The sequence below is a fragment of the Pseudochaenichthys georgianus genome, chromosome 17 (genome assembly GCF_902827115.2).
Source record: "Pseudochaenichthys georgianus chromosome 17, fPseGeo1.2, whole genome shotgun sequence".
Classification (NCBI taxonomy): domain Eukaryota; kingdom Metazoa; phylum Chordata; class Actinopteri; order Perciformes; family Channichthyidae; genus Pseudochaenichthys; species Pseudochaenichthys georgianus.
The window spans coordinates 5,856,740-5,928,828 of NC_047519.1; positions in this window are offsets into that span (position 1 = coordinate 5,856,740).

Here is a 72,089-nt window from a genome sequence, read left to right on the forward strand (position 1 = left end):
CCGACAGTTTAGTATTTTTAAAATACCGTTACTATGTCAAACATGCTCACAACCTTCTGACACACTCTCCTAAACATCTCCAACATCATATCTAATTCACACAAGTTAACATCGATCATTTTCATTATGTACTGACCTGTAGAAAACAGAAAAGTGGAGCAGCAATAATTATACACAGGATCCGGTTGATCGTCTGGATTGCTTCTGAGGAGGGGGCGGAAGTGTCCCCCCTAAGGTAACCCAGATGTCACCGCTCACCTGCCAAAGGTTCCACCTTGGCGCTACTTACTCGTACTGCTTCTCAAACAGTACAGATAAACCATAAAATGATATGAATGTCACCAAAATAAATACAGATAACGTTCAGTTTCAAATTCACTATTGTTTTGTTTTAAGATTAAAAGTTTTAAAAAAGAAAGAAATGTTCAAATAGTAGATGAATATTCAAGAGGTCTTTAAAAACATCACACTGATCATCAAAAGTTCATAAAATGCTCATGAATATTCCAAAATATTCTGAACTTGCCACAATCATCCAAAATTCATGAAATGCTCATAGTCATGAAAAGTTCATGAAATACTCATGCACACTTTTTGGGGTTTTAATTATAATGTTGTGATTGGCTGGATCATGAAAAGTTCATAAATTGCTCATAAAAGTCTGTCATGAGCAAAACAGGAACTGTATATGAATGAACAATGTTCATAAACATTTCATGAACTGCTCTTTAAAATGGTTCATGAGTATTTTAAGAATGTTGGTTCATGAACATGACAAGTGAAGATATAATGAGTTGTTCATGAATGTTTCATGAGTGCTCATGAACAGCTCATAAAGTCATGAACTCCATCTCGCAGGGGAGACTCCAGGTGTTAACCCCACCGCCGGGCCTCATGAAACAACTGCAGCGGCTCCTCTTGGATTTCTTCTGGTCGGGTCATCACTGGGTGCCAGCATCGGTCCTGTGCCTACCTGTGGCGGAGGGGGGGGGCAGGGCCTTGTGGACATTACTGCGAAGACTGCTGCTTTTAGACTGCAGGCAGCTCAGCGGCTGCTGTATGGTGCCTCTCCCTGCTGGCTGGCTATGGCCCGGCTGTGCTCTGGAGGGCGGGGGGCTTTGGTTTTGATAAACACCTGTTTCTGCTGAAGGCCCCTGCGTACAAGATAACTGGACTTGCACCTTTTTACTGCTCAGTCATCAATACCTGGAAGATTCTGAGTTTTACCAAACCACCCGACCCCCGGCCTGGGATGTGGCTGTTTGAGGAGCCACTGTTTGACACTGGTTTTCTTTCTGGAACCCTTTTCTCTTCGGCCACCCTAACAAATGCGTTCATTGAAGCGGGAGTGGTAAAACTTGGCCATTTGACGGGGATCTCCACAGAAAAACTGGCTGAGGTGACGGGCATTCGATCAACCCGAGTTCTGGAGAACTTGGTAGATGAGGTGTGGCAGTCACTTTCGCCATCCCACCGGACTTTGCTCTGGATGCAGATCTGGCTGACCAGTGGAGAAAGGGACATGATTATGTTTTTCCTGCCTTGAGTGTGGGTCCTGCGGTGGGGGAATGGAGAGAGGAGGATGGTCTCCTGCTATCACTGGGGACTCTAACACCTGGAAAGTTCACCTCCTGCAATGGGAAGAAGCTACACCTTAGCTGCGTAAAGGTGCTAAACCTCAGCTCGCTCGCAGCCATTAGAGAGTCAAGGTGGACGGATGTGTTTGGCTTGGGCTCTTCCCCTCACGGCAGCTGGCGGATCCTGTATAAAGCTCCGGTTGAGAAACGGATGGCTGATATCCAATGGAGAATTATACACGGTGCAATAGCCACAAATAAATACAGAGCTCATTTTGACCCAGGCACAAGGGGAGGCTGTCCTTTCTGTTTTATAGCAGAAACATTGGAGCATTTAGTCGTGTCCTGTCCCAGATTGGCTGGTCTTAATTTTTGTTTACAGGAGGTGGGTGGAAGGGTTTGGGGAGGTTTTCTCCATACCACTTTTTGTCCATGGCCCCAAATACATCCTGAAAAAGAAGGAAACCCTAGTATTGATAAATGTCTTGTTTGCTAATGCAAAATTAGCAATCTGGAAAAGTAGGAAGAACCAACTTGCTGGAGTGGGATGGACGGATGCAGTGCTCTGTCTGAGGGGGCTGGTGGCAGCGCGTCTGAGGGTGGAGCATGCGTACTATACGCTGATCAATCATCTGCAGGGGTTTCTGGATGTGTGGGCTGTGGGGCAGGTTCTGTGCTCGCTGGGGGAGAATGATGAAGTTTTAAAGGATAGGTGTAATTTTTGTTTTTAAAGTGTGTAAAAGAGGATGTTTTTAAATGGGTAAAACACTTTCAAATGGGGTTTTCAAATGATATTTATTTGGTAGTCATGAAAATCTGTTTATTTATTTATTTGATTGTGTAATGTATTAGGTTTGTTCCGACTCTTTTGCAGGGTGGGTGTATGTTTAAAACAAATGCAAATCAAATTTGTTTCAAAAAATCTTCTTCTTCTTCTTCTTCAGTTTAGCAGTGGTGAAGCCTAGCCATGAAACCATGATGTAGTTTGTTTATTGCTTCGTTTTTTACTTCTGGTGATTGCATTTACGCTTCAAGCATACAAAAATACATAACCACTGCAACACTTAGGTTACTGATTACTTTTTTGACCCTTCCAACCCTGTCTGTGGACACCAACGTGTGCACGAAGGTCTTCACTGTCAGATGATTAATCCACTTCACCATCATGTTAAGATGTTGGTGCTCTTCTATATTCTCCAATTAGACTGGTTGTTAAACTGCAGACACATGCCAAAAGCCATGGTTACCATTATGAACAGCACAAAGTTATTCATAGATTTTCTGTATGTGGATTCAAATTAAAAAAATTACCTTAATAATGACTAACCCCAAACACTATATAAGATAATGGATTTTTTTATTTAACACGTTACAGTATTCCAGTATATTGGAGATACATTCCTGGAGAAATATTTCCAAATCCTATAATCTTTTATATATTGGGAATGTGATTGTATATTGACAGTTCTAACCCCCCCAATCAGTGATTCACTTATTTTGTTATTGCCCATCCTCTGAGCTAGCTGGACTGATTCCAAACAAGAATACATTTCAAACTAATTTAACTTAAAATCATACTCACATTGCTTCTTGTATCCTGTATCTGTCCAAATAACATTGGTTCTAAGAGTTTTTCCTCTATGTTTTTCTGTTCTTTTCATTTTGTATGGTCTGGGGGGCAGAGCCTTTTCTTATCAAGCTCCACATTTGTGGAATCAGCTTCCAGTTTGTGTTCGGGCGGCAGACACCCTATCCGTTTTTAAGAGTGCGCTTAAGACCTTCCTTTTTGATAAAGCTTATAGTTAGGGCTGATTAGATTCAGCCCCTAGTTTTGCTGATATAGGCTTAGTTTGTCGGGGGACATCTTACTTCTTCCTTCTCTCTGTCTATACCCGTGTACACTCATGTTCCGATTAACCCAGCTTCCCCAAATGTCTTTCTTTTTGGTGTCTATATACGCTGGGATCCGGAGTCATGGATGATCCTGCGGTCCTGTGTCCTGGATCGCGAGCGCTGGATCTTGAGTCGTGGCTGTGGTCCTGGATCATAGGTCCTGGATGGATATCCTCGTGGATTCATCTTCCTATTATACACACATGCATTTCCAAACATTTGGACTACCTATGTTGCAAATGTATTATCTTTTCAATTTACACACGGCATCTATTGCACGTCTGTCCGTCCTGGGAGAGGGATCCCTCCTCTGTGGCTCTCCCTGAGGTTTCTCCCATTTTTCCCTTTAAACTGTGGGTTTTCTTCGGAAGTTTTTCCTTGTACGATGTGAGGGTCTAAGGACAGAGGGTGTCGTATTGTCATACTGATATTCTGTACACACTGTGAAGACAACATTTGTGATATTGGGCTATATAAATAAACATTGATTGATTGATTGATTGATTAATGTGTCCTAAAACCGTGAATGAGTTAGCATTTTACCATCTCCGGTTATCATGTCTCGAAGTCAACATTTTTGTTGAACGTGTCTTTGGTTAGATGCCTGAAACAAGGTCTGTGGATAACACAAGCTGAAGAGATCTTAACGTTTTGTTCCACGACATAAAATATGACAGTAAATACCCCACTGCTGAATGTCTGAAGCTTCTATGTGTCATAACAACATGACTAAATGCAGCGGTGGTGATGCAAAGCCATGTGACCATGATCTCGTTTTTTTATAGCAACTTCAATCCAAAAGTAGTGTTAATATGTGGAATATTATCCCCCTGAACAAAATGTGTTGAGTGTTATAAACATGTGTTTGCCACAGATCTTTTTTCTGCAATATACTGAAATCCAACGGAAAAATCCCATTGCTTTTTGTCGAGGGAACCCTTGCAATGGGTCGGCCTACAGAAACACGTCATCACTGCACCACTTCATTTAAACATATTTTTCTGGAATTGTTTTTCGACACATGCATAATGCGTTTAATGATGAATGGACCTGAACACTTGTTCAACCATCTACAAAAGAATGTGTGTAAGTGTCAACATGCTGAAACATCCCTGATTATAGAGGCATTTGAAGACAACAAATCCCCATTATTATTGATGGACTCAACAGCTGCCAGCACACATGTCACATGCCTCATTTGTATGGAGGAAGCAGTTTATTTGTACTCATTAGTGATGGAGAAATCAGAGAGCAGCTCTGCATGCAGACACATCCGACAACAACATTAAAGAACATTTCAACGTGATGAAGGTTATGTCACAGCCTGGGCGTGTGAGCAGAACGCCTGGTGAGTGATATTTCATTCTTTTGATCACTTTCACCCTCCTGGGTATACTGGGTCATTTTATTTGTGATCACAGATCAGAGAGCAAACACAATATCGGATGTAGGTTAACCCCTGGCCTGTTGAAGCAGCTGGTCTGGTTCCAAAGTGAAATATAAATATGCAAAAAGAAACTACTCATATATCATAGCCTGGGTGTTTTAACATCTGCCAGCCTATATCATTTCCTTCATCATATTCCTAACCTACATCTATTTACATTCAGTATAAATGTGCATTTTTACAGATGCCAACGTTTTTATTTTTTATTTACATAAATCCCTTGTATGAAATTCAATAAACATAAGGTCTCTCTTTATTAAAAAGTATTACAAAGCGGTCTAAGGATACCAGAGGTGGGGACTCGAGTCACACTTGAGACTTGCTTGACTAACATTGATAAAAGACTTGACTTGACTTTGACCTGTTATTCATGGGAGACTTGAAAGGACTTGACTGTTTAAAATTAAATATTTGCATTTGTTTTTGTATTGAGATATTACATTTAGTTTTTTCGAAACGTGATTGGGTGATTATAGCGCCGTGCGCGCAAACCTGGCAACCCAATAGACGGCAGCAGTGTCAGTTAAAGAGCTACTTGCAGGTTTTTTTTTTACTACATTTATGCTTAACCTTGCATGAAAATTACAATTAAAAAAGTTAATGCAGGTTTTGATATGTTTTACAAGACATAAGGGCAGGAATTCAGAGGGAAAGGAGCCGTTTTGAGCTCTGCTACTAAAAACTGCTTTTTTTAACGTTATAGATGAGAGTAACACCTACGTCACTTTCGGGCAAAAATTACGGCCCGCCCACTTTTGGGGGAAAACAACGATGTCATTTGAATGGCGGTCAATACAAATTCTGAAGTTTTTGCCAATCCGATCAAATTTTTTGGAAAACCGTGGATATTTGGATCTTCAAAGAGCTCGATTAAGATGGCCAGTCAGGCAAACAATTACATTCGATCATTGGAAATCGACAATCGGTCTCGATATATGGTTACATTAAAATCAGTAGGCGAGCCTGTAATTTCTCCAGCTGTTACTCTCATGAGCGAGGCGGAACATAATAGTTTTAACATGCCAAAAAGCTGCTGTGTCGTTTATTGCACCTCAAATATAAAAAATAATCAAGAGTTACGTGTTTCTGTACTTCCTCTAAGAAGAAAGGACAGTAAAGGAAGAGCTCTGTGGCTTCAGGCTCGATCGCCGTTCAAATGACAGCGTTGTTTCCCCCAAAAGTGGGCGGGGCCATAAAGTCACGTAGATCTTACTCTCATCTATGAAAATCGATCGCCTACTGCTATACTTAACCATATATCGAGCCCGATTGTCGATTTCTAATGGCTTAATGCAATTGTTTGCCTGTCTGGCCATTGGAATCGGGCTCTTTGAAGATCCAAAAGTCTCCGGTTTTCTTACATTTCTGATCGGATTGGCAAAAACTTCAGAATTTGTATTGACCGCCGTTCAACTGACAGCGTTGTTTTCCCCCAAAAGTGGGCGGAGCCGTTATTTTTGCCCGGAAGTGACACATTTGTTACTCTCATCTATACGTCAAACGCGTCATATTACGTCACATGGGGGAGCAACTTTCTCAGACTCCTTCCTTTTTCCCAATCCGCGGTAGTAGTTTGTAGTTTTGAGCAGTTGTGATTTAGTGAGCTGTATTGTTTCGGTAATTTTACATTGCATTTCACCATCTGTAATCATGGTGAGCTTGTGTTTGTGCAGGTTGCACAAACTCCAGCCTGTCAGGACATCGAGTCCACAGTTTCCCTAACAGGAAAAGGACCGGAGCTAGCGTTCGTTCCTGGGTGCGTTGTGCGAGGTGCATCCACCTCTCCACAGCTGAAGCCTCAAGCAAAACGTTTATCAGCAAACCGTATTACATCTCTCTCCCCCCCCTTCACTGCTCTCTCTCTCCCCCCTTCACTGCTCTCTCTCTCCCCTCCGGTACACAGCACCGTAAGACGTAGTGTGGAATTGCATTAGGTACCGCTGTGGTGGCTGTACTGCTCCAGCCGTCTCCTTTGTGTTTGTTTGTTTGTTTGTTTGTTTGTTTGTTTGTTTCCCCCTGTCTGTGTTGTTTGTGTGGGCGTGGTGGCTGTCACTCCCGGCTCAACCTCCACTCACCTGCTGCAATCAGCTGTGCACCCTCCCCGACTACACACCTGCTTTCAATCAAGCCATTTACAACGGCATATCAACGGAGACTCCACAACCTTTCTCCGCCAGATCGTCAAGTATCAGCCGTATCTCGCGTCTCCCCTCCGGTACACAGCACCGTAGTGTGGAGTTGCATTAGGTAACGCGAGATACGGCTGATTCTAGTCCGCATTAGTTTATGTTATGGATCAGTATCAACAGTCCTGCCAGTAACGTTACTATACTATACAATACTACTTTAGTTATAGCCTGATATATGATAGCTAACTTTCCAATGTTGTGATGTGGCTGACGTTAGCTAACATTAACTGTCTGTAGCTAACGCCGGTCACTCACCAAGACAGCTGCTCTGTTCTCCACTGGTTCTCCTCACACCACAGCTCCATTTCTCGCAGATGGCCGTTATTTCTTCTAATCCTTGGCTGCTCCTGGTCTCTTGGACGCATAGCAGGCTCATAATTATAATCATATGCATTCGAATATATATTTTCAACCTCTTCTGTGTCAAAACTATCATGTTTAATCATAAGTTAGACCGGCCGCTCTCCCCCATGTTACGTCACACGCGGGAGGTCAGGTGCGGAGGCTTTTTTATGCGGAAGTAAAAATGTCTTACTAAAACGCCGCCAGATGTCACTGTGGTGTATGTTTCTGTATATATTTTTTTAAATCTAATGTATAATTTTCCTACACATTAATTCACTGGTGTGTCTAACCTGCAAGTTGCTCTTTAACATGGCAGCGGCTAGCTTTACTGCACAAATAGTCAAGTTTGGATTCAAGGATTATGTTGTCGATGACGCTAATAAGAAAAGAACAGCGGTATGCAGGGTCTGCAGCAGGGGCGTCGCCTGGACCTGGAAACATTCGGGGCTTAGCCCACAGTGGCGGCGCTACAGTCAAATTTTCTACGGCAAGACTCCCCACACGCACATACACAATTGCGCCATCTGGTGTCACAAACGTGTGTCTGCATTAGCTTTGTTACTGCAATGGATTGTGGGAGATTCTCAAAGCACGTGAGGATCTCTTGAGGGTAATGTGTCTGTATTATCTCTGTGGACAAAATGTATGTTTTTATATTATAAGGACAATAACGTACTGTTGTGTTTGTTTAGTTTAATGTTAATTGTTTAATGCTCACAGTCACAGCAACTTGTTTTTGTGTGATTGGTTTTATATGATTTATCAACGTGATCATCAATAGCTAATCTGAGCACCAGAACCCAGCTCACGTGTCCTTTTATATGCTGTCCGTTGAAATGCAGGAAAGTAATCACCAGCTCTGAGTGATCTGTTGCCGAGGGAACACTACATCGGAGTTACAGAAGCAGAGATAAAGTGCTATTTTGGGGGGAACTCACCTCCTCTGGGGTCCCCCAGGAAGATTTTTTAAATGTTGAAGTTAAAAGCATCAATCTTGTGCACTTTGAGAGCAACATTAAGAGATATGGATACATCTCTCAACACCCATATGTCAACAAAAATCAAAGAATCAGAAACTGGTTTATTATTTAAAAACACTTTATTTTCCAATTAAATCATAAACTATGTCAAATTATTAGAAGTTGTTAGCAATCAGATTAAACAGAAAAAAGGGATGGAAGGAGGAAATAATAATCCCTCCTCTCTTGCAGCTTCCCTCATCTCTTGCTCTTTGCGGTTGAAATGATCTCTTTTGCTGGCCAAACATGCTGGATGGAAAGCAGTGATGTCTCACTTGCCTTGGCCCTGTATCTGCAGTCCCTAAATCAGTCATGTTACCCATTAGCCGCGTTCACACTGCGGTACTTTTCCCACAAAGGTTCATGCGAACTTAGTTCATGCGAACTCTTTAGTTCGCATGAACTAAGTACAGATCGCGTTCACACCAGAAAAAGTCCCTGGGGGTGGATTAGGCAAATGAAGCCGCTGACGTCACTTCTTCTTCTTCTGCTTTGGGTTTACTGGCAGGCAGCAAACCACTTCACGGCGTATACTGCCGCCCAAAATCCCCGGCCGGAAGTCCCCGGTCGGAAGTCCCCGGAGTTGGGGACTGGCTTCAGTAGAAGCTGCTGGGAGTCCCAGCAGCTTCTACTGAAGCCTTCCGAGTAAATCGCCAGAACGCCGACACCTCCTCATCTCCACCGCTCCCATGTTTTATTTTGTGTTGCCATAAGTTAGTCTCTCTGCGTTTCTGCGCTGGGCTAATGCTAATGCTAATAATGCTAATGCGAGGATAATACAATGGCGGCTTCCTTTTGGGAGTTTTACGGGGCGTGGTTTGCAATTCGCCCAGCCAATCAGGAATATAGCTCTTTTCTCAAAAAAGAGCCGCTCGAAAGTCCCTGCTCTCTAGCAGGGACTTTCGAGGGGGTAAAAAGGTTCGCATGAACTACTTTTAGTACCGGCTCTTTTTGGTGTGAACGCGATCATGAACTAAGTTCGCATGAACCTTTGTGGGAAAAGTACCGCAGTGTGAACGCGGCTATTGACTCTTGTCTGTTCTGGTGTGCCTGTTCATTGTTGTCTCCATTGTCGTTCTTGTCTGTTGTATCTCCTTCTTGTGTGTCCCTTTCTTCTGTTCTCCTTTCTTCATCCTCTACTCCGTTTGGCTCATCTGTGTTGACTGTGTAGGTAAACACAAACAAGTATGTAAGTCAATCAGTTTACAGCTCTGTCAAATAAATGAATTTCAAGATGTGTCTTCATTAAAATGAGTGTCACCAAACTGTCACAACATGTAATACTAACCAATTGAAAATAGTTAAATGTACATCTCTTGTAGATATCACTGTTAGAGTAGTTATCTGCCAATAGGACAGAATCATTCCTACAAATGGAGTTTGAGTAATTCACTTAATATACATTATTTGCTGTGGCAAATTGTTTTCATTGCATTTACAGACCCGTGTAACTCTCTGATACCACCCAATGAATGCATTGACTTGCTTGTAGAACCACGCTACACAAAACAGATAGCAACACCTATAAAAACTATTTTAAAAAAGGGGCTACTGTATCAACCTATATAAAGTATATAAATATAGTTTTTCTCCCTGCAGGAGAGGGGAGCGTGCTTTGAGATCAACTGCTAGGCTGCAGCGGGGAGAAGAGGGGGACAAAAAGAGATCTCCGTCCTCTGTGTTTTATTCTTTATTCTTATATGTATTCACATATTCAGTTGCCAGTTACTTTTGGCATTAGGGCAGGGATATCTTTCAAGGTTTGACATAATGAATTGTGCTACTTTTAAAGCAAGCAACGATGTTTTCAAATCTGTAATCAAAAAGCTCCTCAAAAACAGACTATTGCATTGTGGGGCAGCATGTTCTCCTCTCCTTTCGATAACGACCCGTCCACACTACAGCGTCGACAGCGTCGGAAGCGTCGACAACTCCAATCTGCCCATTCACTTTGAATGGGGTGACGTCACGTTGCCTCGCTTTTTCGCCGAACTGAATTTTGGGTAGCAGAGCGGTCCGTCTCCGCCGTCTCCGGCGTCAGAAGTTGAACAGCCAGCGCCAGCCAATCAAATCCCGTTCCGGAAAATCTGACAGCTCAAACCGTAGCCAATCAAACCGCGTCTAAGCTGGGAGAGATATCCCGCCGTTCATTTCTATATTTCAAAAAAAGTTGAAGGAGAAACTAATTATCGCTGTAGCAAATCACCCGGTTTTGTATGACCAGACCCTCTTCACCTACCGGGATACAAACCGGAGGAACCAGGCATGGAGGGAGGTGGCAGAGACAGTGGGTGAAACTGGTAGGTTTTCGCCTGTTTGGGGAGTTTATATATATATTGCTCCCATAAAATCCCCGGGGTCTTTTGCTCTGTATGTCGGGGGCGGGAGATTCATGTGATTGGTTGTTGGTCGTGTTGCTTGAATAAAATCCCCAAGCTCCAGACACGCCCAGCTCCAAGCTTTTTTTGAAGCTGTAGTGTGGACGCTCCGTAAGGGAGGTCCAGTGGTTCCTAAGCTAAAAGAGGTTATAAAGGAAGTTTGAAACCTCCTTTCCTTTCATTTCGAGAATTGGAACGGCACTTATCATGGCTGCCACTGAGGGACTTCCGGGTAATTTCACTTGGTTAGGAAAGTTCCTAAGCTAAATGGACTATTGGAACGCAACCACGGAGGAAGGATCAACGCGATCTCGCTCTCTTTCCACTGGATCAACTTCGAGACAACAGCTGATTGTCTCCACTACTCCCTCTGTTTCTTTCATTACCACGCTACTTAATTAAAGTAACCAATTTGACCCTTTTCAGAGACTCCATTGTCTCTTATTTATTTTAACTTCCTCCTGGACGCGAGAGAATCAACACAAATCAACACTAGTATGGCTAACACTAGCATGTATGCTAACGCTAGCGCAAATGCTAGTGCAAATGCTAACGCATTTTCTCATTGTGTTTAAACATCTCCAAATGTCATCACATAAACACAATACATGTTACTAATACTTACAGTGTAAGTGTAAGGCTTACACGTACAGTCATTGCTTTCTGACGGACTTGACCCTTTTACTATTCAGGTTGCAGAGCAGCATATTAAGACCAAAACTCATGTAGCCTTCAACAACTTCTTTACTTGCAATAAATAAGCACTAATTAGAGGGTTTTTGAGGAAAAACTCAACTAATGGCTGCAGAATATGGTCATGTAGAATAAGGCATTAATAAGTGTTTTATAATGACTAATAAAGAGCAAATATACTGTTAATATGCATGTTAATTAACAACTACTTGATGGTTAATTTGTGTACCTTAATATAAAGTGTTACCATTATTGGTTCAGTCTCATCGCTGCATGCTTTATTTAATGAAAACTGAAGAGCCCACTGTACACTAGTGTTCCAGCAGCAAACAGCAGACACAGTTAGCAACTAGTGGGTGAATATAGGGGAGCATTTAGCGCCTAAAGAGACATATATTTGAAGGGCAATGTACACACAAAATTCTCAGTTCTGTAAAAGTAAACGAAAATCAGTATTGTTCACTGTTGAGTGTTTCTAGTCACTCTAAATATAGTTTTTGTTATTTTGTTTGGCAACACTTTCTTTTAAAATTCTGACTTCTGAGGGCCTCTGTCTTTTTCCAATCGATTTAATTGAAAACACAGCACAGGCTTTGACCTTTTTCGCGGCTTTGAGTTGAAAATATTTAAGAAAAAAGCTTGTTTTTGGCCACGTCTTTTAGATGGAAACTATCATAACAAAGACTGAAAAAGACTGTTTGTTGGAGTAGACCGGCTGGACTCTGGATGTTGCTGCCAGTGAGAGTGTGATTTGTATTGTCCTTTTGCTGTATGGCCGTCAAGCTGACAAAGTGTGAGCGAAAGCATCTTCCGGTGTTTGGTAAAAGTAAAAAACTACGTAAAACAAATATACGGAAGTACAAAACAGATGATCAAATCCAATGAGGCAAAGCTAGTCCGTCAAAAAACAACAGTCATACATTGTTGAGATATCGTTGTCCTAGATACAATAAAAAAGCTCCAGGAAGAAGCTCTGCCTGCACCTTTCTGTAAGAAAAAAGGTGCTATGTGGACACAGGCCCTTAATAAACATCTGACAGGGACACACTGCACCCTGACATCACCTCCCAGAATACACTGCTTTCTCTCGTGCACCTGTATCCATCCCCGGTGTCCATGTGCTCTCTGGTGACCTGCATGGTCTGCCTGCCCTGAGAGAGTTCTGTCAATACTAATGCCATACACCATGGGCAGCATGTTCAGCATATGTGGAGCTGCAGGGGTGCTTTGAGATCACATCAAAAAACAGTAGCAATTTCCATCCGTCTGGTTTCATCTCAAGGAATACATTAAGAATCTCAGCTCTGACTCAAATGCTTTGTCTCTACTGTATGCTTTATCATTTCCTAACAAGAGGAAACGATAAACAACACAGGATGTTGTATGTTAACTAAAATTCCATCTGGACGGACAGAGATTTGCCTTTGCAGACCTCTTTAAAACCCTCCGGTATCACTGTGGACGTTTTTGTCCATATGGGTAATTTTTCACTTTTCATTTTGCAATAACTTTGGTTGTGTTGGTGCAAACGGCCTGCATTTTTGTAACAAGGCTATTTTCTCGATCTATTTTGGAATTCAATTTAAAAAAATTCAAATCGGTCTTTAATTCACTGTGTAACAAATCGACTACGCAAATTAGTCATTCGAGACAAAAATGTCCACTGCAAAAGACTTTGATAAAAATATTATATTAAAAGGTTTTTTTCACAACTTTTTTGGGTTCAATCTTTAAAGCAACTTCCGCCCTAATAGAAAATACCAAAAATGTAATCATTTTCAGGATTTTAACCCTTTCAATGCCATTTTGAAAACATGAAACCGCTGGTTTTTTTCATGATGAAAACAGAGAAAATTAGTTATTTTCCCAAAAATACATATCTGGAGACTGGCTCTTTTTTTTTTATAACAGTCTTGGATATGTCAAAGATTAGCAACAACATTTATTTTTTTGCATTATTAGTTTTTGTACAAAATCAGATTGAACAAAAAAGTTACAAATTAGTCATTCGGGACAAAAAAGTCCACTTCCAAAAACTGCTCAAAAAGGACAACAGATTAATATTTTTAAAAGCTTTTTGGGGTTAAATCTTTCAATCAACTTCAGTCCTGATCAAAAATACCAAATGTTAAATTATGTTCAGGATTTTAACCCTTGAACTGCCAGTTTGAAAGCATGAATTTGCGTTTTCTATGAAAAACATGCACAAAAAGGCAGTTATTTTCCATATAATAAATGTTGGGGGGGTCGGCTTTTTTTTTTTTTATCACAGTCTTGGATATGTCAAAGATTAGCAACAAAAATTTTTTTTTTTGCATTATTAGTTTTTGCACAAAATCAGATTGAACAAAAAAAGTTACAAATTAGTCATTTGGGACAAAAATGTCCACTTCCAAAAACTGCTCTAAAAGGACAACAGATTAATATTTTTTAAAACTCTTTGGGGTTAAATCTTTCAATCAACTTCAGTCCTGATCAAAAATACCAAATGTTAAATTATGTTCAGGATTTTAACCCTTGAACTGCCAGTTTGAAAACATGAATTTGCGTTTTCTATGAAAAACAGGCACAAAAAAGCAGTTATTTTCCATATAATAAATGTTGGGAGGTTCAGCTTTTTTTTTATTTATCACAGTCTTGGATATGTCAAAGATTAGCAACAACATTTATTTTGGTTGATTATTAGTTTTTGCACAGAATCAGATTAGACAAAAATGTCCCATCCACTTCCATTATAACCACATCTTTGATAATGTCTCTTTAGCATACAAACATACACAGCCATACATGCACTAAGTCAATAAGCGAACACCTGGCTGCAAAGCCAGATCCATAAATATGTGTAGTTTGGCTGGCTGGTCGTTTCATTCCTGTGATACGCAACAAGCGAGTAAGATGAAGAGGCGCTTCTCTGTGGAAGAAGCTAGGGATATGGTGATGCAGCCGGCAACCTCCAGCGAGCTGCTTGACTCTTCTTCTGAATCAGAAACAACCTCAGAAGAAGAATGTGATGTGGAGTTTGTAGTGGAGTCTGATCCTTCTTCTTCTGACCCTTCCACTGAAACTGCAGAGGAAACAGAAGATTCTGGCAGTGGGTGGACATCAACAAATTGTGAAATCTGGTCTCCCTCTAACAACGACACGCTGCGCTACATTCCCGCTGCCAGAGGTTTGGTTCCAGGGCCCATGCGCTATGCCATTACAAGAATTGATGACGTGGAATCTTCCTTCAATTTATCTTTCACTGCTGAGATCATCAGTAGTATTGTCGACATGACAAACTTGCAGGGGGGATGTTCGGTGGCAAACTGGAGTGATGTGGATGCCACAGATATTCGTGCATACATCGGTCTCCTGATGTTGGCTGGAGTGTACAAATCGAAGGGCGAATCCACCCGCAGCCCCTGGGATGACCACAGTGGACGTGCCATCTTCCGTGCCACAATGACCCACATCAAATTCCGGTTGATGAATACCACCCTCCGGTTTGACGACAAGCTGATGAGACCTTCCTGTCACAGAGAAGACAAGCTTGCCCCCATCCGCTCTCTCTGGGAGAAGTGGACACATCGCCTTCCGATGCTTTTCAACCCTGGTGAAGATGTGTGTGTGGATTAGCAGCTTGTCCCCTTCAGAGGCCGCTGCAAATTCCGGCAATACATACCAAGCAAGCCAGCAAAGTATGGGCTAAAAATCTGGATCACCGCTGACGTTGAAACCTCCTATGCCTGGAAGTGCCAGATTTACACCGGTAAAGCTGCTGGCAGTGCTGCCGAGGTGGGCCAGGGAAAGCGTGTCGTCCTGGAAATGACAGAGGGGCTCCAAGGGATCACTGTGACTTGTGACAATTTGTTCACGTCATATGCACTTGTGCTTTTTACTGCTGTGGATCCCTCCTGGAAGCAAGCCAAGTCCTTCGGGAGGAGGCTTTTCTTGGAGGAGTTGGGGAGATCTCTGGTGTCTGCAAAAATCATGCGGAGAAAGCATCCACCTCGTACACCGGCTGCTGTTACCATAGTGGCGGACATACAGGCCTCGGCAGCTGCCCCTGACACCGGCACAATCGCAAGCGGCTCTGCCCCCGACACCGGCACAACCGCAAGCGGCTCCACAAAAAAGAGGGGACTGTGCTGGATGTGCACTGGGAAAAGTTCACCTGCAGAGAGCACCAAATCGCCTGCTGCAGGTTCTGCTGGATGAACTGATCTCTCTCTCTCTCTCTCGCACGCACATACACACACACACATTATTTGTTATCTCCATCTATCTTACTCCGTCTCTAACACACATACTTGCTCTATCTTCATCCATCTCTCATTTTATTCAACACACACTCATACATATCATTGTTCTGTTTTGACAATTTGATTTGTTCATGAATGTTGATTGCAGTTTGCTGTTTGGAAAATAAATGTTGACATTGATACATCTGATGCTGATTTAAAAATGATTTCAAAGAAAGTTGAAAATAGTATTACTTCAGTGTTTTTATAGGTCATATAATTCAATGGTAACATGTCACATCTGGTGATATACAGTAAAAAGGGACACATTGAACTATTTTCCTCCAATATAAAACCCTGACATTATAAAATGCATGATTTTATACCGGTATGGCGGAGAGATCAAAATATGTGGTTATAATGGGAGTGGATGGGACACGAGTGGCTAATGTGTGACTTTTTTTGTTCAATGTCATTTTGTGCAAAAACTAATAATGTAAAAAAAAAAATGTTGTTGCTAATCTTTGACATATCCAAGACTGTGATAAAAAAAAAAAGCCGACCCCCCCCAACATTTATTATATGGAAAATAACTGCCTTTTTGTGCATGTTTTTCATAGAAAACGCAAATTCATGTTTTCAAACTGGCAGTTCAAGGATTAAAATCCTGAACATAATTTAACATTTGGTATTTTTGATCAGGACTGAAGTTGATTGAAAGATTTAACCCCAAAAAGCTTTTAAAAATATTAATCTGTTGTCCTTTTAGAGCAGTTTTTGGAAGTGGACTTTTTTGTCCCGAATGACTAATTTGTAACTTTTTTGTTCAATCTGATTTTGTGCAAAAACTAATAATCAACCAAAATAAATGTTGTTGCTAATCTTTGACATATCCAAGACTGTGATAAAAAATAAAAAAGCCGACCCCCCCAACATTTAATATATGTAAAATAACTGCCTTTTTGTGCATGTTTTTCATAGAGAACGCAAATTCATGTTTTCAAACTGGCAGTTCAAGGGTTAAAATCCTGAACATAATTTAACATTTGGTATTTTTGATCAGGACTGAAGTTGATTGAAAGACTTAACCCCAAAAAGTTTTAAAAAACATTAATCTGTTGTCCTTTTAGAGCAGTTTTTGGAAGTGGACTTTTTTGTCCCGAATGACTAATTTGTAACTTTTTTGTTCAATCTGATTTTGTGCAAAAACTAATAATGCAAAAAAATAAATGTTGTTGCTAATCTTTGACATATCCAAGACTGTTATAAAAAAAAAAAGAGCCAGTCTCCAGATATGTATTTTTGGGAAAATAACTCATTTTCTCTGTTTTCATCATGAAAAAAAACAGAGGTTTCATGTTTTCAAAATGGCATTGAAAGGGTTAAAATCCTGAAAATGATTACATTTTTGGTATTTTCTATTAGGGCGGAAGTTGCTTTAAAGATTGAACCCAAAAAAGTTGTGAAAAAAACCTTTTAATATAATGTTTTTATCAAAGTCTTTTGCAGTGGACATTTTTGTCTCGAATGACTAATTTGCGTAGTCCAATCGAATGATACCGGAGGGTTAAAGATGTAAACACACGTGCAGCATATTTACATGATACATAAGATATCATTAAGAACAAGCAGTTAAAATAGGCAAACAAATAAATGAACAATCAAGTCACAACAGATTGATTGATTGATATTTTTTTTTCAAAAAAGTAAAATAAATAATTTACAAAACAAAACATTTTGCAGTGTATAGTCATGTAAGAGAAAACAAAACAAAGTTAGCAACATAAACCAGCATTAGCAACATAAACCAGATAAACCACTTAAAGTAAAAGAGACATAAGATAATAATAATAATACAATTGAATTAATACATAGGACACTATAAAAGAAAAATAATCATAATGAAATGTATTTCCTTTCATCAATCTAATATGGAGGAGGATGAGTGTTCATTTGATTTATATCTGACCAGAAGTGTTTGATTTGAGTTCTGAGGTATACTTCTGAAGTCATGGCCCTAATCCTCTTCTGTAAATCCCAGAGCCCATAATGACAAAGTGGTTAAAAGGATATTGTCATGTGTGCAGATGTATTAAAAAGAAAAATTGTAAATATCTGCCTCTGAGTCTTTACACCCACTCCTCAAAGTTCTGTCTTTCCTCTGCATGTTTACTGACATCCAAACATTGATGTCCTTCAAGCCATGAACAGCTACAAGCTAACGACTGCTGATGATATCAGGATGCAATGAAACGCAGAGCGATATCATCAGAGCTGTAACATAACACTGGATGTACCGCTCTGGGGATATCTCTGTTCGGTCATTTATCAATACACCCAAAAATACCTCCTAAGAAAACAGGAGCCAACCCTCACATCTCTAAAGACTGTGTGATGGTGTATTATCTTTAGCCTACAGCGTTTCTGGGCACTGAGGAGAACTCTATATTTAAACACTTGTTCCCCCTCCCGCTCTCACTTCGAGCTCCTGTTTGTGAAGGCGCCCAGTTAAAGAAAGCTGCAACAAAGTGACTGATCAAAGTTGTTTAAGAGTGCAGAAGCTGCTGCAAAAGTGTCCTCCATTAACTGCCGTCAGATATCTGTGTTCTTGGTTCAACATTGTGTTTGTCTGTCATTTGCTGATATGCACTAGTGGGAGCAGTGGAACGGGCCTCACTCGAGCATTGTGTTGTTCTCTCTGAGAGATAGCAGGCAGCAGACGTCCTTTGCAAGCCAACCACAAAGCCGTTTGAGAGTACATCGCAGAGCACTGTGCTTTAAGGCTATGTAGGCATTCAAGTGCTGCCAGTCCATGTCCAAAAGAAACCCTTTATCAATCTGCTCCTTCCACTGCTTCAAATCTCCCCCTCCTTTCTCTCCTCTTTCATCCAGGCTCTCCTTCCCTTTGTGCCACCGCGGTCCCAGCACTCCAGCACTTTGGTGGGAAACAAAACAACCTTCAGTCTTTCAGAAGCTTCCTCTTCAACAAGCCATTTTTTGCATCCAATATTTTGTTGTATGTACAAAGCGTCCTTCCTCTCTCACTCTGGCCCTCTCTGATCCTTCCCTATGGTTGCTGGAGAAGAATAGTTTGCCCACCCCCACTATTTAGCCTCACCACCAGTCGAATGTGTCATCATCTGGCATGTGTCAAATTGACACAAACGAAAGAGGAAGTATATGTGCAATGCATTTTATTTCATTTGTATTCCCTGAAATTGCAATATGGTGCATAATTGATCGGTATTGAAGGAACATAATAAGATAATGACTTCCATTTATATTTGACCTTTGGAGCAACATTGCACCTGTTTGGGAACAAAACATGTTATGTCACCAGTGTGAGCAACAGTAACAATAATGTCCTGTTTTTTTGTGTATGGGATTGTAATACAACATGTACTCATTGCTGTGGCTACATCCTTATTGTCAATGGTTGTAAGTGGAATGTGAATATGGTACAGGTTTTAGTTTTTGTATACATAAAAAGTGCGTTGAGATTAAGAACATCTTTAATAAATCCCCAAGATGGGGATTCAGTGCCTTGCTTAAGGACTCCTCGACAGTGCCCAGGACCTCAACTGAGACCTCTCTGGCCTTTTTACTGGTCCGATCGGGAATTGAACCGATGACCCTTTGGTTCCCAAGCCAAGCCCCTACAGTCTGAGCTGCTGCCACCCCCTTAAATAAATAAATACTTACACAAATGAAAAGGTTGTCATGGTGTGTGTGTGTGTGTGTGTGTGTGTGTGTGTGTGTGTGTGTGTGTGTGTGTGTGTGTGTGTGTGTGTGTGTGTGTGTGTGTGTGTGTGTGTGTGTGTGTGTGTGTGTGTGTGTGTGTGAGAGAAGCTACCTTTGGTGACGTGATTTTTAGTCCAATGTAATGAGTGAACCCTTTTTTTGTTTGAATCCCGGTTTCTCCAGTTTCTGTTAGGAGTTAAGCAGGAAGCCTGTATTTTATTTGTTTTGTTAGGTAAGTTTAGGGCAATTTTGTAAAGAGGTTTTTGTTTGTTGTGTTGGGGTTGTCTCACCTCCTTAGCATACATTACATCTACCAATGGTGATTTCCTGTGTCACTGACCTTTTCTTGAGAGTGGGAAGAGTGGGGAGTGTGACATTCTGTGCTACGCCTAGGTTCCCACGGTGGTGAAAAAGTAAGATACATTATACATACATATTCATGTTATATCATTCATAATTTTTGATATATTATATAAAATGGCAACAGTATAATGTAGAAAGGCTCAAAGCATCCTGTGGGGAGGGGGCTATTATATGTCTCTTAGCAAGGACCCTTTCCTTGGACCTCCACAAGGCCTTCATGAATGAGTTGCTACACTTGTAATTATTCAATATGTTGTTGCTATTTCTCCAGACCTTCTGTTGTTTAAGGGGTACCACCCAAAAGTTGTAACAATGAATAATTGAAAATACATTTAATAAATATCAGTTAGCTAGCAAACGTGATAGCAGTTAAATAACAAAGACGAATAAGAAATCGACTTGTGCGTATTTGTGTGGATAGGAAAGGTATAAAGTCAAAGATGTATTGATCATTTTTTTATGTTGCAGTTAATTATAAACATACTTTATATAGCACTTTATTTATAGCACACGTACAAGGGATGAAGTTCAAGAGCCTAAATAAATAACTAAAAAGGACTGCAAATAGCAACAAACAAGTGTGCTAAGATCTGTAAATATAGAACATATGCAAATAAAACAAAGGCATAAGAACAATAAAACACGTACAAGACAAATAATACAAAGAGTGACAGTAACTTAAAGGCCATGCTGAATCATTTGAATTTTTTATTTTCATCTTTTATAGCCATTGTTTTGTTGTATAGTTCATAAAGGCTGAGCGGCCGGTTTTCTTATTTGTGTGATAGCTTTAACTAAAGATCTAAGAGGCCGTTAAGAATTATAACTATGACAACAAATACAAAATGTAGTCAGGTCAACGTTACATTGAAAACAAATCCCTTAACACACTGAGAGCCACTGCAGGATCATAGGCTACAACTAGTTACCAGTATTGCTGAAGTTCATACGAATATTGGAAGAAGTTTCAGAAGGAATTTGTGCATACTGTATGCATGTAATTCTTAAGTTGGCAGAAGCGATGTTTGGGAGCTGGCCATGGTAAGTAGTAGGAGGCTCAACTGAAATAGTATTGCTTGCAGCTGCTCATTCAGATATGTATTGGAAGACTGGAGAAATGAACATAACTGGTTCATTTTGTCATCGGTCTAAGACCTCCAACACTCATTGGACTCAATGGATACCACTCCCAGTAGGGATTGAGTCCTTAACCTAAGTGAAGGAGTTCAAGTATCTCAGGGTGTTGTTCCTGAGTGAGGGGACAATGTAGCGTGAGATGGGCTAGGGAATTGGAGCAGCTGGAGAGGTATTGCAGTTGCTTTACCAAACCATAGTTAACTTATGAAGAGAGAGCTGAGCCAGAAGGAACAGCTCTTTATCTAAACAACAACAATAATAATAATAATAATAATGGGTTTAATTTATAACGCACTTCATATCTGCCCGAAGTGCTACAAGCATTTAGCATGGAACAAAATAAAACAGTACACAACACGGGAATTAATAAAAAGCAGTAAAAATCAATAAAAAATAAATAAATAAAAAAATAAATAAAAGGGTAGTAATAAATAAGATAAAAGGTCTAGGAAAAGGCTCTATTGAACAGATGGGTCTTGAGGCCTTTTTTAAAAGCCTCCACAGTCTGTGGTGCTCTCATGTGCTCAGGAGAGCATTCCATAGACTGGGAGCAGCCGAGCAGAAGGCCCGGTCTCCCATAGTACGGAGTTTGGTCCTGGGGTTTTGAGGAGGTTGGTATTGCTGGAGCGAGAGGTCCGCAAGGAGGTATGGGGGGTGAGGACTTCCTTGAGGTAGGGGGGGGGGCAGTTTCATGGATACACTGGTGGGTGAGGACGGAGACCTTGTATTCAATCCTCAGTTCTACGGGGAGCCAGTGTAGTGTTTTAAGGATGGGGTGATATGATCGTATTTGCGCACCCTCATCAGGATCCTAGCAGCGCTGTTTTGAATTACTGGAGCTTCTGGATGCTTTACATTTGTTAGGGATCCCGATCTACTGGTCTGTCTTTGTTCCTTCGCTCACCTTTGGTCATATAGGATGGGTCATGACCGAAAGAACGAGATTGGGAGACCGAGGGGCAGACCCAGGACCAGGTGGATAGATCAGATCTCCAGGCTGACCTGGGACCAGCTTGGAATCCCCCAGTCAGAGCTGGTTGATGTGGCCAGGGAGAGGGAGGTTTGGGGCCCGCTTCTGGAACTGGCTCCACCACCTCTCGACTCCAGATAGGCGTTTGACGATGTGGACTTCTGATACAAAAAGGCCAATCAAATTCAGTTTTTTTAAGAGTTCAATGGTTCATTTTTTGTCAAATCAGTTATGCAAACTTTTAATAATAACAGGGTGTAGACTTTCTTACAAGGCCAAGTCAAACTGATATCCGACATTTTTCTTTCTTAGCTGTTGGCGTTTTAATAGTCTGACTCACCGTATGTACACTGCTTGCATAAGCTTGCCATTGCTTCAAATTCAACAGGCATTCTCCTTCCCCTCCTCTATCATGTTGCCAGGGCACCGTCACACACAATCGCTCTTTCAAAGGGCTCTGTCAATACTGGAATGAGGCAGATAGGAGCAGAGGTAAATCACTACATTTGGTTTGCCAACAACTTGACACACATGGCAGGTACCAGAATGGAGAACAACGATAGATTTGAGTTCCCGGCCGGAAGAAATGTTTAATGACTCCGTCACAGGTTTTAGTGAGCCCCATGTGTTCTGACCAAGAATATTCATGAGGTAAGGACAGCAGAGGCTGGAGGAACAACAACCTGTCAGTCACACTCCAGTCCACATCCTGTGAGACATCCAGCGACGGGCCATCACCATGAACGTAACTCTTTTTCTTCTCCTTGGCCTCCTCCTGGATAAGAACAGGGATTTGACATTTTAAAGGTTGATATCACCTTGTTGTGCTGTGATAAATTATTCCATGGTTGCAGGCAGATTTACAACCACTTTACTGCTGAGAGAAAACGCTTCGACAGAGTGCTATTTCTTCTGATAAAGCATTTTAAAATTCTTCCAAAACTGGCCTTCACCTTATAAACAGCACAGCATTTCTAAAATATTTTGTTTTTGTTTTGGTGTAAACTAAACAAAGGCTTGACTTTTTATGGTTTACTTAATGTTTGTCTGTAGGCCTGCCGCCTCTGTCACAAGCTCATAGGTCATAGGCATGGTCGTATCCACCATTGAGGTCACCGAGGTCCGGACCTCTGTAATATTTTCCGAGCTGTGTATAACAAAACTTGTGAAATAATTGCACTAAACGGGGTTCTTTGTAGTACTTCCATTTACTGACGACGGGGGAGCTGCATAACTACGTAGCCTCTGTTAAAGCAAACAGAAGAAGACGACATGTATCAACAAACCACCGCAGCCCGGACTTGTATCGGAGCAGCGAAGGATTGATGAGGTATTTAGAGATCTGAGTCCAGCGGGCTGCTTGTGTTTCTGTTCATCAGGACATCTTATGACCAGCAGATCCTGTGTGAACGCTCTACGTTAGTCAGTGGACGTCCGACAACATGCTCACTAACTTATATTGCAGCTATAGGCTATACTTTGGTTTGAATTGCGTGAATAAATTAGCTAGAGAGCTAAAGTTAATTACATTCATCCAATGTCAGAAGGATTACCTTTTAACAAACGTTTTAATGGTTTTCTTTCATTTCAATTTGAGTAAACCATTGAAGATATAACATTGTATTGTTTTCTTTTTACACTGACTCAGATGAAATGAACAGACTACGTCAGTTGAAGCTCAGCTTTGGTACGGAAGAGACAGGACAGGCAGAGAGAAAGAGAAAGAGAGAAAGTGATGGAAGTCAGGGAGGAACTGCAGGTACAGTCACACAAAATAATTTAGGCTTAATAACCCCATCTATTTATCTGTTTATCTATAACAATAGGCATACTTTAAAACAACATACATCTATTGCAGTTATGTCATAATAACATACAATTGTATAAAACACCGTTTGCTTACATCTTTGCTCTCTTTTGAGAATCAAACAAAACAGATTTAAATTAAAAAAATAATGCAAACAAGTGAAATGAACTAAATGGCTGAATTGCTGAATGGCTGAAAATCCCCCAAACCCCCCTAACATGTTTGGACCTCGGTATTTAGGAAATCCTGGATACGGCCCTGGTCATAGGTAAATAAACTCATTAAACACATACTGCATGTTTCATCTAAAGCAGTGGTTCTCAAACTTTTTCTGTCAGGCCCCCCCTTTGGAGAAAAAAATAAGTCGGGGCCCCCCCAACACAAATAGTCAGGCTCAGTGGATGTGCCAGAGATTTATTTTGGGGGTGCTGTGGGGTAGCTTGACGTTTCATAGAGGTTGCTCAAACATTTAGGGTTTCCCATTAATGTACCGGGCGCTACAGTGGAATTTTCTACTGCAACACTCCCCACGCAAATACACAGTGTACCCACAACTGTTACAATGAAGGCTCGATAATCAGCTCACGGCATATAGGTGTAAGCAGGGGTAAAGTTCTATGTTTATAAGTAGGGAGTGGACCTCACATAGGGGGGTCCGGGAGCAAGCTCCCCCGGGAAGATTTATTTCTAAATATTGAAGTTAAAACCATCAATCTGGTGCACTTTGAGAGCAAAATGAAGAGATCTATGGATACATCTCTTTATGGATACTTTACAAATCACCCTTTTAAACTTTATTCTTTTTTACTGTCATATAGTATTTCATACCTGTTTTTCATTTATTCTCTTATTTTTTTATAACTATAATGATCATATAAACGTGTGCCTCGGAAATAATTGTTTACATCAAAACGTTTGAGACCCACTGAGATAACTTAGACTAAAGTTAACTATCTTAGGACTCTCCTCCACTTTGTTGTTGAAAAAACTCCTTATATCCGTTAGCGTAGCTCGCTAGCACCAGAAGCGAACAACAACGATCTCCGGTACTGGTGCGCTCTCTCTCTCTCGCTAAACAAACATTTTATTTTATTTATTTTATTTCTACAAGTATTCCTTAGCAGGCCAGAGTACACCGACTGAAACATGTGCTTTCAGAAATGTTATGATGCCCTGTATATGATTGCTCTCAGTAAAAAGCTTGTACATAAAAAAAGGCATGTGTCAATTATAAGTGCAATTTCTTGAAGTTCATGTTGACAGCATCCCTTTATTGCATTCCAGACTGACAACTTGTGAATGACAAACAGAGAAAGGCAAAAAGGAATTTAGACTATCTTTGTACAGCGTCAACACTGTTGACAAGATCAGACAGCTGCTTTCTTCCTTCTGTTTCTGTACGACAGGAAAATGGTAGTATTTGCTGGTTTAGCCGCAGTGTTTGGGTAACTTTAAAGACTATCTATGTGGAAAAAAAATCTATGTTGTAGTGAAGAGTGTGAGCAGAGTGAATGTTACGCTCTGCTCACAGATCTGTCCCTAACACCCACTCCAGACCTCTCGGCTCAATATCGCTCCAGCTACCCTCCAACATTACCCACTTCACTAAAGTAAGAAAATAAAGAAATATAGGTGTACTTATTCTGAATGTCATTTTTTAAACATTGAAGTCTTTATTGAGGTTTTTAAATAAAACTTTGGAAATCTGTCTAAATCACCTCAAAAGAACAAAATCTCGAACACATTTTGAATTATTTGAAAGGATTTAATTTTCTCTAGACCAGCGTCAAGAAGAAAGTTATTCTTAAAAAATAAAAGAGTAATTTTATTATTTTACAATAAACAGTTCTAAAACTCAAAACTTTCCCTCTCATTGAAATGGTTATATTCCCTATCCTGTCCTAAAGCAGGATGTGTGTGTGTGTGTGTGTGTGTGTGTGTGTCCAGATTACAATGCTACTGTGTGGCCATGAGTGAGCAGCCTTTGTCTTGTGGACTGCAGTTAAGCCTTTGAAGAAGTGGCCCCATGGCCTGAGTAGGGACCTCTCTCCTCACACACACACACTCACATTATGTGAATGTTGCATCACTTAACATAGTTGGACTGGTTGACAACTTTTTTATATCGCTGCCACAGACAGCAAAAGTCGGGGTATGAATACTAAAACATCTTTTAACTTCTGGGTGAAAAATTACAATATACAATCAACGATTTGATTAAAAAGGATTTTATTAACGTAAAATGTATCGTATTGCTTCCTCTAAGAAATAATTGTAACAACAGCTGGAACTGCGGTGATGGCAAAGTACCTGAAAATGTCAGCAGCACTGATGGAGGTTTTCTGTAACTGTCCAAGGCTATAAAAGAGTTCATACTGGGTAGTTTATTTAGTTTAGCTGATTTACAGACGTTTCTTTCCCAATGTTAGTCAATGGGAAAAAGTCATTCTGGGCCCACGTCACGATACGATACGATACGATATACTTTATTGTCCCCGTAAGGAAATTTGTTCTGGGCTCCGTCCAGCAGTTCCGCATACATGTACATAATATACAAACATAGTGGACATTCATACACATATCATCAATCATATACCGTTTGAACAAACACAATACACACAGACTGATACGGAAATTGTAGTACCACCATTTGGACACACTTCCTGGGGGCTTGTGCTGTCCCTTTTAATATGTATTTCCTGTCTGTCTTCTTCTGCTGATTTCTCTGATATCCCGCTCTCTGTCTTTCAACCTCTTTCCTTCTCTTGTTCTCTTTTTTTTCTTTACTTGGGTCAGTTTAGCCATCATGAATCCAAAGTGCTGTGCTCTTTACAAATATCAAACTTAATATTTAAAAAGTATTTCATGTTGTTTTCTGATGGAGAAACATTGACAATGCACAGCTTAGGGCTTCTTATTTGTTGCACCTGAAACTTCTATAAAAGCCAAGATAGCATGATAGGAGCACAGTCATCAGGACTGAGACAATAACAGAGGAGGACTCAGCGCCTGTGTGTGTGTGTGTGTGTGTGTGTGTGTGTGTGTGTGTGTGTGTGTGTGTGTGTGTGTGTGTGTGTGTGTGTGTGTGTGTGTGTGTGTGTGTGTTGTGTTTGAGAGGGGGGTGGAGGTCTAGTCATGATATGGCGCCACAGCACAGATATATAACTGCTGTTTTGAAAAGAAAATGATATCTGTAATCTATTATGTCCATAATATGACGTCTTCTCTTTTTGATACTGAAACAGTGACATTTTTCTTTGAATTACATTTTGGTCTTGTCTTTTCTCTTTAGCAGAATTGTAGGTAGATATCGTTACAGTTAGTGATAAATTATGTCAGAACCGTCTCACCATCATCCCTTTGTCACTGGAAGTGGAGCTGGGGTGAAGCACAATGCAAGACAGAAGAAGAAACATTCATTTTTCACATAAAACACTTCTGCTCATTTTCAGGTTCATATTTGTATGTAGTGCCTCCACTGGGACATGTTTCAATGTTTTAATTTTTCTCATACTGCCTGTGCTGTAGCACCTCTGTTCACCCTCTGTCTGAAACCAGAGCCCAGTCTGCTCTGATTGGTTAGCTGGCCGGCTCTGTTGTGATTGGTCGACCGCTTATTATGTCCAACCCCTTTGTCTATTATGTATAATGTGTGAGATCGTAGCCAATAGAAGCGAATAGAATAGAGTGTTACGTAGTGATTTCAATATGTTACTGAAGTAAACAAAGGAGTTCAATGGAGGCGTTTCAGGTGGGACTGTGTGGGAGAGACACTCCCTCTGGGAATAGTGGAATTGTTAAGTGCCGGTGTACAGGAGGTCTGGTGAAACTAATAAGGCCAGGGCAGACAATCAAAACACAAGAAACAGATCAACAATAAGCCAGGCTCATGACACCTGTGTTAGTCATAACATGCTTTGTGATAGTTTAATTACTTAACTGGGCACGTTTCTCCTTGATGCACCGAATGCATCGGATTGTGCATGTTCCAGGTGGGCTAATAGTTAGCATTTAGCTTGCCAACTACAGCATTAGTAGAAGATGATGGTTGAATGAAGCAGCAGACACAAATCATCATCTGAAAACATGACTTCAGGACTATGATTTGAAACAATTAAAGGAGAAAATATTCAATCAAAATTAAAATCGCCTTTATTATAAACAAAATACTTATTTTCCATGACCTGACTTTTGACCAAGTGGCATTCAAATATTTTGAATATGTAGCTGAAAACCATCCAGTAAAGCCATCGTAAAACGTAAAATGTAAAACCATCCAGTAAAGCTGCTACAGCTGTTTGAAATCCAACTGTCGAGAACATGGATTCAGGGTTTTCTATAGTGGTTGAATATGAACTGATACTGAATGGTTGGTTCTGTTTGAAGTGAAGAGGAAATGATACATCGTTATCACCATATTTCACTAGTGAAGATGAAAGGAGAAGCAGATTGGGGGGTCAGGGGTCAGTGCGTAGCTGCCGGGGGTTTCCCTTTCACCTCTGACAGATGGGTGGCCCTCAGGCCGAGCATCTGAGGGGCCCCTGGTGCTGACAATGCACTCTCTGCTTCCTTCCTCACATGCTATATTATGTCTACAGTGGACTCAGTGTGTCTGGATCTGAATACTTCTTGTTGTTCAAGTTAGTGAATAGATTCCAATCATATTCATTTGCATTCATTAATTTTTATAGATTTTTCTTTAAGTGTATTTTAGGTCTCTTGTTTTAATTTTTTTTCTTGAATTTACAGACTTCTGCAATACTTGCTGACAACACAGCATCTTTTTTACATGCAATATCGATGTTCTCTGATGTGCGTTTTGGAGTAAAACCATGCTGGGGGGGGGGGTTATTTATTTTTTATTTCAATAATGGAATTTAATAAATAAGTTACTTAAACTTACATAATACCTCATATTATGTTACTCATACAATTGCCAGCAAATACTAAATATTGTATTACCCCAAACTGCATTTAGGTTCATGGGCATTTCTGGGGGGGCAAAGTTGACAGGAGTTTTGTAATTGACACAAATGCTGTTACTTAAACAAACACCAATAATGGTATTCAATGAGGGGCTTTCTGTGCACTTTGACCTTTTACTAGACCAAACATGAGTATTATATTATATATTATTATATTATACATTATGTAACTCTAGTGCGCCCAGCCCTCCCCAGTAAAATTGTCTGGAACCGCCACTGAGTACAACTGTTGTATTACATGGCTGTACACTACTGCTGTGGCTTTTTACTGTCCCTATTAAACATTTATTTCATTTGTAACAAGATGACAGTCTCAAATAAAACTCTACTATTCTCATTGTGCTCTCTGCAGGACACACTCCGTACTCAGCCGAAGGTTTGATGTAAGAGGCTTCACTCTGAAACACCAATGCACAACAGCGAGTCATACATGTATAGATAGGAAGATTACGTTTCACTTAATTCCTCCATCAACAATATTCGTTTTTCCACTTTGTACTTTTAGACCAGGATCTTAATATTTTAGATCAAGTAAATAACATAAAGTGTTGTAAAATAAAATTGCTGCCTTAAAAGCGACTTTTCCACAAAATACAGCTGGTTTATAGATGTAACTCAATTATTGCTTTAAGTGCTTTTGGGGATTGAGTCATCTGTTGTGACAGTAAGTGAAAGGGTCTCCATAGCAACTTACTGAATATGTACTGCTAACATGCAGCCAGGCTTACTACTTCTGGATGTGTCTCGTTAAGGGTGGGTCATGAAAACAAGATCTGATCAGAATCAATGTCCATTCCTGTTCTACCGCGGACTTGCCTGTGGTCCAACACTGGGAAACAGAAACAGACCAGCACATCCACACCTACACACGGAGAGTTCCCCGTTCACCTAAACCTACATGAATCTGGACTGTAGGAGGAAACCCACACAAGCACAGGGAGAACAAGCACGTCCACACAGAAAGGCCCAAACTGAGATCGACGGGTTAAAAACAAAGTCCTCTTGATGTAAGGCCACTGTGTTCAGACATGATCTGAGAGGGATATACAATTATCCCCAAACACTTTCATCCATAATTATATGGCTTGCTTGTAGTACACATTTTCAGTCAGCAATAATTTGAATAGCACTTTTTATTACAAAGCCACTGTAAATTAACCTTAAGTAGAAAAAGTTTGCTGATTTTTACACACTTTGTGACCACAATGTAAGCAGTGTGTGAAGATGAACCGTGTCCCTCCTGCCCTTTTATACACAAGTTGCTGTGGCTCCATACTTATTTGCAGGCAAAACTCTATTGAATGACAACATTAACACATACTTTAACTGACGGATATGCAGGGAAATGTGTTCACTCACATTACAAGGGGTGACAGGAAATGTGTGGGTGCTTTTTGGGAGCCGCCCACAAATTGCCAAAACTGCAATGACACAAAGCTGCTGAGCAACAGCAATACGCTTAGTAGCACTATTTTAAACCTGTTTAGCAAGGGCTAAAATGTAATTGTGTTTGTTTATCAGAAAAGTGTTGATGATATTTCTACAAGTCAAAGTCAACAATTAAGCTAGCTATAGCACTGTGAAGCTGTCCTTTAGCACAGAAGTGCTTTGAGCTAGATGCTAACGTTGACATGTTAATCAGCTCACAATGACAATATTAAGTTTGTTAGCATGCTAACATTAGCGTATCAGAACCATCACAACGTTTGAGTTCTTTTTTAAAGGCTAATAACAAATATATATTTTCAGGTTTCAAAGAGCCAAACATTTCAAGTGATACTCAACTGGCTTTAGATAAGCCAGTCCTTTATTAGTATATAAGTGCTCTGTTAGCAGTTATTTGTTAGTCATTCTATCGCTCGAGGTGGAGTCGAAAGAAATGAGTTTTCAGTCTGCGCCGGAAGGTGTTTAAGCTTTCTGCTGTCCTGATGTCAATGGGGAGCTCATTCCACCATCTTGGAGCCAGGATAGCAAACCCACGTGTTTTTGCTGATGGGAACTTGGGCCCCCCTCGCAGCGAGGGTGCAGCGAGCCGTTTGGCTGATGCAGAGCGTAGTGCACGCGCTGGGGTGTACGGTTTAACCATGTCCTGGATGTAGGAAGGGCCAGATCCATTCGCAGCATGGTACGCAAGTACCAGGGTCTGGAAGTGAATTCTATCAGTTACCGGAAGCCAGTGAAGGGAGCGGAGGAGCGGCGTGGTGTGGGAGAATTTAGGAAGGTTGAAGACCAGACGAGCCGCTGCATTCTGGATGAGCTGCAGAGGTCGGATGGCACATGCAGGTAGACCAGCCAGGAGGGAGTTGCAGTAGTCTAGGCGTGAGATGACGAGAGCCTGGACCAGAACCTGCGTGGCTTTCTGGGTCAGCTGGGGACGCATCCTCCTGATGTTGTAAAGCGTGTATCTGCAGCAGCGGGTTGTAGCAGCGATGTTTACAGTGAAGGACAGTTTGTTATCTAGGGTCACACCCAGATTCCTTGCAGTCTGGGTCGGGGAAACAACAGAGGTGCCGATGTTGATAGTTAGGTCAAGAGTGGGACAGTCTTTTCCCAGAAGGAAACGCAGTTCAGTTTTGTCAAGGTTGAGCTTGAGGTGATGAGCAGACATCCACTGAGCGATGTCAGCTAGACAAGCAGAGATGCGTGTGACGACCTGGGTCTCTGAGCGGGGAAAGGACAGAATTAATTGGGTGTCGTCAGCGTACAGTACCTCAATCAAACTTTCACATTATCATAGTGACATCCAGGCTTGGAATTTCGTCATTTTAGGGGCAAGGCCATTTGGCCTTCCCGTTCACATTTTTTTCAAGGGCACAAAGGCCACATGACAGGGCACAAGGGCCGTTTGGTTAAATTACGCTGGTTTTACCTTTCAGATTAATACCGTGACATTCTCATTCACTAAGAAACATTAATGATGTATTAAGCAGGAGTTACAGAATACAGAATACATGCTCTAAAATGTCATTTGTAACATATTCCGTTACATTGCTCCATCTAATTACCGTATTCTAAATACTTGGATTACATCAGCGCTGTTTTACATTTGATCAAGTGTGAATCAAGCTGCTATTTCAGAGTTTGAATCACCCACATGATGCCAGCAAAAACCCACAACTTAACTATAGCATAAACTGAAACATTATGCATCATCTCACAGAAATGTCAGAATTGTTGTTCAAAAAGCCCAGAAAATCATATGAGAAGGATTCCAAAAGTAACCCCTACAATTCCTTCAAAGAGAGACGTATCCTCTCGACGTCGCCTTAGGAACAGCTGACAGCAGTTCCACAGGCCACCTGAAACTAGATGCTGGATCTCAGTGGAGCACGTGGGATAGACGAGAGCGGGCCGGTTATAGCGATTAGGAGATACACGGGGCCAGTGATAATTGCGAGAAGACACATGAACAGGAATGGAGAAAATACACATGATTATAGCGTGAGGGGCTAGAAAGCTAAATAAAAGAAAATAAGACACCAGCAATACTTAGCTCAATCAGAGTAGGATTTGCCTCCTCTTTGCCACCCTCGTGACTCCCGCAGGACTCCAATGTCTTTGTCAGTCTTACTCCCGCAGGACTCCAATGTCTTTGTCAGTCTTCGGCTGTCTGACGCTGAAGCTGTCGCTCCAGGAAAGAGCTACCTAAAATGGACGCCTGATTGCTGAGTTCTCACAGCTGTGGGGCCACGCCCCTCTAATTAGTTAACTCTCTACAGCTGATGGGCGACAGCAGAGTGTCTCTGCCTATATTGTAATGCAGGGTTCAGTGCCCACTGAGACCTGAGTAACAGGTTCACTTGAGCAGATCTGAGATTTAAAATCTCTCAAAAGCGCTGTTTTAGCTCCAATAACTACAGAACAATTATACAGAGTAGAATAAATGAAACAGAGAAGTCTAATTAAACAAGAATATAACTTACAGTGGTTGCTGCGTCAAAAGGTAGTGTCGTCACCCGGTCTTCAGATTTTAAATGCAGTATTTGAGTGCTTTTTAGCTGGAAGATGACTAATTCACGCTGTTGTACTTCACGCAATCAGCAGAGTGGCCCTGCCTATATTGTAATGCAGGGTTCAGTGCCCCACTGAGACCTGAGTAACAGGTTCACTTGAGCAGATCTGAGATTTAAAATCTCTCAAAAGCGCCGTTTTAGCTACAATAACTACAGAACAATTATACAGAGTAGAATACATGAAACAGAGAAGTCTAATTAAACAAGAATATAACTTACAGTGGTTGCTGCGTCAAAAGGTAGTGTCGTCACCCGGTCTAGATGTACACTGAGTTCTTCAGATTTTAAATGCAGTATTTGAGTGCTTTTTAGCTGGAAGAATATAAAATAAAAGTATTGATTTTATGGATGTTTAGATCCCATTGTTTTGCCCTAAGCCCAAGTAATTTAATATTGAGTTTCTTTTGAAAGATACACAGCTACACAGTGATATAGATACTTTTAAGTAATTATAATCAATCCAATATAGGAGCTTATCAATTGAATAACTCTATATTCTCTAATATTTTCTTTGCAAATATTGTTATTTATAGCTCAAAAACAACATTGTAGGTTTTTACAAACCTTTTTCTAACACTCCTGAAACTAGGTGTATGGTGTAGAGTGACCAAAAGCTCCAAATTACTTAAACCTGTATTGTCTCTTACATCCAACGGGGGAATTTAATTTCCCTCCCCATAATATTTTTGGCCATGCATATGTCTCGAGGGCTTTCATCTCTCCTTTTAAGTATTCTCCAGGGTTTTTGCTTCAGTACAGTCTTACCTGAGGGAACTCACTTTATGTTCAGGGGCCTTATCAAACTGTCAAAATGACTCTAAGTTTGCATCTGTCGTCGCCTATTGAAGTTTTTATTATCAACCTTTTTTAATAGATGTATGTGATGAAATCAGTATCAACATTTAATGTACAAATTAAACATGAAAACTTACATGACACACCTTTTGGACACACAATATTGTCTAAAGCTGTCTACATGAAGACATTGCTGTGGCACTAATGGGATAGTGTTAGGATCTGTTTATTTTCTGTTTTATTTGGAATTATCACAGTCTGTCGGTTTCCTGTTTTAATTTGAAAGGTGTTCACCCCCTGTCTGTCATGTCTGTATTTCATGCCTGTCTGTTGCTACAGTTGCTACTAAGAGACAAGGGTTAGGGTTAAGGTTTACAAACATTATTCACCATTAGTTTAGCAGTGGTGATGCAAAGTCACCTGACTGTGATGTAGTTTGTTTATAACATTAACTTTTTACTTTTATCAATTTCAATTACGCTCCAAAAATAAAAAAATGTATTGTGATGGAGATTATTCTTCTGAACTGAACATGTAAGTATCATGCCATAGAGCTTATTTTTTGCAATGTATCGAGATCCAAGGGAGAAATCGGTTTACTTTTAGTTGAGGGAGCCCTCGTGATAGTAACTTCCTGTTCGGCCTACAACAAAATGTTACACTGCACCACTCTATATTTTTCATTTCAGCTAAAATCTCCCCTTCCTGTTTCTTTTCAAGATACAGGCTGCTTAACTTCCTCCTCTGTCTAATCCTCCAAATGATCTCCTGCCCATATACCTCCTCTCCTCTGTATCGTGTTTTGCATTAAGCCCTTCTTCCTAATTAGAGCTTTTTCTTTGTTGATGATGAAGCAGTTTTCTAAGGACAAAGGGAGAATTGGAATTCTGCTGCTTTGCTCCATACAGGCTTCCCTCTCATTATTTGATGTTACGACCGTTAGGACTCATGGTGACATCTTGGTGGCCCTCTGCCAGGGGGTCTTTGAGAAGTTAACAGAATTATCCATTATAACATTTTATTTATTTATTAAAAGTTATAATATAAATATATAATGGTTATATATGTTCTAATGCAACAAGTCTATAACTCTTAGAAATAGAAAATGTGTTCAATAATTATTAAATATCTTAAAAATAAATGTCTCATTAATAATATAAATAATAATAATAAATACAAAAATCAAAACAAATAAACCAAATTATTACATTATCTGTCAGCTCAGATTGTATTTCTGATTTTTTAAACTGTAGTATGTGCTCTGAGCAGAGGACACATTATTTTTGACACAAAACATCTTGGTAAGGTAAAAGTGGTATTGTAATATAATACATGTTTAAACTAACCCTCCCAACCCTCCACATGTTAGTTTATAACATCCTGAGGCCTTTAGTTCTGGTTGGATAATGCAGGATAAAGGAGGAGCCTGGTGAAACAGGAAGTGGGCATGTCCCTCTGAACACTGACGCCCTGCTGCTCCTTTATCTTCTCCCACAGCGAAGCTCCCCATTCTTATCCTAATCCCAGTCCACAATACACAGGTATCAGATATGAACAGAGGTGGGGACCCGAGTCACATGACTTGACTTATTGACTGTAGGCAACGTAATGTTACTTTGATCCGGTTACTTATGTTGTGGCAGATATTTAATTAAGCTTTCTTAACATAATAGTATAATAGTTATAATAGTCAGACTGCTCTGAAGATGGAGGTGATGTTCTATTCATTTTCACGTTCACACAGTCGGTGATTTTGGCCGGCCGTCTTTCCTGCAACGGCAGTTTAAACTGTATTTCTTCCGCACACTGAGCTCTGATTGGTCAGCAGGCGTGGTGCTTTCGCTGAGTTGATCTCTTATCCTGGAACCTATCCGGCTTCGGAGCACAGGCTAGGTTCCAGGATAAGTCACCATGGAGATCTAACCCGCTAAAAAGTGAACTAACTTCGTAGTACCGGAAATCCCAGAAGTTATCTTGCTAAACGAAAATCCTGCTTCGTAGTATACCCCCCTGCTCCGGGGCAGGTTAGCCGCTCAGCATAAGTTACCATGGAGATCTAGCCTGCTAAAAAGAGAAACAGCGTCGTAAGACCGGAAACCCCGAGTTTTCCCTGAAGTTAGCCGGCTAAGCGAAAATCCTGCTTCGTAGTACAGGCCCCAGGTCAAAAACATGGATCAAAACAAAGGTTGAAGATATGCTTAGCAGGCTTTGGTTTAAACGCTATAAAAGTTAAGGCTCATGGCATTAAGACAATCTGGCAGTGAATTGATATGGAACCGTAAATGTAATAGGGAGCACAGAATGAAGTATAAACAAGAAAACTAAAAACCATGATATTATTAGCTTCAAAATGAAAAATATTTGGTCCATATGAGTTAACAAAACCTCAGAAAACAACACATTAAATCATTTGAAATGCGAACCAGTTTTTTTACATGATTCTTGCATAACCTGTGATTGTTATTGTAGACATGCAAATAAAGGATGATCATAACCGTAGGTAGGCAGTCATTTTGACCCAAACCATGATTGGTTCCCTCTACCTATGTAACAAAACAATCAAAATGGACTTGCCAAAACATAACATTTGATTAATTATTCTATTTATTTTTAAATGTTCATTTATTCACTTATAGGCAGGCGTAGGGAGACGGAATAAATGTGACAGGTTTACAAAATTAGGATACAAAAAAATGTTGTCTAGGTTGGTCTATGCAGGTCATGGCTCTATATCCTTCTGTTTTACCCATTCCATAATTATTATCCTATCACAAACAAATCCAATCAGAGAAAAAGAATGACAAAATGCTCCACAAACATGCACTATAATGTATGACTTTAGACCCACTAAGAGATCAGATACTGAGATGTACAACAAGCTTCAAACACAAATAACACGAACACATTATGATGCACAAAGTATGTCATTCAGTGGAAATAGAGGCTTTTCCAAGTCTCTTCCATTATAAATGTGTGATTAATTGAAAGCACAGGGCTTCTCACCTCACAGCAACAATAGAATGCACTGCTACAGTCTAAACTCAGCAATGTAAACCAAGCCTTGACCTTTATAACACTGAGACACTTACCTTAACAACTTTATTACATGATTCACATTGAGCAATGTATGCTGAATTGATTGATTGAGTATACAAGAAGCCTTAGTATAGGCTACTTGTGGGGGTTTTCCCTTCGTGTTCTATAGGTTTTTGTAAACATGTAAATGGTCTCCAAAGGCTAAAATCCCTGTGTTCCCGTCCACATATATGATTTCAGTAACCTAATCTGATTATCATAATATATAAGTGATGTAACCTGATTACTTTTCTTTACTTTTTGATTACCTCAATATCAAATGCAATGCAAATACATTTGTATTATAATATGGCTTTTACTGAAGTGTATCATGGACAATGGGACCTTAGAAAAGAGGCAACCAAGATATTTAGTATCAAAAATAATATAACTAACTCAATTATAAGCAAGGTCAACAGAATAGTAAAGTTTGTGTTAATAGAATAATTGAAAACAGTATTTTTGTTTAATAAATCAATTGTCGACCTACTGCATTTATTCAGTAATCTGATTACACCTTTCTTAACTGTAAGGGAATAAAGGTCTCCTTTTTTTGTATCCTGATTACACAACCCTGTTATATGTGATCCATTACTGCCCCCCCCCCCCCCCCCCACACACACACACACACACACACACACACACACACACACACACACACACACACACACACACACACACACACACACACACACACACACACACACACACACACACACACACACACACACACACACACACACACACACACACACACACTCATAGTGTTACATGTGTACCCACTGTGACTCTGTCTTGGCTCCGCTCCTTTCTGCAGACTGCAGACTAACATCCTGCGGCAGCGAATAAACACTGGCTGTGTGGCGTCCATGTTTAATGTGACAACTACTGTCAGCGTTCATCAGCAGGCAGACAAACACAAACTCGCACATACAGTCCCACGCTCACCATACACGTGTGACAGGACACACATAGACAAGCACACAGGGTTGCATTAGTATGAGAGGCCGTCTAGCTCACAACTCATACTTGGTCTTACAAACAATATCAGAATCTCACATGTACACCACCAGACTCTTTCACACACAGCATCATACCATCTTTAACGTACTGTCATTCCTTCCTTCATTTACTATCATACTATCATACATACATAACTATTCTCTCTCACACACAAAAACACAATCTCTTAAACGCACCATCATACTCTCGTACACACACCACTATCGTCTTTCACAAAAACTATAATCTAATAGAACATTATAATAGTGTATGTGAAAGAGGATAGTAGTATGTGTGTAATCGGTAAACAATGTATGTAAAACAGAATAATAACCTTTGTAAGAGGGAATAGTATTTCATGTTAATAACAATAGTCATATATGTAAAACAGAATAGCAGTGAATGAAAGGCCGAATAATAGCTTATATAAGAGGTAATAATAGTTCATGTGAATGACTATAGGTATGTGTATAAAACAGAATGATAGGGTGTGTGCATAACAATAGTTATGTGTGTGAGAGAGTATGATTGAAAAGGAAGTGAGTTTGATTGAAAAGGAAGTTGGTCTAAATTCTCAGTTCCTGATTGGCTCTACGTTTTTTGTTTGACGGACACCGCCCACAATGGCAGTAGACTACTACTAATTTTCCCTGTGTAACCTGAAGAGTAAAAGGGTCAAGTCCGTCAGAAAGCAATGACTGTAAGTGTAAGCCTAACACTTACACTGACTGTAAGGATTAGTAACATGTATTGTGTTTATGTGATGACATTTGGAGATGTTTAAACTGCGTTAAAATGCGTTAGCATTCGCGCTAGCATACACGCTAGCGTTAGCCATACTAGCCTGTATACATGCTTATTGCACAGCTAGCATTAGCTATATTTACCTTGTTTACATTTAGCGGTCCTAAGTGTTAATCTGTGTATGTTACACTTGCATGTATGAGATCATTAAGTGCCTTGTAACTTTTTGTATAGTTTCACTCTGTTTGAATGTCAGTAGACTGCAAATAAGTCAATAAAGGAGCATGGCTGCTCATTCCCTGGCTCTCAAAAGACTTTGGCTGGCTGTTTAATCTATGTTCACACTGAGACAGTACAACACATAGAGAGAACAGTACACCTATAGTGTAAGTACATACAAGCAGGTCACACAGTATGATCACAAATAGATATTTTTTGGATTAAATATGATCTATTCTAATGTAACAAGACATGAAACTATTAAGTGTTAATTAAGTCTAAATAACTCAACATTAGGTACTACTGTCTTATTGGGCCCATATTGAGCAGAGCATATTAAGACAAACTCATGTACAACAACTTCCTTACTTGCAATACATAAGCGCTAATTAGAGGGTTATTGAGGAAAAACTCTCAACTAATGGCCTATTACTTGTATAATCTGGTCATGTAGAATAATGCATTAATAAGTGTTTTATAATGACTAATACATAGCTAATATACTGCTAATATGCATGTTAATGATCAACTAGTTGATGGTGAATTTGTGTACCTTAATATAAAGTGTTACCAAAAGTTCTTATTGCAGCTCAAATGTAGCCGTGCTCTGAGCAGCTTCAGGCTTTGTTTTCAAGGCTGTAAACCAGTCAAAAAATGAATATTTAAACTGGCTTCCTGTTGGATCAACCTGACTTCCTTTTAAAGTATGCTCTCTCACAACCAATACAATGTCCTCCTGTCATAAGCTCTCAAAAACACAAGGGTTGCAGTCGAATAGTCCAACAATCAGCTCCTAACGTCTAACCCTATCGTCTATTCCTTGACCTCTGAGTGAAAGGTCACGGGGTTAAGGGATAGTGGATAGGAGAATTCAAAAGGACTTAGGAGAAGAGACTGCAGTACTTTAGAGAATCGACTGCACTTTCACTATCCGACGTGTTTCGTCTGCTGCTGTGGGGAAACCATGGAAACCACAGTTTTCTATACAGCGGACTACAACATGGATGTTCAATAAGAAGGAGGGACTACTGTAAACTCATCTAGAGACTCTGCACGGTGCTCTGATGCTGCTGCTTTTCTTTATGAACGTGGACAACAGAGAAACATATTCTTCATGACCAAAGTTGGAATTGAAATAAAAAAGGAAAGTGAAACGTATGCTCGTCGTCACCCTCTCCCTTACATTTACTGATAATTTCAGTAAAAACTAACGTTCATATTTCTCTTTTTGATTATAATACTGATGAACGTTCAAAACAAAGCACTTTGGCAACTTACCACATACGTTTTAAAATGCTTAATAAGCACCGTAACTTTCATGATATTATTTCTCGGTCATAATCGTTTGTTTCCATGAACGGCCGAATGTTGTGTGACGGCAAATGCTGCGGCTGTGGGACAGCATTTTCTCTTAGTTTGAAACCGCCTTTCCTATCATCTAGAGAATTCGAACTGCACTTATCATGGCTGCCACTGAGGTACTTCTGGGTCATTTCACTCCGTTAGGAAGGTTCCTAAGAGAAACGGACTATTCGACCGCAACCCTGCATTGTCTTTCACATACACTATCATTCTTTCTCACACACACTACTATACCCTCATACATACTAAAATTCCTCTCTCACATACACTATCATTCTTTCTCACACACACCACTATACCCTCATACATACTAAAATTCCTCTCTCACATACACTATCATTCTTTCTCACACACACTACTATACCCTTATACATACTAACATTCCTCTCTCACATACACTATCATTCTTTCTCACACACACACCACTATACCCTCATACATACTAAAATTCCTCTCTCACATACACTATCATTCTTTCTCACACACACTACTATACCCTCACACATACTACAATTCCTCTCTCACACATATTATCATTCTCTCACACACGCAACATTTTCCATCTTGCATACACTACTAGAGTATTATATTGTAGTATGATGTTGTCTGTAAGTGGGAATAATAGTGTTTCTAAGAAAGTACAGTTTGGTATGTAAGTCAGTTTGATTTATGGCCCAGACAAAAGTGTGTGAAAGAGAGTATGATTGTGCGTGTAAAAGTGTTTAGCAATATCTATAAAAGAGTTTAATGGTGTATGTGTGAGATTCTGATATTGTTTGTAAGACCAAGTATGCGTTGTGAGCTAGACGGCCTCTCATACATTAGCAGGTGCATACACATACACTGTATATGGTCAGACAGAAACACACACAGAAAACTCAGACTTCCACTGTGTTATATCATATAATGAGAAGCACTATATATTAATGAATTATCAATGTGTTTCCACTGGCTAGTTGGAAATTCATTTTGTTTGTATTAATTTAGAAAATATTTTGGAATCATGTTGAATAAGTCAGTTGCTAAGAAGCTCAGGCTTGGGGAGTGATGAATTACATGTAACCGGATAACGTAATCAGGATGCATGACACATTCACTGTATTCCCCTAGAGTTACATACAATAGATATAATCAGATTACAGTTACCTTTCAGAAATGGGGATTACTAGCAGGCTTACATTGGTATTAAAAACCTAAAAAGATCATACTGTATATACTTACTACACACCTTTACAAGACATTAGTGAAGAAATTAATTGGTAAGGATTTAGTTTGCAGATCGGTCAAATATCTGATAAAATGCCCTTACTAATAGTGTTTGTTGTAAAAGGATCAGATGTTATCTCTGGCTGTACTGTTCTGTAGGGCTTTAAAGGGCCCATGTCATGCTTTTCCGGTTATTCCCTGTCCCCTTGTGTGTTATGAAGGTTTTTCTGCATGTAAACGGTGTGCATAGTCAAAAACCCTCAAAGTACACCCTGTAGCGAGTACAACTCTAACACAGTCTATGCTGCCCCAAAACGCCTCGTTGGAGATTTTTCATTTTCCATTGTTTGCTTCCTGGGTTCTGTGACGTGTGAACACCCAAATCAACAACAAATGACCGGATTGGCCCAAATGGACCAATCCGCGGAGCACCTCACTCACCAGGATCCCTTGGCTAACTAACAGGGAGTCCCATTGACTTGCATAGAGCTCCCTGAACGCTGGTAATAGACGAGTTGGGATCGCGGAGAAATGCATTTCTCCGCAGATTCATTCTCACAGCGTTATAAACCTTTTTCTTACTCAAGCCTTGCTTATTGTTATAAAATATTATTGAATAAAACAACAAACATTTAACATAACAGCACAATCAGTGAGAGAAAAGCTGCTCAAAGAGCCTTCAGCGTGCATCTGATCTGGTATTTAACTCTGTATTTACTGTGAGGACTGACTGATGCACAAAGGAGTGCTTCAGTCTGACTTTATTGAATCGTGGGACCCTGTATCTCCGATCAGATGGTAGCAGTTCATATTCACTGTTCAGAACATGGTTTGGGTCAGAGATGATGTTGTTGGACAGCCACTAGGTTGTTATGATAGGCTGAGTCATAACCAGGGGTGCACATCACTTTTTTGCCCTGGTTCTCAAAGGAGCACCTGGAGATGTTGCTTGGTGCTCATCCTTACAATGAAATAAACCGTAACTTTTGAGGGGGTCTTGACTTTATTTGCCAGACACACGACACAGAACACACATGCAGAGGTGAACAACACAAGACAACATTAGCACGACCAGTAATCCTACAAGCTGTCATATACCCTCCTGACTGTCAGACATGGTAGCTGATGATGTAGGCATACTTCTTTCTCTCTGGTTGAGTCTGCGATTAGCTGCTTGCATCCACAAATCAACAGCTGGGTTTGGGTCGAAAGTCTCTGACATCTTAGACAAGTGGATGTAATCAAATAAGTATGTGAACATAACCAATAACCTACCATAGCCAATAACAAATTAATGTAACTTATTTTATACATGTTGTTCATTCATATCTTATTTTACCTTAACATTTATTTATTTATGCATTTTTTTTTATCTCTCCAGTTTTAAAGGATATTTGTGGTTGCTGTCCTATAGTATACATTGGAATGATTTCAAACCTGTTTATCCCAATAATTATAAAGGAGTGCCTTGGAAATATGTGTTTACATAAATTGTGACCAAACCGTTTGAACTTAGACTAAAGTTAACTATCTAAACACTCAGAGAGTCCTTTACCTCACTGAACTGTAGTTATCAGCCTCTCAGTCTGACTGGAGAGGACTCTCCTCCACATCATTGTAGAAACGTCTTCTTCTTATATCCGTTAAAGCAGCTAGCACCAGATTCTAATAACAACAGCGCCAGTACCGGTGCACCCTCCCTCTTTCCCTCGCTCCCTCGCATTTTGGCTGTGAGCTGCGGGCGCCAGATCAGCCAACATCCCCCATTTTCATCACTTACAGCGCCCATCGTACAGGGAAAATGAAAAGTGTAACCGGGGTGAAAAGGGTGTTACATTTACTTAATTATGAATATTGTTACATCAAGGCCGAAAATTAGGATGAGCACCAATGGTCAAAAATGTTTGTTTCCCTCCCAGAGCTGCCAGCGCAGTGCCTCCCCAGATCTGGCATCCTAGGCGAACATCTATTACGCCAGTGCGACGGGCCGGCCCTGAGTTCATATCATAGGTTCATATGCCACTCGAAAATATATTTCCCTCTCTCTCTCTTCTCTTCTTTTCTCTCTTCTCCCTTCTCTCTCTCAATCTCTCTCTCTCAATGTTGGTACGCAAATGCGCCTTTTTTCAAATGACCCGGTGCTCTTTTTTTGGCGGAGGTGCGCATGCGCACCTGCGCACCAGTTATGTGCAGCCCTGGTCATAGAGTCTCTGACTGGGGTAGTGTTCATGCCTTCATGTTTATGTCCTCTTAATGCACACACATTTTCCGTGCTTTCCAATAGTTTAAAATACTTGTATTCCACTGTTAAATAACCTGTTCAATAAAAACATGCCACTTGTAAAAATTAAATAACATTTCTGTGAACTGATATTTGTTTAGTGAGTTTATTAGAGGATATTCCCTGAAAGATTGTAACATGTCAATAAAGATGTCAGACTTAATTTGTTAATAATTACATACAATACATTTGTGTGTGTGTCTTCTTCTCCGGGCTTAACAGGTTAACAAGGTGGCTGCTAACGTTAGCTTACAGCTTCTTGCAGTCCTGCCCCCACCCTCTCGTCTCCAGCACGGGATAATTACACATTATCCCGTGACAACACTGTGACACGGGGTGTCACAGTGTTGTCGCCAAGTTTATTGTAAAGTTTCACAGCTTTCTTACAGCGGAATCCAATTTGTTAATGTTCAGTAGCCAACAGGTAGCATAGCATAAACGGCTAACCACTAACGTTTGGCTAACTTGCTAGTTAGCTCTGCTCTATATATAACAAGCTAACATGACAAGCTAATGTCACAGTGTATGAACTAAAATAGTTTTTGTATTACTACATCATACATGTTTGGTACACATCACTGCTAAAATTATTATTTTTAACAAAATTATTATTATAGTATGTATTTTCTTGCATTTTTATCACACTTGGCATAAACTATTTTAGTTCATCAATTAAGAACCGGAGAATGAAAAGAAGTAATCAAAATCAAGGTATTTAACTAATACTTTGAATATTAATGACTAAAGAAATAGATTTGAAAATGTATAGGTTAATTGAAGAATACCTGTAATCCCGAATGATTAAACTAATTTATTGCAAAGATATTTACAATTAAAACTAATTCTGGTCACTTTTGACGCATTTTGGTTGTATGTTGTCTAACAAAGGATCACCATGACAGCTGTGATGTTCACTCTTTTGACAGAGCACCAGTGGACAGTGAGGACTATGGAAGAGAAGATGTGATGGCTTTGTGTGGAAAGCTGCTGACGCCAGCCGGTGACTCCTCTCATCAGTCTCTCCAGGCAGCACCCAGCTATTCTTCCATCTTGCAGATGAAAAGACTTTGATATGTGAGTAATAACTAACTTGTGTCTAACATGATATTGAATGTGGTTTAGTAACGTATTTAAAAGTATCCCACATTGTACAGGACAATCAGACCTTGTTCAACAAAGATCATCAGACAAGAAACAAGTCTCACAAGTTTGGCTAGAGGTAACATTAACAAAGGCCCCCTTCTAATCGTATGAAATTAATGAGAAAAGCTTTAAAGTTGTAGGAAGCTGAAGCATTACATACGTGCCAACGCCTAGTTTCTAAGGTATTAGAAAGTTGGTGTTCTGGAAGGGGTTTAGCATTCGATCAATTCCCTTGGGATGCTATCAAGAACTGTTTTACAATCAATAGTGTGTGTGTGTGTGTGTGTGTGTGTGTGTGTGTGTGTGTGTGTGTGTGTGTGTGTGTGTGTGTGTGTGTGTGTGTGTGTGTGTGTGTGTGTGTGTGTGTGTGTGTGTGTGTGTGTGTGTGTGTGTGTTTAAGCTTCCAACCCTGCTTCAAAGATCCATCATACAAGATAAGGGATCTATTGGCAGCTGCTGATAATAACAATGTATTTTTGTCCTCGTGCACTGCCACGTCTACAGTAGCGCAGAATGGACAGGGCTAGTGGAGTACTTCGTGACCACAGAGTGTGAACGTTGTGATCAGCTGTTTTAGCGCAGTTCTCCAGTGAAGGGGGGGGGAGTCTCCCTCCGCAGCCGGTTGGCGTAGTTTTGGCACAATTCCGTTGTACAGACCAACGTTAACAGCAGCCCTGTCTGTGCACACGGAGACCGACTCTGTCGTCCGGTGATCTAACCGCCTTCTGGAAAAGCTTCACAAGTAGCCTACGTTGGTACGCAAATGCGCTTTGTGACACAAGTGACGGTACGCATTTCAGATTACATAACCTGCGTACCAGTTATGTGCACCCCTGTACTACAGCAAAAGTATTCTCAGTCGGGACTTCCTGCAACAACACCACGCCGTTATCAAAGATGTTCTATTGAGAAGACGATCACTACGTGACAAAAGTTTTCAAAACCGTGGCTGCTGAAATCAATCTTACTAACTGCTGTCTGTGCAATTTACTCCGCGCGAGTTGGCAGACTTTATTTTGCTTACTTTAACATCATTTTTCATGATGGGGCTAAGCCATTTATTGGTATGGGTGTAGCCTACCCCAGCCATACCCTGGCGCTGCCACTGGTGGCACGTATGGGGCAGGCCATTCTGCACATGCTTAAATGCGTTAAATATTTTAACGCAATTAATTCAAAAAATTAATTACCGCCGTTAACGCGATAATTTTGACAGCACTAGTTTAAATATGAAATGCTGTATTAATTAATGGTTGTATAATTCTACAGATATTTTCAGAGTAATTGTTCCCTACAGAACATTTTGTGCTGTCATTTTATTTAACGTGTTTGATTGGAAAATGTTAGAAAAAAGCTGTAAAATAACACTATTCTCCCTGTAGAACTTTAGGTTCTGTATTTATTTTAGTGTTTGATCATACAAATCTAAGACAATTTTTTTTTTAAAAACAGTTTTTCTCATCACAACTTTATTTAAAGAGCCTGTGACAGCCTCCCAACAACTGTTGTGCAATGAAATATTGGGCTACTAGTCATCTCGAACCGTCAGTTTAAAAAAGAAGTTGCAATACCGTTCCGATAAATATCAATAATTTCGAACATCGCGGGGAAATTCCTTCGACTCATTTTGAAGTTTTGGGGGAAGCCGGAAGTGACGCCAATGCGGGAACGCTTCACTGTGCGGCGAGAGAGCCAAACACGGACAAAGTGTTTGTTATGCGTAGAAATGGTGAATTACTCAGTTTAGGCACGTTAATAACATTTTAATGAAGTTGACTACAGTATATTCATATTTGTCAGTGCTTTCATGTCAATTTGGCGAACATAAACATAAATGATCGTGGTGAAGATGATGATTAAATTAGGATTACAAATCGGTAGTGAGAGCTGCTGAATTTCCTCCCGTCGGATGTGATATGAAAACAAATCGATTATTTTTGTAGTTGTAAACTCAAGTGGATGAAACTACATTTATTAGTGCTTTCATGTCAATTCGGCGAACATATGATACATTAAATGATCGTGAGGATGATGATTAAAAATCGTTTGTTTGAGCCGGTCTGCATTTCCTGATGAGAAAACAAACCGATGCTTTTTGTAGTTGTAGTACACCAACATGGATTAAACGTGTGTTTTTTTTACCACAATGTTGGGGAAATTAATGGATAAAATGCACGGATTATTATTATTATTATTAATCCCACTCCGATCGGGACACTAGGTTCATCGTTTCCATGCAGCGAGGCTCCCCCCGTTGACAGTTTACGTGGGCTGGGCTGGGTGCAGTGGCGGACTGGTCATCGGGACGAATCCCGATGGGCTGGTACCGAAGTGGGCCGGTCGGATAAGTCACTAGCACATCCCCCACTCCCCCCATTGACAATTTACTAGCGGTACCGAAGTGGGCCGGTCGAGAGTCCCGGGATGATTTTTAGTCCCAGTCCACCACTGGCTACATGACCGTATGATCGCCCATATTGACGCACCTAATTCCTAAACTTCTAACAGATACAACATAAACCGATCCTTCAGCCTCATATGAGCTCTCAGACACGTTCAAAATTAAACTGTCATCGCTGTCTGAGCTTGCTGCTGTGTGCACCATCGTGCGTTTACATGCAGATGCTGGGATCCTGAACGGTGCAGCTGGAGCGCTGTGCCCGCAATGATGTCACACATAATTTGGCGGGACTTGAAGAATCCCCGAGAAGATCCAGAAAATGGTCAACATTGAAGGGCAGATTAATGGTTATCAAAGTACAAATATCCAAAATCAGTTCAGTAACGGTTTCAAGGGGACAATAATTACTCAAATTGATGGGTTTGGATGATGGGGGAAACTCGTGTCACAGGCTCTTTAAGGTATTTGAATGTAAGACAATAGATTTTGAAAAGAGAGGAACCATCTGTAAAATCTTTAAGGACAATTCCTGTATATCAATTGCTTTTGCACTTTATTTCAGTTAAAGTATTTTACTTACATTTTATCGTTTTTGTTTGGCCAGTCATTTGACAGTTTTTTACGTTTTTTTTGCCCGTAGCGGTATTAGTGCTGTACTTTTATTAAAGGTTATTGACTGTAAAAAGAGAAGATAAATCTGTAAAATTACAGTGTTTTCCAGTCAAATCTTAAAGGACAATTCCCGTAAATGAATTGCTTTTGCACTTTATTTCAGTTAAAGTATTTTACTTTAATTTAATGTTTTTTGTTTAGTACTTTGACCGTTTCTTTGCCAATTTTTTTTTTTACAGTGTATCTATCTATCTATCCATCAGTCTGAGCTACTGCAAACAAATGTTAATTCAGACGGTAACCTTTAAATAGTTCGGAAGGATTGTTTAATTGCTTTGTATTTTTCTTATTTTTCCATGCGTATTGATATGTATCATGGGTCATCTGAGAATTGTCTGGTAAAATCTTCATTTCAGACATTTCGATTTAAGCCCAGGCTTCTGTTGGTCATCCTGTTTGAAATGGTCTTTACAACAAACTCTTCAGGCCTCCCTACAGTTTGATGACAAAGACGTTCTGAGGAGAATGTTGTTATTTAGGCTGAGATCTAAAAGTGTCTCCATCTGTTTCCCGACTCCCACACTGAGTGCTGTGATGCTATAGATTTTAGCCACTGAACATCCATCCTGTCATGTTGTCCGCCCGTTGGACACTGAGGTTCTTTCTCCCACTATGGTTCAGCTTTAACAAAGCCGACCAGCGTCTGCTCCACTCCACCCCCCCCCCCATCCCACACATATACACTCCCTTTCCTCTCAAGGGCCTCGGGGGCTTAGCACCATATGGATAAAACCCATTAGAAGGCACTGCTAGGCCCATTTATGTTAAATCTGATGTGATCAATGTTTCAGTCTGCGATTCATTTTGAACGCTTTCTTAATTAGACCTTGACCTTGGAGTCAAGTGCGCAGGGATGGAATGTAAAACGGTAATGCAGTGGAATTAAAAGAGGAGAGAGTGAGGAGATACAGGCGATGTACAGAGAGATATATTTGCTGGAGTGTTTCCTCTTTTAGATTCCATCAGTGCCTCAGATCAACTTTAACATTTTATGTGTTTGCTGTTTTGATATGTATTCGAATACAACTAGAGCCATCTTTAGATATGACTCACAATATATAATAATAAGGGATTAGTCCTTTCCTAAAACACTGAGTCACTGAAGGTTTAAACACAATGTATTAGGTCAGATAAAAGTACAGTGTGTGTGTCCATAATGAACAAACATTACAAAAATCAGAAACATGTTTCTGATTTTCTTCTTATTTTTTATTTGTAGGTGTCATTTCATGGATTATATCATATTAATAATAATAATACATGAGACTTGTATAGTGCTTTTCTTGAAACTCAAAGACGCTTTAACAGAGAATTAAAAAAATATATATATTTATTTAAGAGGCCTTATTCTGCTTGTTGGCGGTTTCCCTTCCCTGTATTACAGTAGGTTATTATATAGGTTTTTCTGCATGTAAATGGTCTGTAAAGACTAAAATCCCTCTCACCACTTGGCTTCATTCTAGATGGCCAGGTTGTTCTGAAAAAAGTTGTGCAAATAAATAAGAAAATAAAAAAAACCTGTGTGTGCCCTTTGTTTGTTTTTTTCCTCGTTTCGTTTTGTCAACCTTGCACCAGTCAGAGATATCTGAAAAACATTTGGAGATAAAACCAACCCTGCATAGACATTTGTTTTAATCTGATTTAAACATTTGGTAAAACTGACTCTTTTAAGGCAATATTTTATTTGATCAAAATACTAAGATAATGACAGTAAAAACTACTCCCATTCCAATCTACGCCTTTTATTCTTTAGATGATCGCTCTCTGATGGCTGTTGCGAACCTGTGCTGCCATTCATCCCATCTGTCATTTGTAAAAACTAAAATGTCCCTTTCAAACAATGAAGAAAGTATTACTTTATTGAAAAATTAACATTTACACCGTATAAAGCTATTTCAATTCATGTAAGTGTGTGTGCATGTGACTGTGTGTGGTGCAGATTTCCGTTACTACTTAAATCTAGAAGTGCACCTCTCTTTCCCCCTGGGTGCATGCAGCTCTTATTGCATTACACATGGATAGTGTCTGCAATCCATCCTCAATTGGTCCACATCTGTTGACTTTGGAACTGGCTGATCTTAAATCTGATAGTCCTTAAGTGTGTGTGTGTGTGTGTGTGTGTGTGTGTGTGTGTGTGTGTGTGTGTGTGTGTGTGTGTGTGTGTGTGTGTGTGTGTGTGTGTGTGTGTGTGTGTGGGTGTGTGTGTGTGTGTGTGTGTGTGTGTGTGTGTGTGTGTGTGTGTGTGTGTGTGTGTGTGTGTGTGTGTGTGTGTGTGTGTGTGTGTGTGTGTGTGTGTGTGTGTGTGTGTGTGTGTGTGTGTGTGTGTGTGTGTGTGTCCACCGTCTGTTTTAAGGCTTTCTGCACTCTAGCCGTCCGTCTGCTGCCTCGTGTCTGACCTCAGGGCCGGGCTTCTCCCACAGACAGCTCCATCAAACAGCCAGAGGGAATTGGCTTTGGACTATCAGCGCTCTTATTTGAAAAGCTCATACTTTAAAGGTTGACACGGCTATGTGGTTAATTTCATCACTTTGTGACCTGTAAAATGGTATGTTTTCACAAATACTCAAGCTGAGGGCTTTCAGTGCTGCATACCGCCGTTATAGATACAAGGTCATGTTTGAATTATGTATGTATGTATGTGTAAAATAAGTTGATACATGTTAATTGGATGATGTGAATAAGAACTACGGTGGGTTACGTATTGTAACCCTAGTTTATAGGCACAGGCGGATCCCTCTACTGGACTCTATGGGTACTACTCTCATCAATGATACACAAGCTTTCACACACTGAAGTTGTATAAATGTAGCCGGCCAATCAGGGAGAGCCTACCTGAATGCGCGCGCAGGCCGCACAGTATATAAGGCAGCTACACCTCCTGACTGTCATCCTACACCCTCTTCAGCGAGCGGCATAGGAAAGACGGGGCCCCTACGTAGAGGGCTCCGCCTTTGCTTATAGACCTAGGGTTACAATACCTAACCCACCGTTCTATCTCACAAAGGCTATTTTTTTATCCGATGGATAAACGCCCTGTCGTCCCACAACATTGACCCACCACACGGCCCCTGACCGGCCTTTGGTTAACAGCCATCGCACCCCAACTTCCTATCACCCGGTTGTGACCGTGGAGAAGTCGGGGCCGCAGCCTACTTGGCTGGGTAGAGCCTAATTGGTCTGAATAAGCCCCCCACGGAATTGTTCCTGTATTCTGGTGCATTTTATCAGGTGGTTTTATACTTTTATGTGGGTATACTAGCATGAGGAAAATGATGGGTACATTTTGTAATTTCATACAGCAGTAAAGAAAGGAAACATATTTGATTATTAATTCAGAGCCGTCTTTGAATTAATAAAAAGCAGTTTAAATGCCCATTTTTTGTACATGTATAAATACAACAATAAATATTTGTGAGTGCATTGAGAGATATTGTTGTGGAGAGTCATTTATATATAAATCGCAAAATACATTTGTGAATCCTTCTGTGAGCATTTATTAATATTGAGACTGATCTGACTCCATACAGATGTTAAGTTCACCTAGGAATGGTATCGACTTAAATGTTGCTCTTCCATCTATATTGGCCATATGATGCCCCTTGACTGAAATGCTTCCTGTTCAATATCCCCACTGATTTCCTTAACATTCTGGGATGAGAGTCCACATCACAATTTACTCTAAACTGTCATTTCCCTTTCATCACTCACCTCAGCAACGGACCTCTCTCCACTGTCCCTGTGTTCTGCCTCTGACTCACTCTCAAGCGCCTAGATGTCAAGAGAGGTGGTGAAGTGAGGGACTTCCAATCCGAGCTCGGTATTACAGATGTGTGGCGCCTAGTGCACCCAGATGCTCGAGAATACTCTTTCTATTCCGGTGCGCATAACTCCTACTCAAGGATAGATTACATAATGATGTCTTCAAATTTGATCCAGAATGTTATTGAGATCAAAATGCATAGTATATTATTAAGTGATCATGCTGCGGTATCTGTCACATTTTTCCCTCCAACCAACCCTTGCAAATCCAAACAGTGGCGACTTAATACATCTCTACTCAAAAATGAAAAATGCACACTGCTCATTAAAGACCACATTTTAGATTTCTTTGAGATCAATCTAAATTCTGTACCAAGCGTCACCACTGTCTGGGAGGCTTTTAAAGCAACATGCAGGGGATGGCTAATTAGTTTCTCCTCGACAGAGAATAAAAAGCGCAGAGAAGTGAATCCCAATTCAACTTTAAACTCAAGACTCTAGAAGAGCAGCATATGCTAGACCCATCCAATTTAGATCTAAGGAACTCACTTCTCCCCGCTAGGACTATTTTGCAGAAACTTGCACATGAGGAGACAGCTTTTGCTCTTTTTCGTTTACGAAGAACATACTTTGAATCCGGAGACAAAGTAGGGAAAATGTTAGCTCATGGATTGAAACAAATAGAAAACAGACAGATTATTCCAGCGATCAGAGATGAGCATGACAGGATACAGTGTGATGCAGCCACAATCAATGAATCTTTCAAGAATTATTATTCTAAATTATATAGCACAAAAAATAACTTGAATGAAGAAGCCTTAGATAGCTTTTTTGGAGGTTTTAACCTCCCTAGCGTCAGCTTGGCTGACAGATATGCTATGGAGGCACCTGTTTCCCAAAATGAAATAGAAAACGCAATCATGAAGATGGCATCAGGAAAAACTCCAGGGGACGACGGTTTTGGAACAGAGTTCTATAAATGTTTTAAAGAACAGCTTTCACCATATTTACTGTTGTTATTCAATGAAATATTAGAATCTGAAGCCACGCCTCCCTCCATGAGCAGGGCCATTATTTCATTGTTGCCTAAACCGGGCAAAGATCCTTCTCTGATGGGTAACCACCGCCCTTTAAGCCTTTTAAACTGTGACTACAAGATTCTAGCCAAGATACTGGCACTCCGTTTGGAGAAGGTGGTTCCATCTATAGTGCATCTAGACCAAGTAGGTTTCATTCCAGGCCGCCAGTCCTCAAATCACATGAGGAGGGTTTTTCAGATTATTCTAGAAGCAAGCTCCAGCAATTTACCAATGATTGCAGCATTACTAGATGCTGAGAAAGCTTTTGACCAAATAGAATGGGCATATCTATTTTACACGCTCAAAAAATGTGGCTTTGGGCCCAAGTTGATTAGCTGGGTAAAGGCTTTGTATAGCGCTCCCTTCTCTTCTGTTAGAACTAATGGATTCATCTCAAAACCTTTCCCCTTACACCGTGGCGTGAGGCAAGGGTGTCCAGTTAGTCCCCTACTTTTTATTATGGCACTAGAACCATTAGCCTGTGCAATTCGCTTTAATTGTGACATACATGGTGTGAACATTCATGGACACGACTTCAAATTAAATATGTACGCTGACGATATACTTCTTACTTTGAGCAAGCCATCACTCTCTATACCCGCAGTTCTTGATATGATACATTTATATGGCAGCTTCTCTGGATATAAGATAAATTGGAACAAGAGTGAAGCAATCCCACTTAACTCATTTACATATAAGCACAACCTAATGAACACCCCCTTTATTTGGAAAACAAATGGAATGAGGTATTTGGGAATTAACAACATCTCTCCTATCTCCAAAATCTTTAGCCTTAACGGCCCTGCTATTTTCCAGTCCATTAAGGAGGACATCAACAGATGGATGGCCATACCACTTTCTCTATGGGGCAGAGCAGAAACCTTGAAAATGAATGTTCTCCCAAGGCTTTCTCATAATATCTCCTCTATCCCTCTTGAATTCCCACTAAAATGGTTTAAATATATCAAATCCCTATTCACTCAGTTCCTTTGGAATAATAAAAAACCCAGAATTGCACATAATAAGTTGATCATTCCAAGATCAATGGGAGGTTTGGGAGTCCCGGATGTATTCCAGTATTATCTGTCCTTCAACGCAAAGTATCCATTATCGTGGGCATACAAAAGTGCCTCTCCGGTAGGCAGTTGGCAATGGCTGGAGCAATCCATCATGTCTGTAAATCAAAACATATCTCTGGCCTCAATGTGGTACTGCCCAAAACCACCACCCTCAATGGATAATATCATCATCCGCTTTTCATGCTCTATTGTAAAGCAACTGCAGGTAGACAATACCCCGTGTCGTATTTTTGTCGGATGAATGCAAGCTGATATTGTCACTTTTTAAAAAACCTAAATAAGGGTTGTTCCCTCTTGTTTTCTCTTTGTTAGGATAATACTACAGAAAATGGGCTCCACGGAAGGTGACACCCTTGCAAACCAAAAAAGAGAAATACAAGTATTTGTATTGCCCCCGGTCTGCACGTTTTACGTTGCTTAAGGTAAGTGAACATGAAACTATTCAGCATAACTTTCAATAATAATCCACAGTATTTATTGAGTTTTGGGATATTACTTGCATACAAATCTATAAATGCCTTAAGGTTTCTAAAACATACAATATGTGGTAAATTCAACAGTGGACCCAGCAAAGATTCACATTTTTGTTATTGATTTGTTGCTGTTACTTAATTATACTTTTAATAAATTCAAGTCAAGCTTAGTTACATGTGATGGTAGCTATATGCTCTTACCTGTGTGCCTCCTCTGCAACCAGACTGTATTCAAACTCTTAAGTACCAGTTCTATCTACTTTAAACAATTAAAAAGACAAAATCAACTACATTTATTGATATACCAATCTTTATTTTTGGGGCCTCTTCTTCTTTTAAATTAAACTTTCAGACATGAGATATTGAAATACAGTAATAGTTTTGTCTATTTAAAAAGGAATGAGCCATTCCTTACCGTTAACTTCATATTTCTTATTGTCTAAAGCATTTATGACACACATTTCCCCCTCATATTCACAGTGTGGATCAATTGAGACAGCGTGCAGAGACTTTGGGAGAAACCTCAGCATGACGGATGTCCTGTCTGTGGGCTTGGCTGGAGAAGGTGGAGAGGTCTTTCTCTGGGATGAGGACGTGGCCTGATGGAGGAGGACCAGGCCTGATGAAGAAACCACCTAACTGCATCTGTGAGCCCATACTGGGCTCAGCTGTCACAAACAAATGATGGTCCTGTTTGACTTTGTGTTCACAATAAAAGTGTAGTTTCTTAGTGAATGTCCTGTATTGGTCTTTAATCTGAAATTGTAAGGATTTGCAGTACTCTATTCCTTCTGCTTCCCTTTTTGTTTGTTGTCTGTCTGTCTGTGTTTGTCTCCCGGGCTGGGCGTGGCTGACCTACTTCTGGTTCCTGCCAATTCATCTCCGCAGCTGCTTCTCATTCATCCTGATCATCTACTCATCCACACCTGCTTATTAACCCGGTCTCCTCATCCAGTCTTCACCAGTTCGTCGTCAAGATTACACTGGTAAACGTATTGCTTTCTAGCTTAGCCTGACACAACTCTGGAATCAGTTTTTGTCTTACCTGTTTGTCTCTCTATCCAGAACCCATCATCACCTCCTCCGCTAGCCACGTCCATCCACTTCCTGGTCGGATTCATCCGCTCTCCACGCTACCCGCTCCAGCCTGCTCGCTCCCCTCGCTCTGAAACCCCTGCTCGCCACACTCCTGTCTGGTAGGACAAACACTAACTCTTACTCCAACCTACTCGCTCTCGGGAGCGTACAGACTCAGGCTCAAGCCACCTCTCATCTGCCTGGCGATATCCCCAGCTCACTCCGGAGCCTCGGCTGAGGATCTCCATTCCCTAGTTTTTGTATCCCCTTTCCTGGACTATATTACACAGTTAATATCCCCTGTCACGATTAGAAAATAAACCTTTTGCTACAAATTCCTGTTTTTCTGTCCGTGTTTGTATTGTGGGTTCAGTCCTGAAAAGCGATCACGGAGCTTAACAGAACGAACTGGTCATAAAATGAACCCCACAAACACCGGACCGGACTCCTCCACTGTCCAGCACGCCCTGTCTCATCAAGGCAATCTGCTGGGTCAACATGAACAGTTAATCCGTGCATTGGTGGAAAGTAACCAATCCATGGCTCTGCACATCTCTAACCTTGCTGCTCAGATCTCCAACCTGACGACAGCAGCTATAACTCCTGCCACCTCTAATCCCCCTCCAGTAACTACTCCATGCCGGGATTTCCCCATCACCGACCCTGAACCGTTTCATGGTGAAGTGGAGAAATGCAGGGGATTTATCTTTCAGTGCAGCAAGGTGTTTCGCCAGCGCCCCCAGTCTTTTTCTTCTGATGTTACCAAGATAAACTATGTGTTGAGTTTGCTTCGTGGTAAAGCCTTAACTTGGGCTGAGGCACTAAGTTCATCAGTGGATTATGCCTTTCTTTTGCAGTTTTTTCTGAACAACTGTCTTTAGTTTTTGATCACACTGACTATTCTGGCTCGGCTGACAATCGTCTGCTAAGGATACAGCAGGGGAATCGGACCGTGGCAGATTACTCCATTGAGTTTCGTACACTGGCGGCAGAAGCCCGATGGGACGAGGCGGCTCTAAGGGCAGTGTTCGTTAAAGGATTAAAGGAGCAACTGAAGGACGAGCTGGCCGCTCGAGATGTGCCAGCAGACCTTCAATCCCTGATTGATTTGGTTTCTCGTCTCGACAGCCGGCTAAGGGAACGTCGTGCGGAGCGAGGACAGCGTCCATCAAGTGCCTTTTTCAGTAAGCCGAGCTATCCTCCCAGAAGTGCTCCCTTTGATTCCACACCATCTGCGTTTTCCTCGCCATCTCCTTGGATAAGGAGGAAGCGATGCAGGTGGGAGGTGCAGGATTATCACCTGAGGAACGCCTTCGCCGCATGAGGGCAGGAGGGTGCCTGTATTGTGGCAAACTGGGGCATCTCCTGGCCGGTTGCCCTGTCCGCCCAAACGCAGGTGCTCGTCGGTGAATTTGGGGGTCCTGACGAGTACACTTCCTACCTTAATTATTGCCCCTACTTTGCGCCGTTTCCTCATTCCTGCCAGACTCTGTTCCAACTCTCAGACCTTGCCCCTTTCCGCCCTCATAGACTCTGGTGCTGAGGACAGTTTTGTGGACCTGGAGCTTGCCAACCAGCTGGGAATTAAATTGGAATCCTTATCGGACCCCATGACTGCTTATGCCTTAAATGGCCAAAGCATCTCTAGGGTGACCCAGCAGACCTTACCTGTAACTCTGTTTATTTCGGGGAATCACAGAGAAAAGATCCAACTCAAGGTCATTTCCGCTCCATCTACCCCGTTGGTTCTTGGTTACCCTTGGCTTCTCGCTCACAACCCTCATATTGATTGGGCTGGAGGGAGGATAATTGCTTGGAATCAGAAGTGTCACCTTAACTGTTTGCAATCAGCTGTACCTCCATTTCCTGCTAAGCCAGTGTCTGCTCCTTGTGACTCTTCTGATGTGGATTTATCTGGCGTACCTGAGGTTTACCACAAGCTGGGGGAAGTTTTCTGCAAGGATAAGGCTCTTTCTCTCCCTCCTCACCGTCCATATGACTGCCCCGTCAATTTGCTTCCTGGAGCGCAGTTACCAACAAGCAAGCTCTATAATCTGTCCCGGCCTGAGAGAGAGGCCATGGAGAAATATATCGGTGATTCTCTGGCTTCTGGAATAATCCGTCCTTCTTCCTCCCCTCTGGGTGCGGGGTTTTTCTTCGTGGAAAAGAAGGATAAATCACTACGTCCCTGTATTGACTTCCGTGGATTGAATAACATCACTGTGAAAAACAAGTACCCACTTCCCCTGATTAACTCTGCTTTTGAGCCTCTCCAAGGTGCCACCATCTTCTCAAAGCTGGATCTCAGAAACGCTTACCACTTGGTTCGGATCCGCCAAGGTGATGAATGGAAGACCGCCTTTAACACTCCCCTTGGCCACTTTGAGTACCTTGTCATGCCCTTCGGACTCTCTAATGCCCCAGCAGTTTTTCAGTCCCTGGTGAATGATGTTTTGCGGGATTTCCTCAACCGGTTTGTGTTTGTTTACATCGACGATATCTTGATCTTTTCCAAGAGCCTGGAGGAACACCAGAATCACGTCAGCCAGGTTCTACAGAGACTGCTAGAGAACAAGCTGTACGTCAAGGCTGAGAAGTGTGAGTTTAACCAGGAACGTGTCAGCTTCCTTGGATTTATCATCAGACAAGGCAGGCTGGAGGCGGATCCTGGAAAGATTCTTGCTGTCTCCGAGTGGCCAGTCCCCACGACGCGGAAGGAATTGCAGAGGTTCCTGGGTTTCGCCAATTTTTATCGCCGGTTCATTAAGGAATTCAGCAGGATCGCAGCTCCACTCTCCAGTCTCACTTCCATCAAGGTCAGGTTCTCCTGGACCTCGGAGGCTAACGAGGCCTTTCTCAGACTCAAGTCTCTGTTCACTTCTGCCCCCATCCTCATCCAGCCGGACTCCAGCAAACAATTTGTTGTTGAGGTTGACGCATCAGACATCGTAGTCGGCGCTGTCCTGTCTCAGACAGCAGGGCCAAACAACAGGCTTCACCCGTGTGCGTTTTTCTCTCGCCGTCTCTCCCCTGCAGAGAGAAACTATGATGTGGGCAACAAGGAACTGCTGGCAGTGAAGATGGCTTTGGAGGAGTGGAGACACTGGCTTGAGGGCAGTGAGCAGCCATTTCTGGTTTGGACAGACCATACAAATTTGGAATACATCCAGTCAGCCAAGCGGCTGAACTCCCGACAAGCTAGGTGGGCTCTCTTCTTCGGCCGCTTCAACTTCTCCCTCACCTATCGCCCTGGTTCCAAGAATACCAAGCCCGATGCTCTGTCCAGATCGTTCTCGTCTCTGAGTCCAGTAACCTCTGTTGACTCAATACTCCCCCTGAGTTGTGTTGTGGGAGCCATCACCTGGGAGATTAGTAATTCCATTCAAGAGGCCCTTTTGGAACAACCCGACCCAGGAAGCGGGCCGCCTAACCGTCAGTTTGTTCCCGACTCTGTTCGTTCCCAAGTCCTGCAGTGGGTCCACAGTTCCCGTTTCTCGAATCACCCTGGTGCCAATCGAACACTTTCTCTCCTCCGAAGACACTTCTGGTGGCCTACAGTCGACAGAGACACAAGGGAGTTTGTGTCAGCTTGCACAACCTGTGCTAGGAACAAGGCCTCCCATCAGAAACCCGCTGGGCTGCTCCAACCCCTTCCAATCCCTAGTCGACCCTGGTCACATATAGCCCTGGACTTTGTCACCGGTCTGCCTCCCTCTCAAGGGAACACAACCATTCTAACAGTTGTTGATCGTTTCTCCAAGTGTGCACACTTTGTTGCTCTACCCAAGCTCCCTTCAGCCCTGGAGACCTCCAAACATCTAACACAGCATGTTTTCCGTCTACATGGTATCCCAGCTGACATTGTCTCCGACCGGGGTCCACAATTCACATCTCAGGTTTGGAAGGCTTTTTGTCAGTCTCTTGGAGCTTCAGTTAGTCTAACATCTGGCTTTCATCCCCAGTCCAACGGCCAAACTGAGAGGGCAAATCAGGACCTGGAGTCTGCTCTCCGCTGTGTGGCCGTTCCCCCTCCTCCCCCCGTGTCATCGATAACCATCCAGCCTACTCCGTGCGGCGTCTCCTGGATGTTAGACGCCGGGGTAGGGGTCTACAATACTTGGTGGACTGGGAGGGCTACAACTTGGAGGAACGTTGTTGGGTTCCTCATTCTCGAATCATGGACCCAGTCATGGTCAGGGAATTCCACAGGGCCCATCCTGACAGGCCTGGTGGTCGCCAGGAGGCTCCCGTTGAGGGGGGGGGGGTACTGTAAGGATTTGCAGTACTCTATTCCTTCTGCTTCCCTTTTTGTTTGTTGTCTGTCTGTGTCTCCCGGGCTGGGCGTGGCTGACCTACTTCTGGTTCCTGCCAATTCATCTCCGCAGCTGCTTCTCATTCATCCTGATCATCTACTCATCCACACCTGCTTATTAACCCGGTCTCCTCATCCAGTCTTCACCAGTTCGTCGTCAAGATTACACTGGTAAACGTATTGCTTTCTAGCTTAGCCTGACACAACTCTGGAATCAGTTTTTGTCTTACCTGTTTGTCTCTCTATCCAGAACCCATCATCACCTCCTCCGCTAACCACGTCCAGCCACTTCCTCGTCGGATTCATCCACTCTCCACGCTACCCGCTCCAGCCTGCTCGCTCCCCTCGCTCTGAAACCCCTGCTCGCCACACTCCTGTCTGGTAGGACAAACACTAACTCTTACTTCAACCTACTCGCTATCGGGAGTGTACAGACTCAGGCTCAAGCCACCTCTCATCTGCCTGGCGATATCCCCAGCTCAATCCGGAGCCTCGGCTGAGGATCTCCATTCCCTAGTTTACGATTAGAAAATAAACATTTTGCTACAAACTCCTGTTTTTCTGTCCGTATTTGTATTGTGGGTTCAGTCCTGAAAAGCGATCACGGAGCTTAACAGAAATCAGCTTTTCATTTTCTTCTTGCCCCTCTGAGAAAACGGTGAGGCAGTTGTGTCCTTCAGGTATGTCCTTTCCTAACAGAAATGACAAGACACATATGACATTATTGCAGAGCAAGTGTGTTATTTATGAAAGGTTTGTTTATTTAGCGGCTGTAGAAATAATGTATTTTTTAAATGTTAATGTGTTTTTTTAATTCATCACTTTGTACTACAAAGATAATCAGATTATGAATGAACAGTCTGCCGTTAATCAACATGAAAATATCTTATTAAATAATATTCAACTGCTCGGTTGTCTCACTGCAAGAACCACTTGTACCACGTCTTTTACAGACAATATGTAGAGACAAACGGTAGCAAACATTCACAATGTAAAATAATAATTGCCTTAAATACATTGAAATGTGAAAGCTGATTATAGTTGTTACTTTATCTATTTAAACCGAACGTTTCTCGATTCTTTGTACCTTTGAGTCCATGCTGAAGTTCACTGATGTTAGGAATAGGTCTGTCTCTCGTGGTCAGCATCCTCTGGTCTGTCAGCATCACCTGGAAACTTTAAACAAACATATATATATATATATATATATGTAAAGTAACAATGTGTTGGTCACAGACTTTTTTTACATGCAAATGTCATGTGATAATCTTTTTGTTATCCTTAAAGAAAGTGCTGGATATCAAAGCCCTTACTGTATCTTATCAGTTGGATTGTGTATTATTGTATATTTGTGGTCCTTTTTATTTTAGAATAGTTTTTCATGAGACAGTCAATTTAAATATTTGTCCTATGCCATATTCACATTCATTTGTAACACACACGTAAGGGTAAAAGACAAACATCTTCAACAAATGTAATGCAATGAATAAGCTTCATTGTCACAGAAGCACACATAACGTCATATCTAATATTTAAACAAATCATTTCCTTGTCCCTAAAGCATTGACTGAGCTATTTTTCGTCCTCAAATGCAGGCATTAAGTTACATGTTCACGTTCTGCTGCCACAATAAGTCGGTTTCTCCAGTGTAATGGTAATAAAATGCTAAGTATTGGTAATAATATTAATAAAAACAACAACGTTTGGGTTCGTTCGTTTAATATGATGAACGTTAACCAGTAAGCTTCAATAATCAACTCCAGCTCAACAAACCATATTGTAATATCTACGTTAACGTTATTTCTGGAACCAACTGGAAATGTGAGATTCATATTTTTCAGATACACAGATCTTATAGTGAGGTTAATCTCATACAGTACTCTGCTCTTCAACACTAATGTGACGCTAGCTGTCGGCATCGACGAGCATAGCTATTTTAAATTAACAATAACAATGCATACAGTTACCTAACTAACAAACTAACTAATGTACAAGCATGACCTTATTTTACCAACCTCACCGAGAAGCCTTATGTTTTACAGTATAATCCTTCTTAATGTTTTACACTTCTCTATTATGTTTTAACTTGTATGCTACGGATAGCATCGTTAGCACAGATGTAGCTTCGTCTCGCTTGTTAGCTGAATAAAAAGACAAGTAAGAAATAAAGTGCTTGAATTTCACTTACCGAATAAACTGCATTCATGGACGGTCTGTTTGAACCGCAGAGCCATACGATAAGTGCGATATTTCAATGAAGAATACTCCACCAGGCACCAACACAACAAACACGTCGGAGTAGCAGCCTGGAGCTAATGAAGCTAACGGGGCTAGCAAAGAGACCACTGACTTCCGTTATATTAGAATGACTTCCGTTACATTAGAATGACTTCCGTTACAGCAAGAATCCCCTCACACACACATAGGTGAAACACATGCACATTCCCTACTGAGAACCTTTCAGTCAAATGTTTTTCAGGAGTGTGTGTGTGAGGTTAATTGTCAGTATTGTGTGTGTGAGGTGTTCAGTAGTGAATGTGAGAGGATTTCAGTAGTGTGTGTGCAAGGCCAGATGTTTTCAGTAGTGTGTGTGTGTGTGTGTGTGTGTGTGTGTGTGTGTGTGTGTGTGTGTGTGTGTGTGTGTGTGTGTGTGTGTGTGTGTGTGTGTGTGTGTGTGTGTGTGTGTGTGTGTGTGTGTGTGTGTGTGTGTGTGTGTGTGTGTGTGTGTGTGTGTGTGTGTGTGTGTGTGTGTGTGTGTGTGTGTGTGTGTGTGTGTGTGTGTGTGAGAGGTGTTCAGTAGTGAATGTGAGAGGATTTCAGTAGTGTGTGTGCAAGGCCAGATGTTTTCAGTAGTGTGTGTGTGAGGTGTTCAGTAGTGAATGTGAGAGGATTTCAGTAGTGTGTGTGTGTGTGTGTGTGTGTGTGTGTGTGTGTGTGTGTGTGTGTGTGTGTGTGTGTGTGTGTGTGTGTGTGTGTGTGTGTGTGTGTGTGTGTGTGTGTGTGTGTGTGTGTGTGGGTGGCTTAATTTTCAGTAGTGTGTGTGTGAGGTGTTCAGTAGTGAATGTGAGAGGATTTCAGTAGTGTGTGTGCAATGCCAGATGTTTTCAGTAGTGCGTGTGTGAGGCTTAATTTTCAGTAGTGTGTGTGTGAGGTGTTCAGTAGTGAATGTGAGAGGATTTCAATAGTGTGTGTGTGTGAGGTTAATTTTCAGTATTGTGTGTGTGAGGTGTTCAGTAGTGAATGTGAGAGGATTTCAGTAGTGTGTGTGCAAGGCCATATGTTTTCAGTAGTGTGTGTGTGAGGTGTTCAGTAGTGAATGTGAGAGGATTACAGTAGTGTGTGTGCAAGGCCAGATGTTTTCAGTAGTGTGTGTGTGAGGTGTTCAGTAGTGAATGTGAGAGGATTTCAGTAGTGTGTGTGCAAGACCAGATGTTTTCAGTAGTGCGTGTGTGAGGCTTAATGTTCAGTAGTGTGTGTGTGTGAGGTGTTCAGTAGTGAATGTGAGAGGATTTCAATAGTGTGTGTGTGAGGCTTAATTTTCAGTAGTGTGTGTGTGAGGTGTTCAGTAGTGAATGTGAGAGTATTTCAGTAGTGTGTGTGCAAGGCCAGATGTGTTCAGTAGTGTGTGTGTGAGGTGTTCAGTAGTGAACGCGAGAGTATTTCAGTAGTGTGTGTGCAAGGCCAGATGTTTTCAGTAGTGTGTGTGCGAGGTGAGTTTGAATTTTGGCCTACACGGCCCCTCATAGACACAGGTCTGAGTCTCAATACTCCTCGCATACAACGGCTGCTGCGTTCTGCGAGCCCCTCGGTTCAATTCGCCGGGAATATACATTGCTCTGATGGAGAGCAACGTGTGTGCGCGCCCAGAACAGCAGCCGCCTGGCTGCGTTCAGAAGCTGCGCAGATCGTACTCCTCCCTGGCGATTGAGGTAGGCTGCTTCCATAGCCGTGGCCTGTTGTCTGTGCACTTTTAGGCAAAAGGGCTGCAAGGGAGTTTCCACACGCTGTATTTCACTCCGTCTCTCCTCATGAGGCGCGTACACTCCCAGAGGATGAGAGGTGTGTGTATGCTGTCCACACGGGGCGTTATAACGGTGCTCGTGGATTTATTATGACCGTGTGTAGGAGGCATATCTGGGACAGAGGAATGCCGCGAGCTCTGCAGTTTATAAACCAATAGGTTAAAAACAGCAGGCTTCTGCAGCGAATGAACCACCTCTGGAGTGTCCCCCTGTTGGAAGAGACCCAGGGGTATCATCACGTGACCAGCTGACGCCAACGCCGAGCAGCTGCGTCACTGAGAGGGCTGTGTGGGTTGTGACATGCCGGAGGAGAGCTGTCAGTTTCTCCACTCGCTGCCACGAGAGCCGCGCTCTGCTGGCTGAGTTTCTCTTCTTCCAATTTATTATGAAACCCAGGCATTGACAGATGCGATACGAGATGTACCGTCTGTAAAGCGACTTCTTCCCTGGAGCGAGCCAGCAAATAGCAGGTCGTCCAGAGGAAACCACACTCTCATCCCTCCTCTGTGTAGTGGCTCCAGCCTTCTCTACACAAAAATGCGAGGAGTCAGGAAATATCCGAACGGCTGACGATTGTCTGGTCTGATATTCCCTGAAATGAGAAAACGTAGGAATTTCCTGTGTTTCGGGATGAGGGGTACGTGGAAGTATGCATCCTTCAGGTGGAAGTGAACCAGTCGTCCTGGTGAACACATTCCAGCACCTGTTTGATCGTCAGCATGTGGAATACTGACAGATCGAGGATGTCTCATTGCCCCAGTCTTTTTCGGGATTAGAAAAATAACGGGAGTGAAAACCCCTGATTTTCCTCCCTTTGAGAAACCCTGGAAATATCCTCTTTCAACAGGAGTTCCAGCGGCTCGGATTGGAGTGCAAGACATAGCTTCTGGGAGGACAGGAGTGTTTCCTGTATCCCATTGAACTGTGGGGGGGAGAGGCAAACTGCAGGACGTATCCTCTGCTGATTAGCCTGCTCATCCATCTGTCCATCAGACCCACGCGCTGCCACTCTGAGAAAAACTCTGAGAGCGGGCGCACATGCTCGAGATGTGTTTTTGGTCGTCATGGTGACGAGCCCCGCCAGAGCCCCTGCCGCCGCTGCCCGTGAGGCAACCCAAGGCGGGGGCCTCCACACGCTGCGTCTCACTCCGACTCTCATCATGAGGCGTGTACACGCTCACGGCCCGTCTACACTACAGCGTCGAAAGCTCCAAGCAGCTCCAAGCTGCCCATTCACTTTCAATGGGGTGACGTCACGTAGCCGCGCTTTTTCGCCGAACTGAATTGTGGGTAGCCGAGCGAGGCGTCTCAGGCGACCCAGGCGACCAGAAGTTGAACATTGTTCAACTTCTGGTCGCCTGGACGCCGGAGTAGCCAGCGCCAGCCAATCAAATCCCGTTTCCCAAAATCTGACAGCTGAAGCGCTAGCCAATCAAACCGCGTCTAAGCTGGGAGAGATATCCCGCCGTTCATTTCTATATTTTCAAAAAAAGTCGGAGGAGAAACTAACTATCGCCGTAGCGAATCACCCGGTTTTGTATGACCAGACCCTCTTCACCTCCCGGGATACAAACCGGAGGAACCAGGCATGGAGGGAGGTGGCAGAGACAGTGGGGGAAACTGGTAGGTTTTCGCCTGTTTGGGGAGTTTATATATATATTGCTCGCATAAAATCCCCGGGGGTTTTTGCTTTGTATGTCGGGGGCGGGAGATTCATGTGATTGGTTGTTGGCCGTGTTGCTTGAATAAAATCCCCAAGCTCCAGACACGCCCAGCTCCAAGCTATTTTTGGAGCTGTAGTGTGGACGCTCCGTCAGGGGATGGATGGAGGTGTGTGCAGTGCTGCCCACATGAAGCGTTATAACGGCGTTAATGTGTTTATTAAGGCCGTGTGTACGAGGCGTATCTCGGACAGAGGAATGCTGCGAGCTCTGCAGGTTATTAACAGGGGTTAAAATCGGCAGGCTTCTGCAGCGAGCCCTGCTGTCTACTTAATCAACAGATTAGTGGCAGCCGGCTTATTTAGCGAGCTCTGCAGTTTATTAACCGATAGGTTAAAACCAGCAGAATTCTGCAGCGAACCCTGACGCCGTGGCGCTGCGGGCGCTGTCGCTGGGGCACTCAGTCTGGAATACTGCTCCTTCCCCCGTTCTGGCTTCTCTGTGATGTGCCGTAATGGTCGTCATGGTGACGAGCCACGCCATTGCCCTCGCCGCCACTGCCCGTGAGGCGAAAGGGCTACGAGGAAGCCTCCACACGCTGCGTTTCACTCCGGCTGTCATCATGAGGAGTGTACACGCTCAGGGGATGAGTGGCGGTGTGTGCAGTGCTGTCCACATGAGGCCTTATAACGGCGCTCATGGGTTATTATGACCATGTGTAGGAGGTATATCTCGGACAGAGGAATGCCGCGAGGTCTGTGGTTTAATAACCGAAAAGTTATAACCACCAGGCCTCTGCAGCGAACCTTGCTGCCTACTAATCAACAGATTGGAGGCAGCTGGTGTAGTTACTGTATACAATATCGCTAAGAGTGCTGATTTAAATGCTTGGTGTTAGACTTGTGGTTTGTTTAGGTACAAATCTCTATATCTATCTATCTATAACCATCTATCTATCTATCTGTAATGTTCTGTTCTATGGACAGTCATAAACAGACAACGCAGACTACTTCTCTCATTCCAAGTGTCCATCTTTATTCAACTGGCACGTAACCTTTATGCATTACGTCCTCAACGTGAGCTCAGTCATCCAAGATCTTGTATTCTCCAAGACGTTACACTATCTATAACTATCTATCTGTCTGTCTATCTCTCTCTCTATCCATCAATCAATATATCTATCTATCTATCTATCTATTTCTCTCTCAATCTCTCTCTCTATCTATAAGGAACCGCAGTAGACAAAACGCGTTGCTATAGCAACACGTCATGTTTACGCTGCATTTTCTATGAGGTAAATATTACCCACTGGCGGATATGGGTATAAATGGCTTTTTTTTTGGCAATTTTTTCAATCTGACTTCATATTGACAATTGTTAACAGAGGGTGCTACATAACACACTTTCAGGAAAAGTCACAGACTGGGAGACTTTAATATGTTATTGAAAAAAAGTTACATACAATCAAAAAACTGCTACGGGTAAAATGTACCCGTTGGCGGTTCTAGTGTTAATGTCCGTAGTGAACTCCGATATGTAGGACAGCTGCCGCTGCTGACGTGCTGACCTAGGCTCCGCCACTTTTGACATGGCGAAGGAGAGCGGCTTGTGGTCGACAAACGCCGTAAATTCACGGCCTTCCAGCATGAAACGGAAGTGCCGCACGGCCAAATAAAGTCAGAGGAGCTCCCGGTCAAAGGCGCTGTATTTGCGTTCTCTAGGCGTCAGCTGGCGGCTGAAAAAGGCGAGCGGCTGCCAAGCGCCCTCCACCCACTGCTCGTGCACTGCGCCAACCACGTAGTCCGACGCGTCCGTGGTGATGGAGATGGGAGCCGTAGATGATGGGTGTGCCAGCAAAGCCGCCTGAGCCAACGCGGTCTTGACCTCAGCAAAAGCGCCTTCCGCCTCTGCTGTCCAGTCGATTTCCTGGACGGGGGTCTTGCCTTTCAACGCTTCATACAGCGGCCGCATGATGTGTGCGGCCCGGGCGATGAAACGGTGGTAGAAAGTCACCATCCCCAGAAACTCACGGAGCGACCGGGCTGTGAGCGGGCGAGGAAAAGTCGCAACAGCCTCCACCTTCGCTGGCAGAGGTGTCGCACCGCCCTTGGTGACGCGGTGCCCCAGGAAATCATTGTCCGACACCCCGAACTGGCACTTTGCAGGATTGATGATTAATCCATGTTCGTTGAGCCGTGTGAAAAGGGCTCGGAGGTGGGACAGGTGCTCCTGCACTGAAGCGCTGGCGACGAGTATGTCGTTGAGGTAGACAAACACAAACGGCAGGTCCCGCAGCACCGAATCCATCAGGCGCTGGAACGTCTGAGGGGCAGTCTTGAGTCCAAAAGGCATCCGCAGGAACTCAAAAAGTCCAAAAGAGGTTATCACTGCTGTCTTGGGAATGTCCAGGGGGTGCATGGGCACCTGGTGGTATCCACGCACCAGGTCCACCTTGGAAAACTCCCCTGTACCGGCCAGATGCGCCGAAAAGTCCTGAATGTGCGGCACCAGATAGCGGTCAGGCGTAGTGGCGCCGTTGAGTCGGCGGTAATCCCCGCACGGGCGGAACCCGCCGTTCGGTTTGGGAACGACGTGCAGGGGGGAAGCCCAAGGACTGTCGGAGCGGCGGACAATGCCCAGGCGCTCTATGGTTGCGAACTCCGCCCTCGCTACAGCCAGCTTAGAAGGGTTCAACCGCCGGGCCCTGGTGTAGACAGTTAGCCACAGACGAATGCTAACCGGAAATGTTTTCAGAATAAAACAGTTTTAAAGATCAAATGCAAAGATTTTTTTATAATTGCCAGTCAAATCGAAATCATATAGCTATAACACTATCTAATATATTGCAATATTAAAATCGGAGATAATATGCGTCTCGCAATGCGCAATATTTATTTAGTTCAACCCCCGACGATTTATTTCTCAGCCGCTCGTCTCCGCAAGATGGCGTCGCGTAACGTCAGAGTGTACAAACATATTTCCACCTGGCTTATCGCTCACAGCTGCTTCCGCCGATAGTACAACTTAGTTTCGTTATCATGTCTGATTCTGAGTAGACTAAAAGCTTTAGGAATCCAAACTATAACATATAATAAGTACCCTGTATCAAGATTGATGCAAAACAAGTGAAATTTGACCTTTTTAGAGAGGTTTAGAAAAATAAAGTCCAGGCGACCTCTGGGTAATTTGGGAACCATCAGTTCCATTTGAACTTTTTCACTGTAAAAATCATGTTATTACTTTGAATTATCACTATAGGTATTGAAGGATAAAGATAAGGCAATAAAACATTGAGCTGTCTGAGTGGAAAAGTACTGTGTTAAAGTCCAACTGCTGAGAAGCCTCAGTGGAAATATACTGTGTAAATACTGTGTGCAACAAAAACGCTGGGTCAACCAGATTAAGAACAGAGGCATCCTGTTATGTCCAAACTGATAAGCCACAAAGTTGCAGAACTCATTATTCTCACACTAAATCACCCACCAAGCAGGCGCAACAGTTCACAAGGGCAGTCTTGTGAGTGAAACCAGATAAGGAAGTGAGTGAAAGCAAATAAGGAAGTAACAAAAGCGCGCCGAAGGCTAACCTAAGAGTTGCTAGGGTAAGCAACGGCAGATTACACCACAAGAGAGCAGCAAAGGTGGGGGCTCCGCTAGGAACAGTATATAAGCAGGATGTATTCAGTACTCGAGGCTCTCTTCAACTGGGATCTCACACTGACGAGCTTGTCACGGTGAGAACTCAAGAAGGAGTCCAAGGCGCAGGCGCTTTGTGGTATAGTATCAGATTGATGTATCTTTGTTGAACTGTGTAATAAAGTGCTTATTTGAAGAAACAATCCATTGGAGTGCAAAGTCTAGTTTTGTACAGCTAACAGAGAATAGTGTCTAGGACACAATTCCTTTTCCCTCAGAACTAAGAACGGTCATCGGCAGATCCGGACGGCGACCCCGCTCTGGCCATATCCAAACTATCTGCGCGGAGGACGGACCTGGTCCGGTAGACTCCAACAGTATTCATTCCATCCAAATACAACTGTTGTGAAAAAAAAATAAAACATACTCTGTTATCCTCTTAGCCCCACGGACACGAAATCGCGTCATTTGCAGGAAACGACGTCTAAGGAACCTTAATATTTAATAAACTATGAATATTTTATATCCATATAACGGGAAAAAACTCATTTAACTGATCTTTTTCATTTTTTATTTTTTTTAAAAACGAAATGCTAACAGTGAGCCTCTGAATTAGCCACGAGCGAAAAATGCTAACCTATTACTGCACCGAAAATCACTCCTAGCTCCCTTATTACTTATCCTAGCTCAGGGGTCTGCAACCTTTTTGACCAAAAGATCCATTTTGCTCCTTTTTCCAAAAAAAAATTTTTTGGCTGGAGCCGCAAAACATATTTCATAGTTTTTTATTGTTATATCAGACAAAAACTAAAGTTTTTTTGCATTTATTAGGCTATTTATTACATGATATAAAACTGTTAACCTCTAATAAGTAACAAAGAACTCTTATAAGGAGAATTACAAATAATACACAGGCCTACTTTAAAATAAATTAAACACAGCACTTGGGGAGTCCTCTGCACATTTGAAGGGAACAAAAATATTATTAAAATGGGCCCACTTTGAAATAAATAAAACATATAGCTGCACCCTAAAAAGAGTTAAAGGTAGGGTAGGTAAGAATGGAGAAACCAGCTCGAGTGCGCTAGAATTTGAAAGTACACAACTGGAAAAAATATGCCTCTTCCTTCAGACTTTCTTACAGAGTCCCTCCTCCAACACACACGAACGAGCACATGACCAATGAGGGCACGAGATAAGTTTGTGCACAGATGGAAGGCTGACAGGCAGTTAGGCCATCCAGTTACTTTAGCCGGGCCGGCTCAGATGATTGGTCGTGCTTTTTACAGCGCTAGGGCTTCCAGATTAATTTTTGTATGTATTTATTGTCAAAGCATTTAATATATTCATTGCTATCGGGACGTTAAGAGCATTCCATGGAATATAACAAAAAGTGTTTTCTGAAATAAATTACATACCCCATTGAATTATGACTGAAGATCGTCAGCTGTCTTCCTCTCCCTTGTTGTTCCTCGATACGTAAAGGCTGCACCACCGTTGACAACTTCTCTCTACATATCAAACATACCGGTAAACCAGCATCGTTTGCTGTGAAAGCATACAACTCTGTCCACGCAGAATTAAATCCTGTGTTCCTCCGGTACACTTACACTTTATCCATAGTTCGCTCATCGAGCCGGGAGTCAGGTTATACGCTTCCAAGAAAAGGCACTCGCGCGGGACCGTAGCAGGATGTGACGCATATTTTAGTTGATCTAATTAAAACCGTTTTGTTTTTTATTTATTTGTCACAGTATCACCTCAAAATACAAGATACGAAACATTTTCAACCATGCAACAAAATATAAATAGTCCTACAAATACTTTTATTTTATTTCCTTGTTATTTTTGTCTAAGCTCAAGGGAGCCAGAGCAGAGGGCTTAAAGGGCCGCGGGTTGCCGACCCCTGTCCTAGCTCCACAGCCAACACATTGTTTATGATCGTAAAGACACAGAATCTAACGGTGCCCACCTCAACACTGAAAGATACAAACTCGCGAGGTTATCAACAAAAACGTACATCAAAACATGTGGTGCTAGGTACTAACATGAGCTAGGCTTACCTTCCTCTTTGTCTGGTCTAAAATGGCATTAAAACGATAAAAACGATGATGTAGTTAATCCATAGGTTAATATCCAATGGGGCTGTGTAATCTATAAGCAATAAAACTGCAATTCCGTTATCTGCTGTCCGCTCTGTGCTCTGTGCGTTTTGAAATCAAATCAAAATTTGTTTACCTCAATTCTTTGGCGTTTTTGCATTGCCCGGCTCTTTTTCGTTCTTTCGGTTGTTTTTTGTGCTCAAATATGGAGGGGACGGCTCCGAGTTTCAGCCTCCGATGTACTTTAAATGCTTCTCCACCAACAGACTTCACGATGGCAGGATCAACATCGTATGCATCAGACGCGAAGTGGTCAGAGCACAACTTGCTCCATTTTGTCGGCTGCCAGCCAACACGATTCACTAAAATAATCCAGTTTCGGCGGATGATTTTGTCTTGATCCGGCACCGTTCGTACATACGAAAGCACAACAATAACCCATGTTTTGCGTGATTTCGCGGATATAATTCAGAGTTTTCTGCACCAGTCATGAGCGAAAAATACCGCTGACATGTGAACAGCGCACGAGACTGCCGAGTCGGGATATTTGGCCCAGAGACTGTTTGGCCACAATGACGTCACGCGCGCGGAGGTTGCTGGGAATGACATGTCAGAAATTCAGACGGCTTTGGGTCGAGTTTTGTATCAATAAAAAGCTTTTTTTCGGGTGTATTATCTCGATTTAAATTAAATAAAAAATACAGGCAGTCTTAAAAACAACATTTCTATAAAAATGTAGCATATTTGGAAGCTTTGCATTTGACCTTTAAGCTTACTTTATGTTTAAACTTAAATACGTCATTAAACATTTATTTTAATTTCTTTCAATCCCTCCTTACATACCTTTTTAAGGTATGTAAATAATACCGAAATCAATGAGTTCTTCATCTGAACCTTGCATAGCACATAACCCATATCAAAAACACACAATCAAAAATGGATTGGTTCAATAACCGTCATCAAAAATACTTTGGTTGGTCTTCAAACATAAAAGTTGTTCTTTGTGCACAACTTCTAGCATTAACATTCAATATCACTCTTCAAAATAGCAGCAATTAGCTTGGTATCAGAACATTTCTTACTCCCTCCTTTCACAGAAATCATTCTTATACCACATCCATATCATTTAAACAATCTCATTATTTACATCAATATCTGCATCTGGGGGTGGGTCGTCTTGTTCTGCTAGCATTTATAACTGTTTCCTCAT